The 72089-nt window shown below is 41.1% G+C and overlaps 1 protein-coding gene across 1 annotated transcript; it reads right to left on the bottom strand.

Moving 5' to 3' along the window:
- Positions 1 to 50957: 50957 nt before the first annotated feature.
- Positions 50958 to 58897, bottom strand: LOC114323084 (L-ascorbate oxidase homolog). The gene is made up of 3 exons (XM_082906846.1): positions 58888 to 58897; positions 57636 to 57681; positions 50958 to 52581 (listed from the first exon to the last, which is right to left on the bottom strand). The coding sequence occupies exons 1-3, from the start codon at positions 58895 to 58897 to the stop codon at positions 50958 to 50960; spliced, it is 1680 nt and encodes a 559-aa protein (XP_082762972.1).
- Between the last annotated feature and the right edge of the window lie 13192 nt (positions 58898 to 72089).

Below are 72089 nucleotides of genomic sequence, written 5' to 3'. Positions count from 1 at the left end.
ACCTTAGGAAGTTTACAACTCGATAAGCAAAATGCAACAACGTTGACAATGCAAATAAACAAGACTTTAAACAAAGATTGTTTAAACAGAGAACAATGACTCGAAAACACGAAACACGTCCGCTCGACAAACAACTCGATAAGCAAAACAACAAATCGATAATTAAAACAACAACTCGATAAACAAAACAACAATAACAGAGTGTACTTCGGACGATCTGGGCACCGGAACGTATCCGAAACAGAGGGAAATGAAGGCCTTTGACTCTCCCGTTGCATGGAAATGCTTGAAACTTTCCCTCGAAGAGTAAAACAGGGCCAAGGAGATACACTGCAGCATTGCCGGCCACCTTTGGGAGCCGGCCGGCCAATTTTGTGGAGAGAGACAGCTGGCCGGCCATTTTTGAAAAAGAGAATGGCTGGCCAGCCAGAAAAGGTGGCCGGCCGGCCACTTATTCCTGCAGCCACCTGGTTTTTGACACGTGTCCCCGTGAATAGTGTTTTTCCCTCTATAAAAGCCTCAACTTCGGGAACATTCATTTGATCTTAGTTTTACACAAAGATGGAGGCGTTTCTCGCGGAAAATCTCACATCTTGGATCTCTTCTCTAGATGGCTCGGAAAAGCTGAACTTCCGGGGTTTCGGCTTGAATGCACTATTCACGCTGAGCCGTACTCCGCTACAGCTCCCTTTTCTCCATGCCGCGGCAAGGTTCTGGAACCCAGTGACGCACGTTTTTAGCTTCGGCGGCCAAGAGGTATGTCCTACTTTTGAAGATTTTCAGGTTTTGATGGAGTCTGAATGCTCTGAAGTGATCTTGCCCCAGCTCCGTTTTGGCCACGCCCAGGCTTTAGGGCGGATGTGTGGGCTCACGGCGCATGATGCTCGATCTCTGATCTGCAGTGGGGAACTGGACATCCTCGGCTTGATCCATCGTTTTTCCGACGCCGGTGACCGCAGCAACCATTATTGGCAGGGTTTCCGGCAACACGCCCTCTGCTTATGTTTGTTGTCTCACTTTCTGCTTTCCTCGGGCTTCGGCGGGGCTAGCATTCGCCTGATTGAAGTCGCCCAAGGCTTGAGAGAAGGAAAGAGCTGTATTGCCATGACCTTGGCCGAGACACTGATGGGCTTAGATTCTGTCTATCGCCGGGAGGCGACTAGGTTTGCTGGGAGTCCACTGCTGCTGCAGGTAATGTTTCCCACCCAACCTTACATATATATTTGCTCACATCACTCGACCCTCAGGCTCGTTTTTTTTTCACAAAACCCTTGTCTTACTTTTCTCTCATCGTACATCTCGCTGTTCTTTATTCTCTCATTTTCCATCCCTCCCCCAGGTATGGTTAATGGACAAGTTGCAGGTTGTGGACTCTTGCTCGGCCTATTCAGCTCGAGGCTACTTCTTTCGGCAGCGCCTAGTCAATGCTCTTGACGAAAGGTGGTGGTTTGATTGGATGTGTAATTTGTCCGCAGACCACATCGCTTGGCGTTGTCCTTGGCTCAACCTCCTGGCAATGAGCTATAGTATGTCTCGGCTGATTGGGATCCAATTGATTGGTCTAACCCACTGCGTATTTTATTTTCCGTTCCGGTTCCTGCGTCAGTTTGGTCATGATCAGACCTGCCCACCTGAGGGGATTGAGTACCCAGCTGCTTTCCCGGTCCGGGGTGCACAGCTTGCCCGATATGCCACAGCATGGAGGACTAGAGAGCTCCTGGCCCCTGCTTCTACTTTCAGTTGCACTTTGTCCGATGAGTGCTTGGATTGGCTCAATGAGGAGGCACAGGTTGGGCCTAGCTTGGCATTAGATGCTTTGTCCAGCTCTGGGAGGGGACGCATAGATACTTGATTCAACTATGCCCCAAATTTATTGCTTATTTAGCATTTTCAAGTTTTCTTTATGAATGTACTAAAAAAAAAGCAACCTCGATTGTAATGCAAGAGCAGGAGAACTCAGTTTTGAAATCAATGAAATTGAAGGTTAGGGTACTGAAAATTTTCCGCTTAGGGTCCAAAAATGGTCTTAGTCGTAAAAAGATTAATTTGAACAAAGTCGACTTTTATCAAAACTTTTCAAAACTATTTTCGATGTGGATCAGAACTGGACACGCCGAAGATCTGTCACTGAGATGCACAACCCCAGATCCCTGCAACTGGAAAGTTGCCCCTAGTCTGAAGAACAATGCGGCACTGCATAGCAACGGAAAGTTGCCCCTAGTCTGAGTAACTTCGCACCGTCGCGGCAACGGAAAGTTGCCCCTAGTCTGAACAGCACTGTACTGGAGATCGCGATAAATGCTGATGGATAAAGATGACTGAGATGATCAAAATGGACAGAGTTGATCGGGGAAAAGTTTATGACTGAACTTCAAGGTGAAGTTGCCTACGTATCCCAAAGATGGGAATCAAGCCTTACGTAGTTCAGGCCGAGGTTCACTCGAGTATTTTCACTCTCCTTTTGCGCTCTAACTTTTGCCAAGGCCGCCCTTTGCGGGTTTTCAACCTTGCGAGCTCAGTTTTTATATTTTCTAATTTTTTGTGCTCTGACTTTTGCCTAGGTCGCCCTTTCGGGTTTTCGGCCTAGCGAGCCTCTCAAGGATAGTATTTCTTCAACTTGTCCATATTGATCGGTTGTGAGAACTCCAAGCCATCTAGATCCATCAGAACCACAGCTCCACCTGACCAGATAGCTTTGATGATGTAAGGACCAGTCCAATTGGGTTTGAACTTGCCCCTTGGGTCGTGGATGGGAGCTCGATTGTCTTTGAGCACCAAATCTCCTTCTTTCAGATTCCTGGACTTAACCTTCTTGTTGAAAGCCCGGGCAATTCTGCGTTGATAGCCTTGGATGTGGTACAGTGCTTTCAGTCTTCTTTCATCAAAGACCATGAGTTCTTCGAATCTGCTTTGCTGCCAATCTGCTTCGGCTATTTGGCATTCAGCCAATACTCGTAACGACGGAACCTCAATCTCGATGGGTAGAACAGCCTCCATTCCATAGACCAATGAATATGGAGTCGCCCCAGTAGAAGTTCTGATTGAAGTCCTGTAGCCCCACAGAGCAAATGGCAGCTTGTCTGGCCAATCCCGATAGGTTCCCACCATCTTCTGCAGTATATGCTTGATATTCTTGTTGGCGGCCTCAACTGCTCCGTTGGTTTGCGGCCGGTATATAGATGACTTATGAAAAGCCACATTGTATTTCTCCAACAAGTCTATCACTTCTTTCTTGAAGTGGGAACCATTATCTGAAATTATCTCGTTTGGCACCCCGTAGCGACAGATGATGTTGTTTCTGATGAACTTTGCGACGTGCGACGCCTTCAACACCGCGTATGATTGGGCCTCGACCCACTTTGTGAAATAATCTATCGCTACTAGGATAAACTCATGCCCGTTTGACCTCTTCGGGGTAACAGCTCCGATCACATCAATTCCCCAGACTGAAAAAGGCCATGGCGAAGTCATATTGTACAGTTTTGACGGCGGGATGTTCATGCGGTTTGCATGGATTTGACACTTGTGGCATCGCCGAACAAAACTAATACAATCCTCTTCCATGGTTGACCAGTAGTAGCCCTGTCTGAGGATCTTTCTGGCCAGCATTACTCCATTCATGTGTGCACCGCATTCCCCCCCATGGATGGCCTCCATCAGGCGCTTTGACTCTTCAGCTTCTACACAGAGCTTATGCATTCCCAGATGACCCCTTTTGTACAGCTTACCCCCGCAGATAATGAACTGAGCAGCCATTCTTCTGATGGCCCTCTTATCCTTGGCATTTGCCCCTAGTGGATACGTCTCTTTTTCCAAGAAGTTCCAGATGTCGTAATACCAGGGGTTGCTGTCTTGAACCTCATCTATGGCGGAAATCGACTCGTATGCCGGCACGAACTTCTGATCAATAATGACTGGACGCATCCGGACTCCGGACGGGATGTCTATCATAGAAGATAGAGTTGCTAGTGAATCTGCGAACCTGTTGTTCTCTCTTATGAGGTGGGTGAAATTTAGCTTCTCAAACCGAGGAATTAACAAATCCAAGGTTTGGTGGTAGATTATCATCCTTTCCTCCTTGACTTTCCAATCTCCTTTTGCTTGAGACACAACAAGGTTTGAGTCCCCAATGGCGTCCAACCGTCTTGCCCCTAGTTCTAGGGCTGCTTCCAGGCCAGCAATACATGCCTCATACTCTGCTTCATTGTTCGAGACTTTGAACCGGAGCTTGAATGCTAAAGGGATACGGGAATCGTCAGGCGCTATCAGCAACACCCCTATCCCATACCCATACTGGTTTGACGCTCCGTCAAAGTACATCGTCCAAGTTTCATCTTCGACGTGCAGAATGGCTTCATCTGGGAATAGATACTCAACCGTTTCATCCCCCTCAACCGGGTGGTCGGCAAGGAACTCCGCTACCGCTCTCCCTTTTACTGACTTGCGCGTTACATACTTCAAATCAAATTCGGAAAGCAACAGCAGCCAACGAGCTAGCCTACCCGTAAGTGCTGGTTTCTCGAAAAGATATTTGATAGGATCCAAACGCGAAACCAACATTACAGAGTGAGCTAACAGGTACTGCCGCAGCTTCCTGATTGCCCATACCAAGGCCAAACAAGCCTTCTCCAGCGGTGTATAGCGGGTCTCGTAATCCAGCATCTTTTTGCTCAGATAATAGATGGCCCTTTCCACTTTGTCTTCTGACTCCTGCGCGAGCATGCAGCCCATGGTAGTCTCAGTTACCGAAAGGTACAATATCAACGGTCTCCCTGGCTCTGGTGGTGACAACACGGGTGGGTTCTGTAGATACTCTTTGATCTGCTCAAAAGCTGCTTGACATCGGCCGTCCCATTGGAATTTCTTTCCTTTCTTCAGGAGACCAAAAAGTGGTTCACAAGTCAAGGTTAATTTAGAAATAAACCGTCTTATGAATTGCACTTTACCCAGAAAGCCTCGCACCTCCTTTTCAGTCCTTGGTGGTGGCATTTCTAAGATGGCCTTGATTTTGGAAGGGTCGACCTCGATGCCCCTTTGTGTAATCAGAAACCCTAGCATCTTCCCTGCTGTAACACCAAACGTGCATTTCTGGGGATTCAGTCGCAGCCGAAACTCTCTGATCCTTTGAAAGAATTTTTGTAAGGCGGTGTAGTGGCCCTCTCTTTCTTTGGACTTGACAATCATGTCGTCCACATACACCTCGACCTCTTTATGGATCATATCATGCAATATTGTAGTTGTTGCCCGTTGATACTTAGCTCCAGCATTTTTCAACCCGAATGGCATCACTCTATAACAATATGTACCCCACGGGGTAGTGAACGCAGTCTTCTCTCGGTCTTCGGGTGCCATTACTATCTGATTATAGCCTGAGAAACCATCCATAAACGAAAGCAAGGCGTGTCCCGCCGTGAAATCCACCAATTCATCAATGTGTGGCAAGGGAAAGTCGTCCTTCGGACTGGCCCTGTTCAAATCTCTGAAGTCTACACAGACCCGAATTCTGCCATCCTTCTTTGGCACCGGAACAATGTTGGCCAACCAAGTTGGGTATTCAGATACCAGCAGGAACCCTGCGTCAATTTGCTTGGTGACCTCTTCCTTAATCTTGAGGGCCCAGTCCGGGCGAATCCTTCTGAGTTTCTGTTTGACAGGGCGGGCCTCGGGATCAAGAGGGATCCGGTGCTGTACAATCTCAGGATCGATTCCAGGCATGTCTTCGTAGGACCACGCGAAAACATCTTTGAAATCTTTTAATAAAGCGACTAAGCGCTCGTGCTCCTCCGAAGACAACGTGGACCCGATCTGGACCAGCCGCGGGCCCGTCTCAGTACCAACATTCACAGTAGTGATTTCATCCATTAAAGGTTTAACAAATCTTTCCTGCTCTTGATCAATTAATCGTTGCAAAACTGGGGGAATTTCTCCCTCGTTGTTTTCATCAAAATTTTGAAAATCCTGATTTAAGCAATAAATCAAAGGCACAGAAAAATACTCGGAAACCACATCGACATCATTCTCATTAAATATTTCCAAGCCGTCAGATTCCTCTGTTACAACAGACTCAAAAGAAAATGAAAATGACGACCTAGACAGGACTGTGGCATCCGGGTTATCACCCCCAGGAATACTGGACTCAGACTCAGTCGAGCTGGAATCTGATTCCGACGCACAAGATTCGGTAGAATCAGATTCCGGCTCACTACCTGACCCGGAGCTGCTAGATAAAAAGCCTTCTTCATATTGCCAGATGAGAGAAGGTGCGATAGATGCATCCAAGATCGGCGCTGGAAAGCCTGCAGCTATTTCATCTCCAATCATAGAAACCGAAGAGTTATCCCCCAAGCACTCTTGGCCGATCGGAGGATCTGATAGTAGACACGCCAGTGCTACCCCCATTTCAAACTCTGTGCTCTCAGGATCCACTGCTTCACACTGCTCAACCTCAGTTGGTGGGTCTGTCTGCGCTTCGGCAACGTCATCCCCAGATAATTGTATGTCGAAGAAGATTTCAAAACCAGGCACGCGCTTCCCCTCCGCGTTTAGCCATGGCTCCGGGAAGCCGCAGAATGGAAAATCTTCCCCCTCTCGGACGAAGCGTCCGTTTAGGGTACCCCAGATGGGCCTATGCATTAACTCAAATGGCTTCCCAACCTTCTTTGCCCTGGCTCTTCCGGCCATTTCCTTTCCTTTCCTCACCTAGTCCTCTTTGGTGGGAAGATAACCCAGTCTAAAGGCGTGAGGGTTGTGTGGCACTTCGGCCAACACTGAGACGCCTTTCCGGCCGCTTCTCCCTAATCCCATCCCGGGAGTATGTTTTAGCTTGTTCATGAGGTAGATAGATTGAGCACTAACGTACATACCCTCATTCACAGCCATGACATTCTGCACAATTCGGGCCTCCGCCAAAGTGAACCCCGATAAAAACACATCCTCCGTGCCGTGCTCGATCTCCAAGACAGGTGTGGACACTTCCGACGGCGGATGGATTGATGAATTCCCAAAAACGATCGCTACCCCTTTCCCGTGAGGGTACTTTAGCATCTGATGTAGAGTGGAAGAGACTGCTTTGACCTGGTGCAACCACGGTCGCCCCAAAAGTAGGTTAAAGGTTGCGGGAACGTCCAAGATATGAAATTCAATGCTGTGTTGTCCTGGACCAACCTTGGTTTGAATTTTAACAGTTCCCATCACTTCTCTGCTGGTATTGTCGTATGCTCTGATCACTTGGGTAGTTGGGACGAAGTCCACGGGCTTTAACCCGATTGCATATGCCGTTCTGGTCGGGCAGACATTAATCGCAGACCCGGTATCAACAAGTACCACCGGTATCCACTTATCTCTACATTCCACAGAAATATAGAGAGGTTTGCTATGATTTGTCCCCTCAGGCGGTAGCTCCTTGTCCGAAAAGGTTAATGCCGGGGAACCTCCTCCCGGAAAAACCAGCCCAACCAGCTGTTCAGGCGTGGTGTCTATGGAGAGTTTGGACTTGTCCATAGCAGACAGGACAGCTTCCCTATGTACTCGTGATGCCATTAGCAGTCCCCAGATGGAGATGTCTGCTTGTATCTTTTTTAACTGTTTCAACACAGCTTCCTCTTCAATCTGCTTCTCCTTCTGTTTCTCCGCTTCTCTATCCTTCCCGGATGCCTCGGGTTGGTCCAGGTGTGGGGGTTTGAAGTACCGCCCACTTCTCGTCATATGGTCAACCTCGTCGAGGTACCAAGTGTCATCCGGTTGATTATTTCCCCAGTCTTCATCCGTGTGGGCAAGACATAAGTCATCGTCTTCCCACCACATTCCGTCGGCAGCCAACAGACACCTGTCTGGCTCCGGTTTAGTTGCACTCGCAGTACTCCCTGTCCATATGCTCGCAGCATTCTCTATCTTCGTGCACACAGCACTTTCAGTCCCCTCAGGGCCCTTAGCTTTCCTAATTCTCTCAGCCTCCTCAAACTTTTCTCGTTCCAGCTGCATCAGTACAGCTGTTTGTTCAACAATTCCCGTATCCATAATGCCCATGTCTCGAGCGGAATTCTTAGCACCGACGCTCTCTGGCGATACAACTTGACTTTCGGCCATTCCGGCCACAGCTGATACCTCTGCCCCTGCCGGGCTCTGTTCTGGTTGGGCTTCCCCCACTTCATCTGGTTGATCCTCGAGCCATCCAGTGGCCTCTGCCGATTCCTCATGGTCGAACCAGTTGATTGACGCATCCCCCGGTTCCTGGTCATCGAAAAATTACAGGTTGGCAAAGTCCTCTTCTACGGCTGTCAGATCATCTGCCCATAGCCCAGATCCATCCCCTCGGATCATGCATAGCTCTCCTGTCTCTGGCAATTCTATACCTAGCCCAATTCGGCTCGTTGATAGGATATACTCGCTTGGATCATAGGCTCCCCCAGCAAAACTCTGTCCGGTCCCAGATTCAACAATCTCATTCTCTCCCAAAAACTGCCCTGCTCTATCTTCGACGGTCACCACCATCGGTTCTGGTTGGGTTTTGGAGATGTCCACCATGCACAAGAAGTCAGTGCAATCGGGGAGGAGCACCTCTGGCTTGGGTAGGTGGGTGGGCGTAATATAGATGCTAGGATCGTAAGATGCGACCCCAGTTTGGATAAAATTGATTCTATTGGGAGGGGGAGCTTGGTTATATGGTGGGAGAGGGTTGGTTGTGACATTGGGTTTATCAGGAGGCGCGATCACCTGTTTGTCAATAAGATCTTGGATCTCATGACGCAATCTGTAACAACGGTCGGTGTCGTGACCGTGTTGTTGGTGATACGCGTAGTACTTTGACGGGTCATGAGAGGGAGGGAGTGGATTTGGTAGTGGCTTTGGCTCCAAAGGTTTCAAATGCTTCTTTCTGATCAATACCCCTAGAGCCTTGGTCAGGGGCATGTATAGTGGAGTGAAGGATCTTTGGCCTCGCGGTTGGAATCTGTTGGTTTGTGTGTTGCTTCCGGACGCGCCGGAGAAGGGTGTGGCAGCCATGGGCCTTGGAGGGGGAGGGGGAGTGGTGGTGACCATACTGACTTCCGAGGCTCTTGTATTTGCAGCGCCACTCGGGCCCGCATTGTTGTTACGATTGAAAGTCCTCCTCGGTTGCTCCCTATCGTGGTCAAACAGACCTTGTTTCATTGCATCTTCGATTTGCACCCCCATCTCGTGTAAATCTGCGAAAGTAGGAAAGGGGACTATAATCATTCTCTGCATCAACTTTGGGTGGAGATTGCGCACAATCATCCGGATTTGATCTTTGTCAGTGGGCCTTAAAGTCATCATTGACGCCTTTGCCCTCCATCGGATTACAAAGTCCGAGAAAGTTTCCTTGGGCTCTTGCCTTGTCGTTTCGAGATCGCGGGTTGTGATCTCGATTTGAGTGTTGTATGAATATTGCGCGACAAAGGCCTCAGCCATTTCATCCCAATTCCTTTTCACTTCATCTTGTAACTTTGCGTACCAGTGGGCGGCCACACCCGACAGGGTTCGACCGAATAGTGAAAGCTTCTGTGGTCGTGTTAGGCCCATTGGCCGCAAGATGTCTGCAAACAGTCGGAGATGGACCATGGGGTTGCCGGTCCCGTCAAAGCGGTCGATTTGTGGCATTTTGAACCTATCGGGGAGTGTTACGGCCTCCTCGGTATATCCGTCATCGATATCCGGCATAGCCTTGACCCCTTGGGATTTCTTGAAGAGTTTCTCAAGTTTGCTCAATTTCAGAGCTGTATGATCAACCTCGAACTCGAAGGGAGAGTCGGGGCGATTGGGTGCATGGACCTTGGACAGTTGTGGTGGAAGCGGGGGCGGAGCTGGCCCCGTTGGAAGACTCGTGTCCTCTTATAAGTTTTGGATATTTGGCAGGGTATTTCGGGCATTTGGTGGGGCGTTCTGAACAGTAGGTGCCTGCTCAGGTAATGGAGCCCCTGCTGGAGGAGGGATTTGTTGTGAAGCAGACGCTGTATTCTGTTGTTGCAGTCTGGTAATCAGCTCAGCCTGCTGGGTCATAATCTCAGCTTGTTGTTTAGCGAGTTCATCCCGGCGAACAGCATCCTGTTGCATGGCCCGCATGGTTTCTTGCATTTGGCGCACCATCTCCTCAACTCCTGTTGGCGTTGTCATACTGTTTTGATCTATCTGAACTATTGGCAGATCTGTCTCAGTGGGGATCTCAATCCGACTGTCCACTGATGGGGGAAACCACTGTTCTGGTGATCTCTGTTCAGATACACTGCGCTTTTTCTGCTTCCTTCTGGTAACAGGGGGTAGAGAATGGAACACTGGCTGTCCGTCGATTAGATCCTCAGATCGATGGAGTCGACGACCTCGTGTCCAAAGTGCTTGGGGAATGCCTGCTGGGTTGGAAGCAATTGTGCTAAAACTGACCTAGCAAAAGATAAATAAAGCGAAAAGGAAATAAATAAACAGATAAACGGACAGCATAACAGCTTAAAATAAAATGCATGACACACAGCCGGGCATAACAACACACAGTTGATAAGCTGAATACACACTGTCCTCAAACACTGATTATTATCCCTGTATCACTGTTCCCTAAAACAGAATCTGATATCCACAGATAACTAATTCTCAAATACTGGCTGATGCCCGCAGGCCTGATACCCATAATACTGAACTGATGCCCGCAGGCCTGATGCCCAAACTCATGTACTGAACTAATGCCCGCAGGCCTGATATTGACAATACTGAACTGATGCCCACAGGCCTGATACCCAAACTCATATACTGATACATGCATTCCTGTAGAGACGCACTCTAAAGCACATAACAGATAAGTGAGAGCCAAAACACCCCTATGTTGGGGTAGGGTTTCCCTGTCCTATTTTGTCAGGAACTAGGGTTTCACTATGCACGCAGCGGTTTCAAGCAACCTATAAACGGGTAAGCAACCTGTCCTAGTTTGGAATAGTCACTATGGATCCGAATATGCACTAGGTCGAAAGGTCAAAGAGGGTGCCCCGGTAAAACCGGGGTTTGTGTTCCCATACTGGCAGAGCCCACAACCGGTCAGCCTTATGGTCATGCCTTGACAAGACAAGCCTCCGGCAAACCGTTCAGGAATAGCAGATGGCAAACACGGTGTCCTAGGCGCACCAATGCAAATGTAATGCAAAGAATCACACAAGTGTAGTCAAAACCAAATATCATGAGTTCGAGTCAAGTTCTCTAAATCCCCAGTAGAGTCGCCAGAAACTGTAACAAGCCCGCGGGGGGACCTCGCTACAGCTCGGACTCGATTTCGTCGTCACGGTTCTAAATCTGAACCAAAGAGTCCAAATCCGGCAAATCGTTTTGAGAAAAAAAACAGATTTTTTGAAAGAAGTGCCAAACATGGACTGCTTTACCAGATACAGAGTCGCCACCTAAATATTTTATTTTGGGAAATTTAGGAAACCTTGACTCGGTGCCAAAAGGCCACGTGTCCGTCATCACCAAAGTTGCCTCGGCTCGGGAACTTGGGTACGATTAGGGAAGGTCACTTCGTGAGCACCCCCGCTCGCCCGATCAAAGATCGGTCTCTACTAACCATGATATCTATTTTTGAAAACATTGTGTGTTCTTATTCCGGTTATTAGCCTAGGTTACTATGTGATGCGCACAGCATACAAGTATAGACTGGATCGCCTGAATTGGAACAAAAACATTTCATGTTCGCTTTTTGAAAATGGTTTGCTACCCGCAGGTAGGCTTGAAACATTTGATGATTTATTCCGATTCAAGTAACCCGGCCTTCACCCACAGGCATTCAGGCAGTTATGTCACATAAGCAATTAGCCTCATAGTAAGCATGCTATTCATGGCAGTCACTCACACGCATGCAAGGATGCTAAAGCATAAAGCTTACCGGGTACTCCAAGCCAAAACAAAAAATTCATTAGAAATCATGCATGAATCCTAAGTATACAGAAATGCCTAATGCAACACATGCAAAAATGCAAACTATCGCAGGCTCGGCTATTCTAAGCATGGCATATGAGATGCTACAGCTAACATGTATTCAATTTGGAATTGAAATACAAATGCAGTTAGTATGATACGCCGAGCCCGGTGTATGCAAAACAGATGAATGATGCAAACATGCTGTCATACTGTATGCTAATTGAAATATGCCCTAATCTAACCATCATAAGCGGATAAATAAAAGGGAGAAAGACGTGGGGTTGGAAGACATACAACACACACACACACTTATTACAGTTATGCCCTCGCGCAGAGGGTCCAAATAAATATACAGTCCCGAATAAAAGAATATTACAGTCCGAATAATATACAAATTCCTAATTAGTTAATGATTTAACTAACAAAGAAAATAAAACTGGCGTGCAAGCCAGGGACTGCCTTGCTTCTGGTGAATGATGTATGTTTAGGCTGCCTTGCGCGGAAATCCACTGGGATGCCCCGATTAGCCTCTGTTTACACCTGTTCTTGAAATGCGTGCCAAGCCCCGAAAAGTTGCTGATTCCTCATTTTGCTGCAACAGAGAGCAGGAAAGGGGCATAGCAATGTATTTTCACAAATATATGCATGCCTCGATCCTCGTGCCATCAATCACGCATATCGATGCATGATGGCAGAGGAGTCGAAATGTGCAACTCAATATAGAATGAATGCACGTATAAACACAACAAGAACCTAACTCCATCATGGGTAATCTGGAGTGTTGGTGACTGGGGAATTGAGACGCGTTTCGTCACTCGGAGTACGAAACGCACCTCGTTTCCCGTGCCCGGGCTAACTCCTATTCCGAACACAATGCAATATGCATGACATGCATGAAATGCAACTAAGATACAATCCTAACATACACAATGCTACGGAATGACATGCCTCGAAATGCGTGCACACGGGCACGCAAACCGAGGAAATGCATGAATGCGATCTAAGATACAACCTAGTATGCGCAATGCTATGAAAATGAGATGCCTCGAAATGCGTGCATACGGGCACGCAAACTGAGAAAATGACAGAATGTGATCTAAGATACAACCTAGTATGCACAATGCTGTAAAAAAGAGATGCCTCGAAATGCGTGCACACGGGCACGCAAACCAAGAAAATGACAGAATGTGATCTAAGATACAACCTAGTATGCAGAATGCTGTAAAAATGAGATGCCTCGAAGTGCGTGCACACGGGCACGCAAACCGAGGAAATGCATGAATGCGATCTAAGATACAACCTAGTATGCACAATGCTGTGAAAATGAGATGCCTCGAAGTGCGTGCACACGGGCACGCAAACCGAGGAAATGCATGAATGCGATCTAGGATACAACCTAGTATGCACAAAGCTGTGAAAATGAGATTCCTCGAAGTGCGTGCACACGGGCACGCAAACCGAGGAAATGGCATATGCAATGCAATGGCATGGAAAATGGCATATAGAATGCAACATGGACTTATACTAACATGAGAGAGCCTCAGCCACACTCACATAAGAGGCCGGCAGATGAAAATGAAGTGCATCAAAATGCGTGCACACGGGCACGCAAACCGAGGCAATGGTATATGCAATGCAATGGCATGGGAATGGCATATAGAATGCAACATGGACTTATACTAACATGAGAGAGCCTCAGCCACACTCACATAAGAGGCCGGCGGATGAAAATGAAGTGCCTCAAAATGCGTGCACACGGGTACGCAAACCGAGGCAATGGTATATGCAATGCAACGGCATGGGAATGGCATATAGAATGCAACATGGACTTATACTAACATGAGAGAGCCTCAGCCACACTCACATAAGAGGCCGGCGGATGAAAATGAAGTGCCTCGAAATGCGTGCACACGGGCATGCAAACCGAGGCAATGGCATACTCAATGCAAATGACATGAAAAATGTGATATGGGCTTATACCAACATGAGTGAGCCTCAGCCACACTCACACAGGATGCCGGTAGATGAAAATGAAGTGCCTCGAAGTGCGTGCACAAGGGCACGCAAATCGAGGCAATGGTAGAATGCGATGCAATGACATAGAAATGGAAAGCAATCATTCTAATGGAATTTCAGCACTAAAATATGGGGGAAAACAGTCCCGAAATGAGGCGAAATGATACCAAATGCATGGAATAGTTCCGAAATGCGAATTTAGGCACCCGAAATGGCTTATAGCTATGCAATGCGTGCACAATATGGACATGTAATGCAAAGACAGAAGCTAGGCAGTCCCAAAAAAGGCACTTTCACAGTTATAAACATGGCCAAACAGCAAGCATAGGTATGGCAAAAATGGCATGCAAGAATTGGGGCCAAGAGAGGGGTAATGAAGCAAGTGATATAAGAAAAATCCAAACTGAAAAATTTCCTTCTACAACATTGAAGAGGGACCAAAAATATGAATGTTTACAGTATATGGAAAGCCTCAAATCAGTATACAAACATGCTAAAAAAATGGCACAAGATTGAGGCTCAAAAGGTGCTATAACATGAAGTATACAAAATAATCACCAAACAGAAAAAAAATGTTAATGAAACATGAAGTATAGGCCAAAATAAGGCCACTTTCAGTTCTGTGAAAAAGCCAAAAACAGAAGCAAGGGGGGCTGCCAATTTATGCAAAAATGGGGGCCAAATAAGGGATATAACTACAAGTGACACATGGAGGCATCAAATGGTGAGGGGACCTTCAACAATGTTGAAGAAGGGCCAAAAATAAGCACATTCACAGATTACATCATGCTCAAAAACAGATTACTCATGGGCCAAAAAAAGCATGCAAGATTATGACATATAAGAGGATCAATGAAGCAAGTGCATCATGGAGGGCTCAAACAGGGTTGAGTCCTTAATGAAAAGTGAAGATGAGCTCAAAATAAGGCTACTTTCAGTTAGGTCCGGAGCTTGAAGCAATAAGCATATAGGGCTTACAAATGGATCAAGAAAAAGGGTCAAAAGAGGAGAAATGTCACTCACCCTTGAAGACCAAAGCTTTTGTTGCTTCTTGGACCAATTTGCAGCTCCTTTAGCCTTTGGGAAGCCCTCCTTGTTGCTGGAAATGAAGTGGTAATGGTAGAGCTTGGTGGTGATGAAGAAAACAAGGTGTAGGACTTAGGGATTTTTAGGAAAATGAGAGGGATGGAGGAAGATTTGTGTCTTGAGGCTTGAAGAACAAATTTTCTAACCCCTAAATGTGATAAGGCTTGCTGGTTATATGGACCAAAAAGGGGGTGTAAAGGTGGGGGAAAAGGAGGCCAACTTTCCCCCACAAAATATCCCCCGGATATTGATATTTTCTGGGGGATAAAGCCATACAGCTGTAAAGTGAACAGTGTGAGGATCTCGGCCGACCAGTTATTTTGGTTGCAGGTGGCCGGCCGGCCACACCCCCTAGCCGGCCGGCTAGGGGTCAAAAGGGTCAAGCTGATTTAGTGACCGGCCACCACATGATGGTGTCCTCCCATGTGTCCTCAATACAACCCTGTGGTTAAAAGTCCAAGAAAGTGGCTCATGGGTGTTCAACATTAGCTCGGAAAGAGGGGTTCAAAAGGGTCAGGTGGAATTACTAGCCGGCCACCAACTTTTAGGGTCCTCTCATGTGTGTACATCACAAATATGTGGTTCAAAGTTCAAGAATGTGACCCCAAGGTGTTCAACATTAGCCCGGAAGGAGGGGTTCAAAAGGGTCAGGTGGAATTACTGGCCGGCCACCAACTTTTAGGGTCCTCTCATGTGTGTACATCACAAATATGTGGTTCAAAGTTCAAGAATGTGACCCCAAGGTGTTCAACATTAGCCCGGAAGTGTGAAAAACGGGTGTCGGAGGATGTATAACTGGTTGCTGCAACAATTACTGGCCTCCCACCCTTCAGTGACCTCCCCGGTGATAAAACAGAGGTACCTGCCAAAAATGAACGAAAACCGTTGCAAAACGAATGTTCGGGGGCCAAAACACGCAGTTCGGGGCCCCGAAAACTGCCCGTTAAACACCGAAAATAGTATTCGACCTCGAAGTGGGTTTCTCAGACCCCAGTGTCCCTCAAAAGGGAGTATAAAGGAAGTATGCCAAAAATCAGTACAAACGGAGGTGGTTAGGCGGTCCTGAACCGAGGCACACGGCCAACGATCCCGAAAAACCGGAAACCGGACTCCGAAATGGGCAAAATGGCCTACGACCACGAAATGTAGCCTACGGACATTGAGAGATGGTCTACTGGACCTCTCCCTTCCCTCAGGAAAAGAAACCGAGAAAATCGAGCCTGGTTCGCAAACCGAGGCAAGGTACAAAAGAGGGTTCGGAAGTCCGGAGGCAGGGCTCACGGCCGCAACTCTGAAACTTCTGAACGAGCACATTATGCAACATCACCAAGCGCTCAATCAGTGACGTCTGAGTCTTAAGGTCGGTCAAAAATGGGGTGTCTACAGTGCCTCAGCCAGTCCACGAGTTACGCCCATTCGGCTTCCCAGCTCGCACCCTGGCTAAGGCAAGGGCGGATTTACTAATCTGGTCGGCCATGTTTTCTAGCGCAAGCGCCGATCAATGTGTGCCTCAGCCAGCCCACAAGTCACGCCCATTTGGCTTCCCAAGCTCGCGCCCAGGCTAAGGCAAGGGCAGATTTACTTTACTAATCTGGTTGGCCATGTTTTCAAGCGTAAGCGCCGATCAATGTGTGCCTCAGCCAGCCCACGAGTTACGCCCATTCGGCTTCCCAGCTCGCGCCCTGGCTAAGGCAAGGGCAATTTACTAATCTGGTCGGCTATGTTTTGAAGCACAAGCGCCGATCAATGTGTGCCTCAGCTAGCCCACGAGTCACGCCCATTCGGTTTCCCAAGCTCGCGCCCTGACTAAGGCAAGGGCAGATTTACTTTATTAATTCGGCCGACCATGTTTTCAAGCGCAAGTGCCGATCAATCTGTGCCTCAGCCAGCCCACGAGTTAGGCCCATTCGGCTTCCCAAGCTCGTGCCCTGGCTAAGGCAAGGGCAGATTTACTAATCTGGTCGGCCATGTTTTCAAGCGCAAGTGCCAATCAATGTGTGCCTCAGCCAGCCCACGAGTTACGTCTATCCGGCTTCCTAAGCTCGCGCCCTGGCTAAGGCAAGGGCAGATCTGATCGGCTAAATACCTAAGCTAAGCAGCCAATCTAACCACAACCGAAAGCAATAACATTCATCAACAACATTTTCCTTAGCCAGTTGAGCACAACTCATAAAATTTTATATACTCAAGTTACCCAACAAAAAGCTATAAGCCCGCATAAAAATACCTAGCAAAAAACAAACACAATGATTGTAGCAAAAGATGAAAAATACTAAATTAAAAATCATAAAAATATATTCGACATCCTAAAAACTTTCAGTCGGCCGGATCAGCCATCGGAATCAGACTCCAATGGCTCAATATCCACTTCCTCATATGGTATTGGCATAATCAATGAAGCGTTAGCAGCAGCAAGGGCTTTGTGCCAGCCGTGTTTGAATCCCCGATTTTCGAACTTGGGGACTTGGCCCACGTACTCGGCGAGTCCAGCATTTTTCCCAGCCTCGAATACTTTGGAAGACTCTGAGTGAGCTGATTCCTTCACCGCCTTCATTTCAGCCAACTCAGCCTCCAGTTTGGAGATCGCCTTCTGGGCCAACTTGAGCGCATCTTCGCTCACGTCTGCCTTCTTCTCGGTATCCGACCACAATTGATCCGCGCAACGAGCCTTCTCCATCTCGGCGTTGACCCTTGAGGCTTCCTTGTTCGCCCTCAAAGCTTTGACCTCGGCGCTTCTCCTCTGGCCTTCAACTTTCTCACAAAAATGACCAATCTGTTTGACGGCGTCGCGATGGCGACGGCCCATATCGGCTATCCATCCGATGGTCTGTAAAATAAGAATTTAAACCATAACTTCAACAGTATTTGGATTAAGTAAAGCTAAGTTCGAATATGTACCAAAAGTGCCGATTGGGCTGCTAGTGCTGTCGTATTCAGATCCGTTTCCACCCGGAAAGCCTCCTTGTCAGACGGCAATAACACGGACGTAGCCAAGCTGAATGCGACTTCTGGATCTTTAAGCGCCGAAGCATCAGAAGAAACCGACATGTTTTTTATCATCGGCTGAATGACAAAAGGAACGATCACGTTTGATCCCTCTAATCGAGGACGTTTGCTACCATGTTCTTCTACGCCGGCTTCAAACTCGGCAGGTCGTTTCTCTGCCTCAACTTCTTGGCCGGCCTGCACGATCAAAGTAGATTCGGCATCCTGATTTTCCGTCGTCTCCACCTCAATAACGCGCAAGGACTCTGATTCGCTAACAGGCAGGAAGAATTGAGATTCGGTGGCGGGTGGTACTTCAGACGGAAGGCCACCGCTCTTTGCTGCGTGGCCAACCTTTCCGTATTCACCTTCCTGGCAAGTTTTGTCAGGCTTAACCTGGCCATGTTTTCGGGGTTTGCGGCGGAAATATCGTCTAAGCCGTGAAAAACGCCGTCAAGCGAAAGATCCCCTCGGCCCGAAGCGGATGGCGGATCGGCCGAATTCAATACTGTGTCAGACTCGGTTTCGGACTGATCTGATTTAGTAACATTAGCTACACCCTGCTCCGAATCTGACCCTTCAAAACCAACCTGCCTTAAGTTTTTGAAGTCGGACAAAATAAAAGCGATGAGAGAGTCTTCACCCTCCGGAACCGGGATATTTTTCGCCGCCGAGAAGGTTGTACATGTCGGCTCGTAACGAAGCAGAATGTGGGCTGCCCTGCCTTGTTTCTGAAGACTTCGACGGCTAAAATATTTGAGCGCAACTTCGATATCTGAAAGAACGGTGCCGTCAGTTGAAGACAGAACTTTCTTCAAATTTCTCCCTGTACAAACCAAGTCGTAACATTTCAAAGAAGAGGCTTTACAACAAAAACAAAGAAATAATAGAAGCGAGAAAGCAATCAGCCACCTGGCTCGCCCCTCCGTCTAGGAATAGGGTCGACGTGATCCTCCCCTTCGCCAAATTCCTAGTTATCCTGGACAACGATCATAACATCATCAACTCATTTTCCAGAACTAGAAAGCATAGTAATCAGCTGATGGTCGATATCCTTGGCCCTAAGGAAGAAACGCCCGTGCCGACCAGAAGACTTAGCCAAGGCATAACAATGCCGGATGGCTGGAATGCCAAGGTTAATTCTTAGGCGATGGTTGAGCGCTATAACCTCCATTATGATTCTAAAGAAATTCACATTAGGTTGGGAAGGGATTAAACGCCAATGGCGAAGCACAGCCTTAAGAAACGGGTGAAGGGGGAAACGGACTCCACTCTCTGCAATTGACAAAAGAGGAAAGATAATCGTGGTTTCGTCCTCCCTTTCCATATCAAGCGTGCCGTCTGCCACAAGCGATAGACGGACATCATCAGGAATGGAGAAATGGCGTTTAAAGCCAGCAATACGATCTGATGAGAGGAGGTCTTTTAAATGTTTCGCCATACCCTACAGTCTATGAGAATATGCCAAGGAAGGAATAAACCAGAAAGAGTCCTCGAAGCAAGGGAGGAGAGAACTTACAAAGGACGAAGAGGATATCGGAGAAGAGAGTTTCAGAGATGATCCAAAAGGCAATCCAGCGATGAGCATCATAAAATACATACTTGAAAGGACGTCAAAATTTTAAATCGCAATAAATAGACACGTACAAGGGGGGCAGGAAGTCGACACGACAACCGAAAGGGGTGCGCTTAGATATCCGCATGAGGATGAGACCAACCGCCGAATTTTGGCTCTGACTTTTAGGAATTCAAAACCAAGCACTCCAGCCAACTGTCGTCGGTGAAGTGCTTGGGGGGTAATTGTGGGAGCCGAATAAGTAGAAGAGTCGGAAGATGCGTACTCCAGAAATTAGATACTATCCGGCTTCATATTGCGTGACTAGGACGCCAAATATGTTAGGAAAGCCGAATAGACAGAGGTCAGTGGCTCCGAATGAATAAAAGGGGAATGGGATAAAAGTAGGGTCAGGCCCCGAGGCCCAAAAAGCGAGTATAAATACAAGAACCATAGATTTAGAAAGGCATGTAAGAATCATTTCACTAAATTTGGTAAACAAGCTGTTCTGAGTGTCTGAACTAACTTGTTCGTCGGAGTGCTAATTCCGGCACCCCCGACCGGAGTGTTTGTGTCTTTTCAGGTGACTAGCTGAGGATCACTAGCGTCTCCCAAGATCTGAAGAATATTTCCAAAACCACTTCTCCACACTTATTTAATTAGTTTAGATTAATTAATTAAATTAGTTTGTGTTGTAAATATTCAATTAGCTTAGCCTAGTTAAATTATTTAATTGTTGTGCTTAATTAATTAGCTTAGGGTAGTTAATTCTTCATTTGGTTTGTAATAATTAGCTTAGCTTATCTTAGTTAGCTAGTCAGTTCATTCGGACTCTCCTTCGCAAGAGCATAATGTAATAATGTATATGTCTTCCAACCCCACGTCTTTCTCCCTTTTATTTATTCGCTTATAATGGTTAGATTAGGGACATCACGTTACAATTAGCATATCGCATGTTTGCATCCATTCATTCGTATTGCATGCACCGAGGCTCAACGCATCATTCTAACTGTATTGTCATTTCAAATACTTCTTTGAATGCGTGCTTAGACCGCATGTTATCAAATTGATTCATATGCCATGTTGAGTAGCCGAGCCTATTTTAGTTGTATTTCGTATGCGTTGCATTAGCCATCATGCATATTTAGGAATCATGCATATTTTTCTAACTCTTTTGTTTTATCTAAGCTTGGAGTAGTAGGTGAGTTTTTAGTGCTTTAGTATACTTGCATGAGTGTAAAGTGACTGCCATGACTAGCATGCTTATCATGAGGCTAAGTGCTTACTTGTTAAACTGTTTGAGTGCCTGTGGATAAAGGCTTCTTGCTTGAATTAGAATGATTCAATGAATGTATGTTTAAGCCCACTTTGTCAAGTGGCAAGCTCATGAACTTTAACCCCACTTTGTTGAGTAGCAAAATCAAACCCTTTGCAAAACAAACATGAAATTGAATTGTTTCAATTTGGGCAAACTAGTCTATATCTTGTGTGCGCACATCACATAGTAAATGCTAGCCTAATAAACCGGAACAAGAGCATATAATGTTGATAAAAATCATATCATGATTAGTAGAGGCCGATCTTTGATCGGGCGAGCGGGGGTGCTCAATTCATGACCTTTCCCCCTTGTACCTAAGTTCTCAAACCGAGACAATCTTGGTGATGACGGACACGTGGCCTTTGGCACGAGTCATGGGTTTCCTAAATTTTTCCAAAATAAAATATTTAGGTGGCGACTCTATATCTGGCAAAGCAGTCTATTTTTGACATTTTGATTCAAAATCAATTTTCCAAAAGATTTGCCGGATTTGGACTCTTTGGTGTTTATCAATTGCACATTGCACTTGTTAGATTAGATTGAAAACTGCAGGAGTCCGAATTGTAGGACTTCTTTCGAGTTTCCGAAAAGGGACGCGAATAAGCCGAGCTACAATGAGTAGAAGGTGACTCCAGGTAGTATATAAGCCTTTTATAGGCTTGGTTAAGAGAATTAATTAATTAAGCTTACCACTAATCCAATGAGTATTAATTATTCTAATTATTTTGTTCCGAATCGAATTTCAATTAAACCTACCACAACGTTCTAAAAATTCAAACTAACACATATACCAAGTCAATTTCATGATCGAATGCCGATAAGGCCTTAAATTCGCAGAACAAATCAGAAACATAGACAGATATTCCTACTGCAGACAGATATAAACTCAAATAATGCAATGCACATGTAATTAACTCAGGAATTCATCTTAATTACTTATTAGGCATAATTAAGCATGGGTTAATGTTAATCAGGGGTTGGGATTGTTATAATCTTCCCCTCTTAAAGAGTTTGGTCCTCCAAACTCGAATTACCTTTGTTTTGGAAGATTGCTGGATCTAGAGGAAACAAATCTGGGTATCTCTTCATCATATCTTCCTTGGTCTTCCAGGTTGCATAAGTCCTTCCATGGTTTTGCCAATTAACCTTCACCAATGGGATTTCTTTGTTCCTTAGTCTTTTGATTCAGCGATTAACAATCTGTATTGGCCTTTCCTCATAGGTGTAGTCATCTTTCAAGAGCACATATGTTGGTTCAATGACATGGAATAGATCTCTCAAATACTCTTGAAGCATAGATACGTGAAAAGCGTTATGCATATGCTCCATGACTGGCGGTAAGGCTACCCGATACGTCACCAAATTGATTTTCTCAAGGATTTCATATAGCCCAACATATCTCGGTGCTAACTTTCCCTTAACACCAAACTAGGTTTGCCCTTTCATTGGAGTCACTTTTATGAACACATGATCCTTGACTTCGTATTCTCTATATCGCCTTTGGACATCTGCATAACTCTTTTGGCGGCTTTGTGTAGTTTTCAACCTCTATTGAATCAATTTCACATTTTCAGTTGTTTCTTGCACAAGTTTCGGTCCCAACAAAGGTTTGTTACCTACTTCAGGCCAACAGATTGGAGATTGACATTTTCTCCCAACAAAGCTTCATAAGGAGCCATTCCAATACTTGAATGATAGCCGTTGTTGTATACAAACTTGGCCAAAGGAAGGTAAATCTCCCAATTCCCTTGGAAGTCCAACACACACATCTGTAACATGTCCTCCAATGTTTGAATGGTCCGTTCAGATTGGCCATCTGTCTGTGGGTGATAAGCACTGCTTAATCTCAATTCAGTCCCCAAAGCTTGTTGCAAACTCTGCCAAAATCTCGAAGTAAACTTGGGATCTCTGTTAGATACTATGGACATTGAAACTCCATGTAATTTCACAATCTCATTGACATACAAATTAGTCAACTTATCCGCATTATACAAACATTTGACAGGTAAAAAGTGAGCAGATTTAGTTAAATGATTAACAATGACCCAAATAAAATCCATACCTTGAAAAGAGCGAGGCAGTCCAACAATGAAATCCATAGTAATATGCTCCCACTTCCATTCTGGTATTGGAAGCGGCTGAAGTAATCCAGCAGGTCGTTGATGTTCAGCTTTAACTTGCTAGCAGTGTAAGTGTTTAGCCACAAAGTCAGCAATACTTTTCTTCATTTTCGGCCACCAAAAATTCTGTTTTAGGTCATGATACATCTTTGTGTCCCCGGATGCATAGCAAATTTAGAATTATGGGATTTAGTTATAACACGTTTTCTCAAATCACAACAATTTGGTACACAAAGTCTATTTTGAAATTTCAACACATTATTTTCAAGCACAAATCTCGGCCTCAGTTTTGAGTCAAAGTCTCCCACAATCTTTTTCAAGAAGTCATCTTCAAGTTATTTCTCCTTGATTTCTTCAGTGATAGCAGGTTGAACAGAAATAGCGGCCAAGATCCCACCTTGTTCACGTAACACTATTTCAACCACATTCTTTTCCAAGTCACATAACAACTCTCTCCGACTGGTGAGCAAACATGACAAATTCCCTATAGATTTTTGGCTTAATGCATCTGCCCTGGATGATATAAAATTTGCAAGTCATAGTCTTTTATCAATTCCAACCATCTTTTCTGTCTTATGTTTAGTTCCTTCTAAGTAAATAAATATTTTAAACTTTTATGATCGGTATACACTTCACCAGTTGTGTCGTACAGATAGTGTTGCCAAATTTTCAAAGCAAAATAACTGCCAATTCAAGATCATGAGCTGTGTAATTCTTTTCAAGAGGACAGAGTTGCTAAGAGGCATAAGCAATTACTTTCCCATTTTGCATTAGCACCCCAAGCCTTTTTAAGAGGCATCACTGTAAATCTAGAACCAATCAGTTTCGTTAGGTGATGTCAGGATAGGTGCAGTTACCAATCTAGTCTTTAATTCCTGTAAGGCTGACTCCCGCTGATTAGTCCAATCAAATGGCATGTTTTTCTGTGTCAACTGTGTCAACGACATAGCAAGTCTCGAGAAGTCTTTCACAAATCTTCTGTAGTAACTGGCAAGTCCTAGAAAACTTCTCACATTTGACATAGTAGTTGGTCTTAACCAGTCCACAATGGCTTCAATTTTCTAAGGGTCAACAAAGATACCGTCCTTGTTAATTACATGTCCTAAAAATGCCACATGTCAAGCCAAAATTCACATTTGGATAATTTTGCATACAACTTCTTTTCTCTCAAAGTCTGTAAAGTAGTTCGTAAATGGTTCTCATGCTTTTCCCTTCTTTTGGAATAAATTAGTATATCATTAATAAAGATAACAATAAATTCATCCAGAAATTGTTTGAATACCCTATTCATTAAATCCATGAATGCCGTAGGTGCATTAGCTATCCGAAATGGCATTACCAAAAATTCATAGTGTCCATATCTAGTTCTGAATGCAGTTTTCTCTATATCTTCTGCATTAACCTTTAACTGGTGATACCCAGATCTAAGGTCAGTCTTAGAAAACACTTGGGCTCCTTGGAGTTGTCAAATAGGTCATCTATTCGGGGTAATGGGTATTTGTTCTTCACGGTTACTTATTCAATTCACTATAGTCTATACATAATCTCAAAGACCCATCCTTCTTCTTTACAAACAAAACTGGAGCACCCCAAGGTGACGTGCTCGGACGGATGAGTTTCTTATCTAAAAGTTCTTGGAGTTGGACTTTCAATTCTTTCAATTCAGTAGTGGACATTCTGTATGGAGTTTTAGAAATCGGTTGTGTCTCGGGTACAACATCAATAGTAAACTCGATTTCCCTATCAATTAACTTCCCAGGTAAGTCATTAGGAAATACATCAGGAAATTCACAGACCATAGGAATTGTGTCCACATTAGCACTATCTGGAGATACAGTCAACACACAACACAAGTAGCCCCGACACCATTTTCTTAGCAATTTCCTGACTTTCATAAATGAAATTAAATATGGTGGAGGGACTACCCCATTTCCAGCAAATACAAATTCAAGTAACCCTGGAGGTTAGAATACAACAAGTTTATTCACACAATCAATAGTAGCAAAATACTTAGTCAACCAGTCCATGCCCAATATGCAATCAAAATTATCAATTCCCAAAGGCAACAAATCAACATACAACGTCACGTTTCCAATCACAATATCACATGTTGGATAAACATAAGCACATACCGTGGAACCCCCCCATGGTGTAGATACAGATAACAAATAATTCATAGGTTCTACTAGTCTAGTTAATTTTCGAGAAAAGGCATGTAACACAAATGAATGGGTAGAACCAGAATCTATCAGCACATATGCATTTTGGGTACAGATGGGAATTATACCTGACACCACAACTTCAGTGTTCTGCACATCGCTCGGCATTAAGGCAAATACTCGAACTTGTCTCAGAGTTTCTTTCCCAGTATTAGCTCTTGCATTTTTTTTAGCTGTAGAAGCGGATCCAGCTGAACTCGTTGTAGGGCGGTTGGCATTATTACACCCAAGCAGGCAATCTTTCACTACATGACCTGTCTTGCCACATAGGAAACAAGCACCTGATGCTCGATAACATACGCCCCTATGCCTCTTTCCACAATCAGAGCAAACTGGAATAGACCCACTGCTCTAACTTGAGCTACTTGTAGACCCCGTGTTCTGCTTCTTACTGACATAAGAACGTCCTTTTCTAAAACTGTACCCGGACCTTTTTCCTCTCCATTCTGTTGTTGTTGTTGGGGCCTTACTTTGTTTCACAGCGACTAGAGTAGCTTTAGCCATTAAGGATCTATCAAGGACTTCTAAGTATGTTGGCAACTTCAATACGCCTACTTGATCAAATATGTCTAAATCCAATCCTCCTTCAAATTTGCGGGCTTTCTCATAGTTCGTATCCACCATGTGAAGAGCAAATCTAGCTAACTCAGTGAACTTAGCCTCGTACTCAGCTACGGACATTCTGCCTTGCTTAAGTTCTTGGAACTCAAACACTTTTCGGACCCGAAAACACTGAGGGAAGTACTTGTCATAAAAGATTTCATTGAATCGAGCCCATGTCATGTTTCCATTGGTATTCCGAATCAGTAACCACCATCTTCGAGCTTCGTCGTTGAGAGTATAGGTGGCCAATAAAACCTTCCGAGTCTCGGTACAGGAAAAAACTTCAAATAACTTCTCTATCTCAAGTAACCATGTCTCTTCTTTCAACGGTTCAATATCACCCAAGAAAGTTGGCGGTTTCATCTTCATAAATTTCTGAGTTAGGTTGATGACGTCGTTATTATCGGGTTTAAATTGTACTGGCAGAGGCGGAGGGGGCAAAGGTTGTTGTCTCTGCTGTTGTGTCATTGCTTCAGTCAATGCTGTAGGCATCAGTTCCATTTGGCTCATGTGAGCCTCTGAGGATTCACTTGTATCATTACTTCTTGCGTTCTCCATAATGCTATAGGGAACAAGCTAATAATAAATAGAGGAATAATCTTGTTCAGTTCTTTCAATTTCGTATATTCAGGTTCAAATTCAATCTTCACAGTTATAGAAATTTCTTTACGCACGCACACATGTAGGTGATATGTCCCAACGTCTTTCTAGGACATCTTATAGCTCATATGGACTTGTGTGTGTGGTATAACTCGTGCTCTGATACCATTCTGCGATGACCCAAACCCGTCTCTATAGGTTTAGCGTCGTAACCGACCAGTAATCTTTGAATTACCAAAGGCCTCTTAACAGAATAACATATATTTAGGGGCTGCAGAAGCAAATATACAAAATATACATAGTCCATAGAGTTGCGCAGACATACATGGGACAGAACTTTTAATCCTTATAAAATATACACATAAGATGTCATGTTTATACAAGTCTTGCATTACTATGCAAGCGTCATCAAAATGGGCTTAACCCAGTATACAAATATCAAAACAAGACAAACAAAAACGTTCTTAATATAATACATAAGGGTCTACAAAATTTGACTTGTAGACACGAGAACCTCTTCGAGAGGCACGGTGGCTGGTTGACACCAAAACTTCCAAGCAGTAGCTTAGGCCTGGTAACGCGCTTGCTTACCTACATACATACTATAAATAGTGAGTGGGAGCCCAGTGAATAATAACAGAGTAAAGGATTTTAATGAATGATATCCATATCAAATTCAGAAATCAGAATTTAGATTCTTATACATATTCTTGTTCTTGTTCAAGTCATATATAGAAATCAGAGTTCATACTTAATCATACGTGGTACTTCCATTAGCGCTAACAGAACAGATACAGAACAGATGGTGGTTATGAGTAATTAGTTCCATAAAGGAACCTCCGGATTCGGGTAATAGAGAACAAATATACTGAGCTCCATGATGGAGCCTCTAGTACGGACAACAGAGTGTAGACATATCAAGTTCCATATTGGAACCTCCGATACCGAGTAACAGCTAACAGATATCACATGATGCTAAGGATGCCACGAATACATTGTCAGAAATTGGACAAACATTCATTGCATAGAACATAACATTTCATAAAACAGATCTTATTTCATCATAGAGAAAATAAATAAAGTTGAACATAACTTTACTAATTTATTACTCACAGATGGCTCCGAGTGCAAACAGACAGAGCACCAAATGGTTTGCAGCGCGTGACTTACATCAACACATAACAAATACACATTTGAAGTACACGTTCGGAATATACTTAACTCATTAAGTTCTATTTTTAGTGTGTTTCTACGTTTTACCCTCATTATTATGTCTTGATCATGGCCTAGGAATGCTTAAGGTGCAATGAGAATGGGATTAGGGATGACGATTGGGCTACGTTTGTCTTATTAAGAATGGCCTAGGAATGCAATGAGAATGGCCTAGGAATGCTTAAGGTGTAATTCGGCTGAAGGCATACCAGTAACAACTTGCTAGGGCATACAATAAGAGGGTCAATCCTAGGGAGTTTTAGATTGGAGACCTCGTCCTCAAGAAGGTCGGTGGCAACAAGAAGGATCCTAAAGAGGGTAAGCTTGGCCAAACTGGGAAAGACCATATGTAATTTGAATTGATTTTTAGCCGAAGTATTTAATAAAATACTAGTATCGTTTTTTGGTTTTACAAAATGTTATTGAAATTTGTGATTGCGAGATACAACTGAGAAAGTATAAGGCGATGTTCCCATAGTGAACAAGGTGATCAAATTGGACTTGTCGGGATAATAGAAATGAACTAAGTACAAGGTGATGTTTCAATGTGAAACAAGGCGATGTTCTCGTGGTGAACAAGGCGATCAACTTAGACATGCCATGATGGTAGAGTTGAACTAAGTACAAAGCGAAATAAGGCGATTAACTTAGACTTGTCATATTGGTAAAGTTGAACTAAGCATAAGGCGATATTTCAGAGTGAAACAAGGTGAAACTAGCCATGTTTTGGTCGGTTTGTGCAAAAAGTCGAGGTAGCTAGTACTCTTAGTACACTAAGGTCAAGCCTTAACTGTTTAGTTTGGGCAAGCCAAATGCGATGACCTCGGTCATGGATGCCTAAATTATATTTAGGCAAGAACCAGGCGATGCATCCTTAATGTGAACATAAGTTATACTTAGGTTCACATTAGGGGGCAGGAAACATGAGTGAGTAAAACACTTGTGAAAATTTTTAGAAAATTTTACAAGTTGAAGTTATCTGAGATAAATGTTAGAGGTACTATCCGAGATGATAAGTAATTATAACACTTGTGAAAACTTTTAGAAAAATTTTACGAGGTAAATGTTAGAGATACTATCCGAGATGATTGATCAATTCTAATATGAGATAATGCATCCAAGGTATTCTGATATGAGGTAAGGAACTAAGTTATTAGACTTGGAAAGATAAGAAAAAGTTTAAGTATGAAAACATACAAAACAGAGAAGACAACAAGCATATACAACATATGAAGAAATAGAATCAACATTTAGACAAAAAGAGGGCTTGCATTGATAAGAGAAAGCTCATCTAAGTACATGAAAATGGCATATTGGCCCGACAAAAATAGAGATTGTTCAAGAAGATTACAACTGTTTAGAAGAAAAGAAAAAGCACAACCCAAAAGAAAAGGAAAAAAACTCTAAGTGTCAGTATGATTCTCTGGTTGGTCCATCTTGGCGGTTGGCATTGAGTCGGCCTCGGTAACCAGAACGTTTTTCTCAGCTGCTATCTCGACATTGATTTCTAATAAAGTTTGGTTCGAACTCTTTTCTGCAGCAATGACCTCGGCTTTAGAAGCGTCGGCCTTGTTAGGCAAGGTGCTTTTGGACACCTCATCCTTGTCCTCTTCAGTCAAGTCCAGGACTTGATCATTAAGAGTTGGAAGACTTGGTCCCAATAGCGACGTCGGCTTCGGCTTCTTTCTCAATGCCGACCTCTTCTTCTTTGACCTTATCGTCAAATTAGTTAGGCGAGGTGAGAAAAGACACGTTGAGTCGATTGATATCAATGAGTGACGAGTCCTCAGGGACAGACAGCTCTTTCAGCGTTGCCATCTAGCCGAGATAGTAGCCTTTGTTGCAGGCCAGATTAACTTGCATTTTATACGAGTCCCAAACATCGACCTGTCCCTTCGCGTATGCCTTCTCATCGGCAGCCTGGTAGCAACCCTCACCTTACTCTTGTCATACCTGCATACATTCATGCATGATCTCGTCTTGTTATGTTGTTTTGCAAGTTTTGCCTTGCCTTGTTTTGGTTAAGTATTGCTTGCATGATTTTGTTCCTTGCTTGGTGTGTAGCCGAGGTCATCTTGAGCTTAGTTCACCTCTGAACCTTTGTACTTAGAACTATTTTGGAACCACTTGGTCGACCCCCATCTTCGCCCTGGGCATGTTTGCCGAGATGTTTTGCACTTAGTGATCCTTGTCCTTGGGCAGGTTTGGCCTAGACCGAGGTGTGGCACACCCAGGCCAAGGTGTGGCACAGCTTAGTCAAGTGTCGTCCTCCCTAGCCGATGTCATTACTTGCCGATGTGTCTTGCCTTAGCTTGCTGCATACGTTTTGTCATAGACTTGTCTTATCAATCAATCACCTTTTGAGTTGAACCAACCCAGTAGCGCTACGTGTCCGAGATGAAGGTTAAGTCAGCCGGCAGGCCAGTGAACATATCATTCTTTTGTATCATTTTGTTGTAAGCTTTGTTCTTGAAGAGAGAGAAGCTCTAAAAGAGGGAGAAGGAGTTTTAGAGTGAGAGAGTGGATTTTCGAGTTGACCTTTGGAGTTGAGCCGTTAGATTCGAGCTTTGGGGTAAGAATCTTAATCTACTCTGGTTGTTGTTATTGATCATCTAGCTGCATTGCATGATCGAATTTGTTTTGCATGTCATGCATCGATTTGAAGTTGGTTTCGGAAGAGAAAGATAGTATTCATGTGTTCTTGAAGAAAAGTCTCGTTTTGATCCGAAAGTTGGAACAAGAACCATGTTTTGTGTTTGTTCTTGCATGACCTTCTTGTATGGGTACCCAGGTCCATGTTTTGAACTCATGGCATGAAATCTCAAATTCCTTGTAACAAGTTATGATCTTGCATTCATCTTCCTCATGATCATGTTCATCATGTTCTTCATGTTCTTCAAAGGGAACCCAGGTTTTCCCGACTTTGCTTTTGAATGTGGCCATCGGGACCACACCTCGGTAAGGAGGTGTGGGACCTGGGCAAAGACCTGGTTGGTACCCAGTGTGTTTTCATGACATGGAAGCGGTGTTTAAACTCCCAGCACGTTTTGCTTTGTCATTGACTTGGATCTGGTGAGAATGCCGGGATCATTTGCATACATATAAAGCTTGTTTTGAGAATGTGATTGCCATGTGATTGTAGGTCCTTGATCCTTGCTTTGAGCCCACACCCGAGGAGATCTATGTGAGTGGTATTTTTAATAAAGCTATGTTATACTGTTTTGATAAATCTTGCTTTGCTTTGTTTTGACGAAAGTATTTGTTAAGCATGAATGAATAGCTCTGTTTTGATGTATCAAGTATAAGCTTTGTTTTGATGTCATCCTTGAAAAGTCCCTTGTGCTGGAGGACTCTAAACTTTCACAGCACTAAGTATAGAAGGATACGGTCCTTTCTTGGAAAGACTATCGTGTTAAAGCGGGCTACGGGCCTAAGTAACACAAGACTATCGTGTTAAAGCGGGCTACGGGCCTAAGTAACACGAGACCAACGTGTTAAAAAGAGCTACGGGCTTAAGTAACACAAGTCCCTTGTGCTGGAGGACTATAAACTTTCGCAGTACCTTCGACTAATCGATTACGGATCGTGCAGTCTTTGTTTTTCCACTGACGGTTTACCGCGTGGATTTGTTTGTTCGGAAAGCTTGATTTGCATTTTGCCGATGCCAGTAAGCATCCCTTGAGACTTGTAAGACTTGATAGATGAATACGGTTCAGCTCTTGCTTTGATAAAGTTTTGATGTGTTTTGCTCTGAAAGGATCTCGGCTAATATTCGTATGGTCTTGGCATGTTTTGTTTGGAAAAGACTTCGGCTATATTCATGCAAAACCTTTATTACTAGTACCATTCACTGAGTATCCAAGCTCACCCTCTCTATATATATGTAGGTGATGAGCAGGACGGCGGCGACGCCTAGAAGTGTTTTGCAAAGCTTGTTTTGGATTCTTGTCATGTCGGCTTGACTTGTTCTATGTCGGAAATTTGTATTTACATCGGCAAATCTTGAAGATTATGCTTCTTGGGCTTGTAATCATTGTATTTGCACATGTCGGCTCTAGAAGCCTTTTGATCAAGATTCTGATATGTATTTCGTTTATTATCAACCGAATGAGAAACTATGTCATGTATGTCATTACATTTGATCTATGCACAGCTCTTATGGACCACTTGTATTTTGATTTATCGCTTCCGCATCTGTAAGCCCCTTATACTATACTCTGATTGTGTTAAACTTTTGAAAGTTGGCCTTCGGTAATCTCGGATTGTTGGCCATCACGGCACCAAACTATTAGGGGCGGTTTGGGGTCGTGACAAGCCTTGACCTCAACCTTTTTGGTTTCCAATGCCTCTTTAAGCTTGGACTCAGTTTCAACGACCTTCACCTCGATCTCGATGTACTTTACTTCGGCTGCCTCGGTCGCGTCCTCGGCCGCCTTGGCAGCAGCCTTGGCTTTGTTTTGTGCAGACTTGGCGGCATTGGCCTCATCCATCAGATTGTGAATACGAGTCTCGGCCTTGTTCAGTGAAGAGAGGAGACCAACAACTTTTTGTGTCTTTTTGGTCAAGTTCTTCTTCACCAACTTAACTTTGATCGCATGCGAATGGGCGTGCTGGATGGCCTGTAACGAAAAAACAAGTTAGAATTTTAACTAAGTATGAGAGACTAAAATAGAAACAGAAGAGTGAAGAGGCTTACCAAGACTAAATGCCTCATTATCAAGGAAAATTTTCATATTGGTTGAATTGGTTAACTTATACCATATCCTTGGGTAGAAGTAGACCCGTTGTCAGGGTGGCACCGACTTCAACATCTTTGATGACACTATCGTTAACTTTTAGAAGTCGGTCACCCACCTTGATTTCGGGCAGCCAAGTGTCCTCGGGCAGAATGTCCCTCCCACCCTCAAGACCAGAGAACCTTGGCTTCTTTGCTAAAGGGGCATCAGATGACTCAGCCTCAGTGGGCCTCTTCTCGGCGTCAGAAGGCCTCTTCTCAGCCTCAGCCAGCTTTGATATCGACATTGTGTCCTCAGTGTCTTTCTCGGAGTTAGAAGGGATAGTGATAACTTTGGCCTTTGCCTGAGTCTTTTTTATCCTCTTTGGCTTAGGCTGGAGAGAGGGCGTAGATTGGACCATGACGATCTCGGGTATACCGGCAAGGAGGTCCTCGACAACCGCTGGCTTTCGACCCATGTCCTCAGTGTTTGAGGCGACGGTTACTCTAGTACCAAATTTGATTGTTGGCAGAGCGATGGGGGGATTTGGCGGATCATATGTCGATGCCTCAGAACCTCGGTGTTTCCTGTTGCGTGTTCTTTCGGCAGGAGCGCTAGGAGGTCTTTGACAGCGTTGACGTTGTGGTGGAGGAATTTGTTGAAATGGAGCCGATGTGGATAGCTCATTAGTTGGATCAAATGTTGATACCTGATTTGGCCTTAGTGAAGAAGTGGCTCAGGGAGCGGAGAGCGATACATTGGCAAGTAATTCAACAGGATTGGGGCTTTGTGAACCTTGATCGGCAGGCCAAGAAACCGAACAAGATCTTGACTTGGAACGTATGTCTGTTAGAAATTCTTCGAGGGTTGGGAAAGATCTGCAAAATAACAAGAAGGATATATCAGAGTAAATATAAGAGATAAGTGCTTAAGTGTAACAAGAATGGGACTTTGACTAAGTTCTTACCCTCATCCTTTCTAAAAACTCCTCGGCGTAGAGGGTAGAGATGAAGATCATCATCAGGTGCGAATTCTTAATTGCCCGAGATAATTAGGTAGTCATCTCCAACGCCTTTGTTGGAGTCGTTGGCTATAAGTTTGTACTTGGTAGATCTGGATTTGAGGTAGTATGTGTTGCCGTTGGTGGACTTGAGGCCACATATAGTATAACAAAATTGGATGTCAGATAAAGTGATCCTATCTTTTTGCCGACGTGCTAACTCGACAATTCCATTTATGACCCTAAAGGTATTTATTGCTAGTTGCATAGGGTTGAGTTTGTAAAAATGGATCTCCTCTCTGAAGAGGATTTCGAGGGGAAATCTGATCCCACCTTTAATGATGGACACTATAGGGAAGGGCATATAGGTCTCTCCGGGCATTATGGAGTCCTCCTTCCCAGCCAACCTAAGATGAACATCAACTAGAATGTTGAACTCCTGACGGAAATACTCTAGTTTATTGGGTGAGTCTACCCCCTCTTTAAACATCCTCATGACCTCGACTAAGGCGAATTTGTTAAAGTTTACTAGGGGAAAGGTGGACTGTGTAGGCTGAAGAATCTCAGCGAAGCACTGGTACGTGCAAAGTTAGGGGTTTCACAGGTCTAAAGAGTGTTTTGTTTTAGTTTACCTAAAAATGTGATTATTATAAAATCCCAAACCTAAAATCTATGCAAATGGACAAGAATCAGACGCAAGAATCAGGAAACAAGCAAGAAAAACAGAAATAGAGAAAGTGAGCCAGTGGGCAAGAGTGCAAAAGTATGAACAAAGCATGTAAACAATTTTGAAACAAAAATAGTGTGCAAGAAATGTGAACAAAAATAGAGCATGAAAGGACAGGTTCAAGAACATGAAGAAACAAGGATAAATTTAGGCAAAAGCATAGAAGGAAAAAGAGTATGAACATGAATATAATGCAATTGCAGTGTGTGTAGTGTAAAAATTTACTCATACAAAGTAAAGCATTCAAAATGAAATAGGAAGAAATATGGGACTTACAGAGTAAAGTCGAGGAATAAACGCTGGAACCAGGTTCGCTGGAGTCAGACAATGGCGCTGAGCAGAACAGAACGGTGAAAGGGTCGTCGGAGGAGATAAATGGAGTAAGTGCAGAGCTTCAAGAGGTTTGACAATGACGGAATGAGAGAGAATTCATAGAGAGAGAAAGTCTGAGAAACTGTGTGTGTAAAAATGAAGAGACAAAGAGAGAGGGAAAAAGGTTTTGTCAAAAAATGAAAAGGCTGCAAAAGATGATGAAATTGCCTTGGACGATGTGCTTGCGCTGACGCCAGGCGGTGTGGCAGAATTAATGTGACATAATGACGCGTGACCAGTATAGGCCAATAAAGTAGTGACACGTGGAAGAAACGGTTGGGGTAATGAAGCACGATAACTTATGCGCAGTTGAGATTCTTGGAATTCTTGAGTTAGTGGGGTAATGACCTCGGCTAGCGCAGCGATCTCGGTAGAGATGTTGACTCTTGGTTCTTGATTTTTGATGAGTAGACACTTGAGTCTTGGTTTCTTAGCGGTGGCGAGTCTTGATCTCGATTGAAGAAGTACATTTATCTGGCCGACGTGGTTAGAAATCAGACAATATAGGTTTTGTCACCTTAGGTTTTCGAGGTAATAGAACCTAGGGGTAGTTGTGGTGAAGTATTTTGAGAATGACGCCATGTGACCAAGGTGCCTTTGAGATGTCGGTCGAGGTGCCACGTGGACGGGTCATGTTTATTGAGGTGATTGCGGTGTTGTCGAGGTTCGATGAGGTAATGCTGAAATATAAGATATTTGGATAGAGGACAGGAGTCCTAGATAGGAGGGAACTTTTAGTCTGGATAAAGATAAGGCTCTTGAGGAGTTTATCCCTATCTAACTGAGAGTTTGAGATGAGCATTGTGCTTGAGTCCTATGAAATGAGACTTCTAGGGGACTAGGTCATTGCTGGCTATAAAGGTGAGACACCCTCGTGGGTCTAAAGTATGCTTTATTTTGTGAATTTAGTACTTGTGTGATATCTTCGAGAGATTGTTTGACTGACTTGATTGTCGAAGTGCCCCTGGGTGGATGAACCACTATGGTATTCTGTAGACGCGCCCAAACATCCCGGGAAAATCCCGTTTTGTTCATTTGGGCTTACTACAGATCGGACTCAAATGTCACGGTTCTGAATCTAATCTTGCGAAGTGTAATGCAAGACCGATAAATCACCAAAGAGTCCAAATCCGACAAATCGTTTTGGAAAACTGATTTTTATAAAGAAGTGCCAAACATGGACTGCTTTGCCAGATACAGAGTCGCCACCTAAATATTTTGTTTTGGAGGAAATTTAGGAAACCCTGACTCGTGCCTAAGGCCACGTGTCCATCATCACCAAAGTTGTCTCAGCTAAAAAACTTGGGTACGAGAGGGGAAGGTCATGCAATGAGCACCCCCGCTCGCCCGATCAAAGGATCGGCCTGTACTAAGTATGATATCTTGTTTTTGAAAACACATGTGCTCTTCTTCCGGTTATTTAAGCCTAGAATTACTATGTGATGCACACAGCAAACAAGTATAGACTAGATCGCCTAAGTTGGAACAAAACATTGCATATTCATTTGTTTGAACATAATTTGAAGTTTGCTACTCGCAAGTAGGCTAAATCGAGGATTTCGATTAATTGTTCCAATTCAAGAAATCCAACCTTCACCCATAGGCATTCAAGTAGTTAATCAAATAAGCAATTAGCCTCATGACAAGCATGCTTTCATGGCAACGTTAACACACATGCAGTATGCTAAAGCATAAACACTCACAGTGTACTCCGAGCTGAAACAATAACTAGTTAGTAATCAATGCATGATCCTAGTTTATGTTAAGATGGCTAATGCAACGCATGCAAAATGCAACTAGAAATAAGCTCGGCTATTTTAAGATGGCATATGAGATGCAACTTAGTAATCATGTATTCAAGTAGGGATTGAAATATAATGCAGTTAGTATGATGCGCCGAGCCCGGTGCATGCAATACAAATGAATAGATGCAAACATGTGAGCATAAGGATGCTAATTGAAACATGCCCTAAAACTAACCACTGAAAGCAAGTAAGTAAAAGGGAGAAAGAAATGGGGGTTGGAAGATATGCACACACACACGCACCCTTATTACAACAATACGCCCTCTCGACGGAAAGTCCGAATGAATAATACAAATCAACTAATTAACTAACTAACAAGCTAATTAATTATTACACAACTAAATGAATAACTAGCTATTACTAATTATTACAAAACTTAATTAATTAACAAATTAACTAATTAAATTACAAATTAAAGCTAACTAGCAAGTAAAGCATTTAAAATATGTAGGCTAGGCCGCCTCAGCTCTGCCTTGAAGAAGTTGAAGATGCATGCTCGATTCCCATCCCGAAAGCTCTCCAAATGCTCTTTAGAGGCTCTGCTTGCTGGGTGTCCTTGAGAACTTGCTGTTAGATCTTACCAAAAACATGTTGGGGAGTGCACCAGTGGCCTACCGGCCATGAGGAGCTACTGCCGACCCCACTGCTGACCAAGGATGCATTCTGCCAGCCAAGGATGAGGGGGTGCCGGCCAAGGATGAGAGGCTGCTGGCCACTGGTGTGCTGTGACACCAAGATGCAACAGAGCACAAAACAGAGGAAATGGAGGGTCTCCCAAGGATATGTACGCATTATGCAGCCCCATATCACCTCGAAACATCAAGGGAGAGGCCTAATCGGATCTAAGACCATCAATCATGCATCTCGATGCATGATGGCCAAAGATTCAACTTGTGCAAATTCAATGTAAAATGAATGCACAAATAAACATATAAAGCCTAAAACTCTATCATGCGTCATCAAGAGCGTCGACGACCAAGAACTGAGGCACGTTTCATCACTTGAAGTATGAAACGTCCCTCGTTTCTTGTGCTCAGATTAATACTTAATCCAAACAACAATGCAATATAAGCATGGCAAACATGCAATATGACTTAAGCATGCAAACATGCAATGCAACATGAATAACCTAAAAAGGCTAATGGCATGAACAACTAGCATACACAATGCAAATGGTGGCATACTCAATGTAATGTGACCTAAGCATGCAAACAACATGGCATTCACAATGCAATGAATCAACATGCAAACAACATGGCATACTCAATGCTATGAACTACATGGCATGCACAATGTTTAATGGACTTAAACCAAAATGGATGGACCTCAGTCATGTCCAAATTAGTGGCCATTGGTGATAAAATAAAGGCATAAAACATAAAGCATGCATGCACACACAATGCATTGGCCAACCCAGGAGGCGTAAGAGCACAACTCTCAAGAGTGCTCAAAGAGTGACAAACATGTAAGTGTAACAACACCAAGTGCACTGAAATGAGGTAAGGAATGATGCCAAATCATTCAAATAAATCAAGTAAGGCATGCAAGAGTCCTTAAGGCATGAAGCTAGAAAAGAGGACTACAAAAGAGGCATGCAATACATGGCAAATATGCATGAACCAATCATGGACAGAACTCTAGTAGGTCAAAACAAAGACCTAAACATGCTGAGATGAGGGCTTAAACGCCTAGGCAAGATGGCATACATGCTAGGCCACAAACTAGGCAACAATGCACAACACTCAAAGGTATTTAAAACATGAAAAAAGTGGGAATATAGTCATGCTATAAGTTCTGAAATGAAGTATTAAATGATGTCAAATCATCTAAATAGCTTAAAGATTGCATGCATGAGTCAACAAAACACAAAGCTAGCAAGGCCAATTGCACTACAGCTATACAAAGCATGAAGCATATGGCAAAGGCAACCCAAAACAGTCCTAGAACATGTTAAAATGAGTCTAAAACATGCATGAAAGGAAGCCAAAATGTGCTAGCATGAAGGGCATAAGGCATGATGCATACAAGGCAAATAAGGTGGATTACACTACACCTATTAAGACTAAGCATGGAATGACTTAACCAACAAAAATTAGAGTTATATCATGGCAAAATAACCCCAAATAAGCACTGAAATGATGGCTCGCAAGCTAAGGCATGAAGGCATACACAATGGTTCATGTTAAGGCATAAAAGGGCCAACCTTCCAACGCATTGAAAGAGTGGCAAGCACAAGTGTATGACTATGAAATATGCACTGATATAACATTTCAAATGATGCCAAAGCATGCAAACATCACAAGTATAGCATGGTAGGGGCCTCAAGGCTCAAGACTAGTTAAAACATTTGCACTATAGCTATACAAAACATGAGTCATATGACCATGACAGCCCAAAAAAGTCCTAGAACAGCCCAAAATATAAATAAAATCATGCTGGAGCATAGCCAAAATATGCTAGAATGATGAGCCAAAACATCATGCACACAAGGCTAGTAAGCAAGATTTGTTGTACAAGAACATGAGCCACTCAAGAGACAACCAAACCAGCCCAAATCAGAGTTATGACATGTCAAATGATGATAAAAAACCTACTGAAATGGAGCCAATACATGCTAGCAAGACATGCTACTTTAATGAGCCACAAATGGGACTACACTACACATACAAGAAGCATGCATAAAGCGACCAAAACAGCCATGGACAGAGTTAAGGAAGGTCCTAAAAGTCATAAAAAAGTGCCTGAACTAAGCCTCAAAAGTATAGGGATACATGCTCCTTTGATAGGCCAAAAACTCAAGCAAACAAAACAAGAAGAGAGGGGGTCACCCCCTCTGATTTTAGGCCTCAAAATAGGATTTTTACCACGGAAAATCCTCTGGATTTCAGTGGTTAAAAGGGCACAAAAATTTGTTTTGAAAGGCCTTGGAAGATGGCTCAAAAGCTATACAAGCTAAGGAACAAAAGGGAGAGACAACCCCCTAGCCAAACAAGGCTTAAACCATCATTTTTAGGAATGAAAAATAGATATTTTCTCAGTTCAAAATCAAGCCAAAAAACAGCCCCAAAGTAGTGTGAAAAGATGGCCAAGCAAATGTGTAAAACAAGCTTAAAGGGAGAGAGATGTTACCCTTGGTGCACAGCTGCAAAACCAGCCCAAAATTTGAGCCAAAACACCTTTTGGAGCTCTAACAAAGTCCCAAGTAAGCTTCAAGAAACCTCCTCCCAAAGATGGACCACTTTCATCAAGGATGTCTAGGCAAAAGAGAGGTATTTCTCTACTTGCATGCACAAAGGGCAAGAGGGAGAGGCTTTAGAGAGAGAGGCAGAGATCAAACTTTGAAAATTGTAGAGAGAGAGGGAGTTTTAGTGAGAGGAGCTCTCAAAACTTGCTCAAGAAGTTCTCCAAATGTTCTAACCCTCCAAAATAATAGATAAGGCCTTCATATATAGCAAAAAGAGAGGTTTGGGTCGAAAATATCTCAAAAAAGATAGCTGGAGCAAAATATCTGTTAAAATCTGCTTTCTAGCATTAATGGCCGACACCTTATCATTGTTGGCCGGCACCTTACCATTGTTGGCCCGCACCTTACCATTGTTGGCTGGAAAGGGGTCACTTTTGGACGGCATAGGGCCGGCATTGGCCATTGATGGCCGGCACACTCCCATAGGGGCCGACAGCAAAAATCAGTCCTAGTCCTCGTCTTGAAGCAAGCCTAATTCCTTCATCTGGACGCCTTTTTAGGTCATTCTTGTGCGCAAATTGAAGCCCCGGAAGTAAGCTTTCCAATGGTGGCAGTCTTTTATCAAAATTCCAGCTGTGCTAAGAGATATCCCTCTTTTAGTGAAGGCTGCTCAGTTTCGGTCCAACCAAAATGATACCCAACTTCAACCAATCATATCTCCAACTTGGTTTCTTCTCTTCTTTCCTATTTTCTTCAACTCCAAACCCCTAAACAAGGTATTTTGAAAGATTTTTCAGAGATTTCATCTCTCTCCACTTTGTCCTTTGCTCAGTTTACTGAAAAACGCAACATTTAACAAAATGCGAGCGTCGGAACATTGTAGGAACTTCTTTTCAAAAATGTTTTGAAAGAAAGGGTTTTAAGGTCTAAAAACCATTCAAAACAATTTTGGTCCAAAAGGGGTGTGAAGTTTGGATTTGACTCTCTCTTTGCTGAAGAAATCAAACCCTTGCACTGCACAACTTTCATCACCAAGGAAACCATCAGTGGCGCCCAAGTCTTAAGGGCTGTCAAAAATGGGGTGTCTACATATTCTCATATTCTATTTTGCCGCGTGCTCTCCAGCTAAGTTCCCTGTTTGGTTTTGTGGTTAGAAATCAACAACCACGTAATCCATCAAAACTTTCTCAACTTCCCCATTAATCTTTGTTCAAGGTGTACGTAACACTCTTTGATTTTTTAGGGGGTCCAAATATAATTTATCTAAATTATGAGGGCTACGGCTTAATTTTATGATTTGAAAAATTTATTGAAGTGTAGAATTTAATAAATCACCAATGCTTCTCACTAATATATTAACATTTTAAAAATACGAGATTTCACATGTTTAAACTGCCTATTTGGTTTAGTTTTTATTAGTTTCTGTTCTGGTCCTGGTTTTGGTTCTGAAAACGGTGGAACCATTCAAATCAGTCTGGTTCTTGATTCCAAAGCTTTGGTTATGGTTCTAAACTGAACCGGACCGTGACATATATGTTTATTATTTTTATATTTATGTTTGTAAAAATTAAAATATAAAAAGTCACTTATAAGATTTGAACACAAGCCTTCATTGTGAAATTGATAAACTCTAACCAACTTAATCAAATTAATTTATAACACTCGAGCCATGCACTGCATTTTTTTTTTGAGGGGGTCAAAGATAGCGTTAGTATGTTAGTAAGTTAGATTACAATTGAAGGGTCTGTTGCTGTTCCATCAGTTCGAACTCTTGACCATGCATTGCATTCATACACTCATTTATCTAGGAATTTTCTTGTTCTATCTTTCTATCAAAATTGCTTCATTTTACTAACGGTGACGACTCTGATCCGATTGGCGGATCGGCCGGACCTCACGGTGGCATGCTGGATGCGGTGGAGGACCGGTGTGTCACATCCCAAACCCAGGTATGATTGGCTGTGGCCCACAGGGCCTTAGCCCAAGGCACACATAAGCCTAAACATGAATCCATAATCACATTGAACAACTATATAATAGTCCGATAATAAATAACCAAACTCAATCTAGTGACATGCCACAAGTACAAAAGGCAAAACCAACCGTAATCAATACCATCCAAACTTATAGGATATAAACAACCCACATATCAAAATAATCATAAATGAACCTCAATAAAAATAAAAATAAATATGCACAAATTAGACATAACAATCTAAAACAAAATAAATGAATGTCCTAGAGGTCCATGCAATTGAGTCCCTGCTACGTTATGAGTCCACTCTAAGTCCTTATAACACCTGAAAATGATAAACAACAAAGTCAGTTGATTGCTCAGTGAGTAGCAACATGGATAGTAAATACAGTTTTAAAAACAGGGTTCGATTCCAAAATAAGATATATATCACAGAAACTAGATTGGCATACACTTTTGATAAAGATAATCTATTTAAAAAAGAAGGTTCCACAGTTCAACAATTAAAATAATCATGTCTCTTAAGAATATGTGTAGACTGCCCGAACTCACTCCGCGCGCCCCCCCTTTCGGAGAGAGCGCGAATTGGGTTCTAGCTACTACAGTTCGGACTCCTATCACGGTTCTGAATCTAATCTCACAAAGTGCAATGTAAGACTGATAAATCACCAAAGAGTCCAAATCTGGCAAATCATTTTGGAAAATCGATTTTGAATCAAAAAGCGCCAAACATGGACTGCTTTACCAGATTACAGAACCCTGACTCGGGCCAAAGGCCACGTGTCCGTCATCACCAAAGTTGCCTCGGCTTGGGAACTTGGGTACGAGAGGGAAAGGTCCTGAAATGAGCACCCCCACTCGTCCGATCAAAGATCGGCTTCTACTAAACATGATATGTTGTTTTTGAAAACACATGTGTTCTTGTTTGATTATTAGCTAACTTATTATGTGATGCGCACAATATGTAACGCCCTCAAAATATTACTTAGAAACCTACATTAGAGACATGCATAGACATAAGTAAACAAAACTTAATTCAATTCATCAGGGTATTTCTTACAAATGTATTACATGTTGACAACAAAAGTAAATGCCTAACGGCTTACAACTTTCCAAGCCAACACTTGGTTACACAGAAGAGTGTACTAACTCATATCATATTAAGCCCTTGGCTTGAATGTACATGTAATACAACAAAAGATAACAACATAACAAAAAGTCTTCAACTCCTAGAACCTCCCAAGCTATGTCCTTGGAGGTGGCATATCACCTGGACCTGAAAATGATGTCCCATAAAGGGTGAGCCACAGCCCAGTAAAGATATACTAAACCAAATATAAGCAATGACTAAAACAATAGCATTCGATAGATGGTTAACACTTAATAACCAGTTTATATCACTATATAGTCCCATGACAATTATGTCCATGTTGCGTTCCACTTTCCCTTACTTAACCCAATCATTTCATAAACATGGCCCAGAACCTGGCCAATCATTCAATGAGACTATATCTCAGATTATAACATTTCCATACTTTACAATTCAATTGAGATCGCAACTCATATTAAAACACTTCCAATACTTCAAATAATACACATATTCGCTGTATTAGCACTTCCATTCAATATACATATTTGCTGTTTTAACACTTCAATTTGATACACGTATTTGTTGTATCTATGGAGTCCATCCCCTATCTCCTCCCAAACAGGTTTGAGAGTCCATCCCCTATCTTCCCTCAAACCATGGAGTACATCCCCTATCTCCTCCCACATAATACACATATTCCAAGTATATAAACAATTATCATATACAAGGATCGATCAATACACATATTTGATGTTTTATTTCAACCGTCATATTTAATGATATATTCAATATGATTAGTTTCGATTTTCCCTAATCAACATGCAGTGTCTACAACAATCAAGACTATTCTCCACCGATAGCCCAAAACAATTATTTCTAAGCAGATAATAAATGCATCAACATATATAATATCAACAATTTCATTGGTGAGTGATTAAATTATCCAACTCCACTATTCAATTTTATAATTCTCTAATCTCATAATTTCCAACTCAATTTCATATTCCCACAAATTAATTATTCAAATTAATTTGTCACATAACTAGGGCATTTTTCCTAATTTACAATATCAACCCTAAGGTTCATTTTCATCAATAATGCAACAATAATTCCATTCCTAAATGTCTTACACACATATGGGTTTTATCATTTGAAAACCCCTTTTTTATAAATTACACAACAACCCCAACTTTTTCCAAAATTACCCAACATCACCAACTAATCAAAATGACCAAAATTAAAGAGAAAACTCATAAGATGGAGTAGGGTATCCCTACCTCGAAATTAGAAGCCCAAAGGAGTAGATGAGGAAAAACCAAAGTGCTCCAAATCTACTATTGTTCAGATTAAAAGGAAGCCCTCAACACCTTCTACCTTTCTTACAAAGAACTTAGGGTAGCAACACACTAAAAATAAATGAAACCCTAGAGAGAAGTTAAGTGTAGAGAGAGAGGGATCTAAATCTAGGGTTTTGAAATCAAAAGGGATGAAAAAGAGATGTGTAATCCCGCTGCTGTCTACTGATGTAACACAGGCTCGCTCGAGTGAAGGATTGGTCGCTTGAGCGACCAGACACAAAGAACCCACGCTCGAGTGAAGAAAGCCTCGCTTGAGCCAACAATTCGAAGCTTCAGGTCTGCAATCCAGAAGCACACTCGAGTGAAGAAAAGCTTGCTCGAGCAAAGAACTCCAAAACATAGTCCTTGCTCGCTCGAGCGAAGGAAAGCTCGCTCGAGCCAAGGATTGCAACTCTTAGGTCCAAACCCAGACGCAGACGCACACTCGAGCGAAGGACTTCTCGCTCGAGCCACCAGACACATCAACCAACTCTCACTCGAGCGAAGGAAACTTGGCTCGAGCAAAGGATCTAAAACAAGGAGCTCGCTCGAGCGACAAAGTGCTCGCTCGAGCGACAAAGTCCTCGCTTGAGTGAAGACACTAAAACCTGGGCAGCAACCATTTGTTTCAAAACTCACCAAACCTACCCAACACATCCTATAACTCAACTATAAGGAATTAAAGGACAGAAATGAAACAAATGCAACAACACTCAACCACGGAACCTAAGTCCAGAATACTGTACATAAAGGGGAAAACCCGGGATCGCTATACAATATACAAGTATAGACTAAATCGCTCAATTTGGAACAAAACATTTCATGTTTATTTTTCGAAAATGGTTTGAAGATGCTGCTCGCAAATAGGCTAAAACGCGGATTTACCACCCTCAAGTGGGCTTAAAACATGATGATTTTTCCACCCTCAAGTGGGCTTAAAACTCACATTTTGATGAATTGTTCCAATTCAAGTAATGAAGCCTTCATCCACAAGCATTCATGCAGTTAATCATTTAAGCACATAGTCTCATGGTAAGCATGCTAAACATGGAAACATATACATCTCATGCAGTATGCTAAAGCGTAAACACTTATAGTGTACTCCGAGCCAAAACAGAAAACTAGTTAGAAATCATGCATGATCCTAGCTATGTCAAAGATGCCTAATGCAACACATGCAAAATGCAACTAAAGTAAGCTCGACTATCTAAGATGGCATATGAATGCAACACTTGATAACATGCTTTGAAACACGTATTCAAGTAATGTATTGAAATACGATGCAGTTTGTATGATGCACCGAGCCCGGTGCATGCAAGACAAATGAATGATGCAAACATGCAAAGCATAAGGTATGCTAATCGAAATATACCCTAAACTAACCATCAAAAGCTGATAAGTAAAAAGGAGAAAGAAATGGGGATTTGAAGACATGCGCACACACACACCCTTATTACAACATTGTGCTCTCTCGACGGAGGGTCCGAATGAATAAGCTAAGTTAATCTAAGCTAAGCTAAACTAACTAATCTAATTAAACTAATTAGACTAATTATTACAAACCAATAAAGAAATAACAAAGCTAAGCTACTTAATTATTACAACACTTAATTAAGTAACAAATTAACTAATTTACAAATTCAAATAAACATGCATGATATTTAAACTAGGCTGCCTCAGCTCTACCTTGGACAATGAATGATGCATGCTCTCGGTTGCTGCCTCGAAACGCCTTCTGGTTTGCTCTCTTGAGGCTCTGTTTGCAGGGTGGCTTCAAGAACCATCTGTTGAAACTTACCAAATCCATGCTGGGGAGTGCACCAGTGGCCTGCCGGCCATGAGGGGATGCTGTCGGCCACCTGCCGGCCAAGAGTGGGCGCTGCCGGCCAAGGATGAAACAGTGCCGGCCATCTGTGAAGCACTGTCGGCCACTGGTGTGCTGTGACACCATTCTGCAACAGAGCACAAAACAGAGAAAATGAAGGGTCTCCCAAGGGTATGTACGTACTATGCCACTCCATATCACCTCAAAACATCAAGGGAGAGGCATCATTGGATCCAAGACCATCAATCAAGTATCGCAATGCATGATAGCCAAAGATCCAACTTGCACAAATTCGATGAATGCACAACAAACAAAACACTAAGACCACGACCTTATCATGAGTGATCAAAGGCAATGGAGACAAAGGGGATTGACTCACTTTCATCACTTTGAGTATGAAGTGGGCCAATCCACCTTGTGTTCAACATAACGTCTGATTGAACACCATGCAATGTAAACAACATGTGTATCTTTCAATGCTAAAGGGGCATGCACAAGACTCAATCATGTAAGCAATGTATGCAAGACATGTTAAGGGCCCAAAACACTAAGGCTAGTCAAGGCCCTTTACACTACAACCATATTAAGCAATGCTCAAATGACCTTAACTATTCAAAACAGACCTAAGGCAGGTCAAAACAGTAGCAAAAATATGCTAGACTTGCAGCATGGAGGGCAAGAAAAATATGCTCATTTGATGGCTCACAAACAAGGCATAATGGCACAACTCTTAAACACAATGAAAGAGTAATAAACATGAGAGTATGATAGAAGTTTATGCTCTGAAATTACATATCAAATGATGCCCTATCACACAAACATCACAAATATAGCATGCTAAGGGCCTTAAAACTCAAGACTAGTGAAGCCAACTATGCCATAGCTATACAAAGCAAGCCATACATGACCAAGACCACTTGGAACAAAGTTTAATCATGCTAAATCAATGCCAAAAACATGCTGGAGTAGAGCCGAAACATGCTAGAATTATAGGCTAAGACATGAAGCATGTTAGGCTAGCAAGTAGGATTTCACTACAAGTGTATGAAGCATGCAAGCGGTGACCAAACCAGCCCAAAATAGAGCTATAATATGTTAAAATAAGGCCTAAAACATGCTAAGATAGGAGCTAACATAAGCTAAAATGAGACGCATAAAGCATGATGCATGTTAAGCCAATAAGTAGGATTGCACTACAAGTATAAGATGCAAGAAACCAATGACCAAACCAACCAAAAACAGAGTCATGGCAGGTCCAAAAAGTCACAAAAACATGCTTGGACTAAGCTTCAAAAAGGGAGAAATACATGCTCATGTATTAGGCTACCAACACAAGCAAGCAAGGATATAAGGAGAGGGGATCGCCCCCTCCTATTTTGGGCCACAAGAACAACTTTTTACCATTGAAATTCCTCTAAGTTTCAGTGGTTAAAAGGCCAAGCAAGGGGTGATTCAAAAGCTTAGAGAGGTGGCTCAAGAGGCATAACAAGCCAAAGAGCAAAAGAGGGGAATCACCCCCCTAACCACACAAGGCTCAAACAAATATTTTAAAGCATTAAAAATAGAGTTATTAAGAGGCTAAAACCAGCCTTAAAGTAGCATGCAAAGGTGGTCAAGCTCTTGATCAAAACAAAGCTTAAAAGGGACAAGTGTCTTCTCCTTGAAGAACAACAACAAGACAGCAACTTCAGCAACAATTCTGAGCCAAAACCAAGTCTACGACCTTAAAACAAGCTCCAAGGGACCTCAGCTCCAAAGTGAAGGTGTTTGAGTAGGTGTTTGTGTGCACAAGTGTGAAGAAACAACACTTTAAGGCTCAAAATAGCACAATATAGAGAGAGAGTGAGAATTCTAGTGAGAGAGGGAGATTTTTGCTCTGAAAAATTTGACCCTCTCACTAGGGGGAGGGACCTCCCCTTATATAAGCAAAGCAAGGAGAAGCTTGCTTTCCATCCCTCTATACATGTGTATAGAGGATGGCTCAGTGAGCCATAATTGGCTCAAAATATCTGAGAAAATATCTGTTGAAACATGGTGGTCGGCCGGCCATCAGTGGTGGCCGACAGTGCCTCATTGATGGCCGGCAGTGCTAAATTAATGGCCGACAATGCCAAAAAAAAGGCTGGCAGTGTACCACAAGAATCATGCTGAAAGGACCAGCACATGGTCCAAAAATGGAGTAGAAAGGACACAGGGTTTGGAAAGCTCAAACTTGTGACGTTCCACCGCGAAATTCGAGTACTTGACGAGCAATCAAACTTGTCATTGGATGTACCTGCAAGCCTATCCAAGTCTTGAGGACGGTAAAAAATGGGGTGTCTACAATATGATAAATGACATTTTTCACTTAAAACAGATTATAACATGAACACCAATAATTTTTTGGGTACCAAAAATAACAAGTAACATGCCACAAAGTTCTCAAGGTTATAAGCCCATTGGATCTAACATCGAACCAAGACTCATCCTCAGTGTGGCAACTCGGGAATTTTTTCTAAGACGATCTGATTAGGTCTTTTCCTTACAATCGATGAGCACCAGAGTCATCGCTGCCCAACTCGGATCTGTTCCTTAGTGGCCACAGTCATCACACACAGTGGAATAATTTTTCTGGACTAAAATATACAGATGGTCCCGATAATCAATACAATTCAGTTTCGCAAAACATGATAGTTCACTATTATAAACATGAGACCATAACAAATAGTTTACAGCATGTCAAGTTTACACATGTTTTGGAAAAAATTTAATTCCATTGATAATATAATAATTTATCAAAACAGTTTAGTTCTGAAACAATAATTTAATTTTCCAATAGTTTAGGGTAGGGAAACATTTATAAAAATATGTAGCATGCAACTACTCACCTGAAAACGGAATAATGTTATCCTCAAATAGAGTATAAAGTTCAACTAGTGTCGTGAACCAAGTATGAAAATTACACGTCACTACTAATTTAAAAATACTAAAGAATAAGAAACTAAGTAATCCCATACTCAAGCGCACTAACACGGCTCAACCCAACTCACCATTACTCTTAAATATTACCTAAGCTCATGTTCTTCAAGATCTAAAATCACCCAAGACATGGGTTCAAATCGAAACTTAATTAAAAGTAACTTTAAGATAAAATAGAATTTTAAAGAAGTTTTCCCAATCTATTCGCTAACTTTGAAAATTACAAAACCCACTCCACGCTGTTCGAAAAATTCCAAAACCCTACAGATATCAACTAATATATCCTAAGTTTCAAACCCAAATGGTTTCACTTGATTTGCTTATCAAAATAATTATTTACAATTAATTATGCTCAAACAAATTATTTTTTGTAGCATTTTAAAGAAATTAATGGTTCTCTTAATATACACGAGCAATCAACGCAAGGCAAAAAATGTAAGAAACTAGACTCGTAACCAGTTCTAATGACACTAATTTGATAGTTTTTGAATTTATACCCAAAGAGAACGATACTTTCAAAGTTACTGTTTTATACTAGTTTTCTGGACAGATTTGAAAGCACCAGTTAATATAGATTTTAACTCCAAAAAATTATGAGAAAATTTTAATATGTAATTAATCTACTGTAAAAATTTCAGTTCAAAATTCATCCGTTTGATATGATTCCTTGATTTTTAAAGTTTATGGTTCTGTATAAAAAAAAAAAAAAAAAAAATTGAACTAAGAATTACATCCATTATTTCTCATCACCAACCACTGACTTGGCACCCAAACAACACACCCGTTTTTCCCATTCCTTCCCAACAACAAGCAGATTACACACATGAACCATCACAATATATAGATATAATAAAATAAGACAATACCTTAGAGTTGTTGACCACCAATGTTGCTAAAAGTTTCTCTCAAATCTCTCTTCTGTCTCTGTCTCTCTCTCTTTTTCTCCCTCATGGCTACGGCTAACATGTGATGAACAAATAAGAAGATAGGGTTTTGTGTATATTTTATTTAATACTAGTGGTTGGGGACACCCAAAGCATGTGTAGGTCAAATAAATAAATAACATACAAAATGTTTAAATATGTTGTAAGCAACTCAAATGGTAAGACTATTATTTATCAAATTGTGATCTAGAGTTCAAATCACACACTCTTCTCTATTTATTTTTACTTTTTTTAAATAATAAATCTTACCTCAAAATTAAAGACTTCACCATAAATTTATTTTAGGTTTTAAAATTAAAAGACCCTCCAACAATAATATTTAGTTTGCACTTAAAATATTCACAAGCAAAATATTTGAGATTGTAAAATAATTACTACTTAATTATTTATTTGATTTGTATATTCAGATTCTCATACGGAGAGCCGCCGTTGCAACTCCGTCCATGGCAGAAAGCCGGCATCGAAGACTGCTACTCCGCTGCTGCCTCTTCTTTGATCCCTTTCTCTATCTTCACTTTCTGATTGTTCATCAGTGTTTGGGTACAATATCTAGATTTGTAACTACGTATATAAATGGAAAAGGAAGGGCCAATATGCAAAATTTAATTTTTTGAGGGATAAAATTTTGAATACTGAGAGAAGTATTGCGTGAAATGGAATTGCAAGAAGATTCATGGGCAGAATTCTAAATACAAAAAAGAATCTTGAAATCAAATCATAAAAATGGTTGGTTGGCCATAAGAGAAATTGATAAAGATTTAGAAAAATTACAATTAAGTAAATTTTGTAAAAAATAATTACAGATTCATGAAAAAATATATGAGTTTAATTATTAATATTTATAAAGCTTATCATTAATTTTTAAAGCCGACCTACTTGTTCTGTCTTTCTATCAAAATGACTTTTATGCACTGTCTTGAAGTGTAATTCCATTACACATAATCTGGGATATTGAGGCCAGTGGCATGGGAAAATAGACTTAATAAGGAAAACTTCCACCAAATTTAATTGAAGTTTGAGTAAATGGGGTTAGGGATGTGAGTTTTTTGAGGTTAAATGATTTTGCAGACTGCAGTGATGTTGTTCAGATAACAATTTAATGATAAATTAAACTTAGTTTTGACCCTCATGCCTTAAACTTGGACCTTTTGGTTATGAATCCAAGTTAAAAAAATCCAAGATATGACGAAAAAAGATAGATAAATAGATACAGACATGGAAGTCATGCAAAAATTAATAACATGTGTTTTTTAAGAGTTGATAAATTTATTATCAGCCAGCAAAGCCAAGCCTTAAAGTAAACACATTCCACAGTAGACACTGACAGTGACCACCAACTCCTCTCTGTTACATTACATCGTTATATACTATGTAATAATAATATAATGCAAATCCATTATATTCTTAGGTACCATGAATGCTGTAAGGAGGGGGTTTGGGCAAGTCCTTGACAATGCCACACAGTGGGGTGTCGTCTGGGAGGTTGTATTCGTCCCTAAGGGAGCGTGCAGGGGAGAGGACGCTAATGTAGAGCTGTTGTCCCAAGTAAAACCTCTCCCACATCTCTGACCTCATGTTCCACATTCCAGCGTTGTCCAGTGTGGTCATGATGGCTGCCCACGATCCTGGGTACACCTGGATGTTGTGCCTGCTCACCGCATCCACAAGATTGTAGTTCTTCCTCTTCTCTGGGCTCCACCTCCCGGGCTCAATTGCCACGGCAAAGAAGGAATACCCATCCAGGTGCCATGTCTGAATGGTCTTCTCATGGTTCTCTAGGATTATCTCCACGAAGTTACGGAATGTGGCATTAACGACGTTCGGGCTCAAAGCCACTTTCTTCTCAGCCTCAGCCTCAGGCTCATCTTTGATGATGTCATACTTGAACACCTTATCATGGATTCCATAGTACTCAGCGAGCTTAAGAGGGGTTGACTCATCTTTGTGAGAGACACCGTTGATGGCGTAACGAAGATTTCCGTTCACATAGCTCCTTGAGTTGACAAGCCTGATGGTACGGGTGATGTTGATCTTACCATAGTGGTAGGAGCCCTGAGGGTTTGGGCGGGCAGCACTGGCTGTCAAGTTCCAGCGGAATGAGCGAAACTGGTTAATGGACCAAGCAATGCCATTGGCAGTCTCCGGTGGGGGTGGTGGGAGCTCAGCAGAGGCTGGGCCCTTGCCATTGGCATAGCGGACGATGCCAACGGCAGTTAGTGGGTGTTTGGTGAACCTACTGGAAACAACCATGTAATAGTCCTTGGGCTCTTGGTTGGCGGTGACAAGCACTGAGAAGCACTGCCCAACATGAATGTCAAGGGAGTCGTACACATTTTGGACGGTGTGGGAACCGTCCATCTCCACCAACTTCAAGGTGTGCCCTTGGATCCTCAAGTTGAGGGAGGTTTTAAGTCCGACATTGCAAACCCTGTACCTATAGGTTTTTCCAGCCTCCATGGTGAAAAGGACGGGTTGTTGTTCGCCAACCTTGCCAGACTTGCCGTTGATCTGGATGCCATCAGGCCTGGCTAGGGTGCGACCGGAGTCTAAGAGCTTCTTAAGAGCTTTGTGACCCTTAGTATACCAATCCCCTATGATTACGCTGTAATCATCGGCGGGTGCATCAAAGGGGACGGGGATAAGATTACGACTGTGGATTTGGAGGCCACCAATGCCGCCAGATGCCCTGTGCAAGCCTGTGGTGGGGAAGTAATAGAAGCTTCCGATCTGGTCCTTGACTTGAAAGTGATAGGTATAGTTGGTACCGGGCATGATTGGGCACATGGTTCCGGGGGTACCGTCTTGCCAAGAGTTCTTCCTGTGCTGGATACCATACCAAGTTAGGAGGAAAGGCTCGTCGAGGTTGTTGAAGACGTTGACAACGATGTTATTGTTGGAGGTGCAGTTGATCTTAGGCCCCGGGAATTGACCATTGATGAGGATGCCTTCCTGAGGGACACCCAAGGGGGAGATTGTCCCATAGCTGACGTTCCACTCGAAGAACAGGTAAGGGTCCTCCGCCTGTACCCCAACCCAAAGGCACATCAACAAAGCGGTGGTTGCCACCGCCACTGTGAACGTGGACACTCTACCCATGATATATAATAAATTTATCAGACTCTGTTTTTATTTATATTTATTTATATATTCTTTCTTCCTTTCTTCTTCTTGTTATTTGTTTTGAAGAAGAAGGAAGAAGATACAAAGAAAGAAGGAAGCTAATGCTTGAGTTGTTCCGCTTACCAGGTATTCCCTTTTATAGCTGGGACTGTTACAATTATGACCTCTCAAAACTCCCGTAAACTACTCTGTGGCTCACCTTTCTTTTATGCCCCTTCCGTTGCGGCTTTCCTTTCATTTTTTCTCTCTCCTATTTTTGGTACATTCTGTTTCATTCCCCCCTAAACTTCCTCATCTCTCTACGTGGTTTGAAATTTTCTTTTCTTTCTATATTGTGGAGTTTTACTCTTTGCGTAACACAACTTTACATAAAAATTTATAATAAGAAGACAATCATATAAGGTGTCATTTAGTATTGTTTATAATTTATCTGGTTCTTATAAAATATTAAATATGTTTATGTTTATTTTTAGTTTTAAAAAAATATTTCATACATACTTCTTTTTATGACATGTTTTGAAAATAGGGGTTAAGTTCCCTCTAGTCGGTGATAAGCGAAAGATATGGTTTACGAGTGGTGATTGCTAATGGTTGGAGATAGTGACCAGAAGTGATTGTTGGTTCAGAAGTGGTGGCCAAAAGTGGTTGACTAAAGATGGTGGCTTAAAGTGATTGTTGACTTTTGAATATATTGGTTGATAAACTGCTTGAAATTGTAGTTGTAAATCAAAGGTAAAACGCAGCGGATGAAAAATTATGGTCATACCTTTTTTTACAGAGTCTGAATTGAAAGGATCTCGTGGGTAAATCACGTGTTTCCTGAATCTGATCAATCAACCCAGCAGTGGAGTGATATTACAGAATGAATATCACCCACACAAGTCACAGTGCAAAATGGCTCTTGATCGTTGTATTTTGGAAGAGAGTCAGTATATGGGTAAAACATACGACATACGTTGTTTTTCTCTTAATCACCCATATCCTATATCATATTAGATATATATGATAATATCTCATCTATCCATATCAGTTGATATGATAGATATGGATATCTTGAGTGGTTATCCAAGTAAGTTTTGAATTTAAATTCAAACTTACATGGATAAGGTTCAAAAGGTTCAAAGAAGGGTCAAACCACATGGGCGCCCAATTTCTAACATCTCCCACTCGCACATGAGTTGGCATGACACTGCCACATCTCTATCTCAATCTTCCCAAAAAATGAACAATCTCATACTAGCCAATGCACCGTGCGACTGCTGAGAACACTTGCATGTGGGAGCTCTATACTAGAAACTCAAAATGAGCCAGCATAGAGACATCAACCTAAAAAGAACAGAAATAGTGTCTCATATACCCCAGACCTATCTAATTACACCGGTTCAAAAAACATCTCTAATCCCTCAAAAAGAGCATATTTGACCCTCTCAATTCTTGCAATATATTCATACTCAATCCGCTTCTCATACAGCGCAATGTGAGTTGCCGGCAATGAATATACAACAGTGGTGTAATACTGGATGATCTTCCCTTTGCCCTCATGCCATTTAATTTAGGATTGACCGCTTTCCCAGTGATGTCCCTTAAGGCCGAATCATACATGACCTCAGGTAACATACCAAAGTAGCAGAACATCAACCCCTTACCTTATGACATAATCAAAAGTCACAAAAGGGTACATAAATGAAAGTTATATCAATAATGACACGTAAGACTCACACGGTGAGAAAACAGGGATCCATTCTCTCACCTCATTACTCAGTCGCCAAGCACATATAGTATGAATACATGTTACGGTGGAGTAACTCTTCCAAAAGAGTGACGTCATCCTCGATACACCGTACAGATATTAGTTTAGTCGCTTTCTAGCGCCTAACCCGAATTCTCTATTTGTTCACCTTCTAGGCGCCAAATGAGATCTCGCATCTGGCTAATCATAACAGGCACAACATGGAAAGTGGGTACTAACATCCATGTTTGGTCCTTAACATGACCTCATCTTGGTTGTAACAAAGGCGACATGCATAGTGGATTATTTAAGCCTCTCTTGGCTCCAAAGAAAAATAAACCACTAGTCTCATCCTTGCTCGCTCCCAAGCGCCAAGGGCGATTGCTCGTGTGAGTGAGCCAATCTTGCCTGCTGACATCATCATCTGCTAATCATTATGACATAAACCATAATAGTGTCAACATCCCATTATCTCCAAATAAGTAATCGATTTTAAAAAAATTTGATCACAGCTTGTGCAATTCTAGATTCCAAACATAAGCCTTATCAGCACCTCTTGCGATAAGTATATACAACGGAATCCACCATGTGCGCCTCACATGAAGTGATTTAAGATCACTACCTCTTGCGCAATTACCTCTCTAAAGATATTTTGGTGACCAATTTACGTTCATTCTTAATGCGCCCAACTAGCGCATTGAATCTTACAATGAGCAAATTAATATACTACTAGTAAAACATTTTATCCACAGTCTAATGAGCAAGGTCAATGTCTAAACAACTTAGTTGACCATTTACCAAAAATAACACTTATCATGTCGAATACGCCCACATAGCGTACTTTAGGCTCCCACAACAAAGAAAAGATCAAGGAATATAGGTCATCTGTTTCTCCCAAAGACAATATGAGGATACACTCAATAGCTAAGGCTCTGGCTTTTACCGAAAGGTAAGTCAATGGGTTTGCAATTTTGCGTCTAGAATCATTCTAGGACATTCCTTATGTAAGTCATCGAAGACAAACCAAGAATTTTCTCAAACACAATCCCTAAGGATCGTACATCCGAGCATATAAATTACATCACCTATGTCCATCATATCTAAAATAGAGGACTGCCCACCTTAGGTGGTGACAACCTTATAAATTCCTGGCTCATAATGACTAAGTAAGGAAAAACTTCTTTTGGACCATTGATCATGCCTCAGTGGTCTTCATCGATCATCGTTGGCCTATCATGGCTTGACGAAATCTAAGAACCACTATTTGGACAACTATTTTAGGCTATAAAAGATTTATTGAAACTAGCAACCTTTTTGCACTCCTAACTTTTCACCATAAAAGCAGAAGGTAAATCCCTACGGATCTACTTATCCTATTCTCTAACAAGAAAGTTGGGTCACAATGTCCACAAATCAATGTTCCGAACTTATGTCAATCATAGCCTAAGTAAAAAATAACCTTACTCCCCAGGAGGAAGTCTTCTCATGGTCTACACCTTCCTCAATGGTGCGACTTTTCGGTATCTAGCGAGCCTTAAATGTTTCCCAATTGGGAATTGCACTAGTTTGTTACCTATATCCCTAACTAAGTGCCCGCCGTATCAGATTTTACACTCCATTTTGAGTAATGGGTTAGCAGAGAGCCATCTATGGGCGATCTGTAACCGTTAAGCAGCTTATCTTTATTTTATTTCTCATAAGATTGCGAAGTTAAGACTTAGGGTTCTGTAGCGCATTATTGTATGCTGTCTTGTAAACACAAAGGGTCGTGTGGCGCATTATTGCATGCGGTCATGCAAATCCTCCAGGTTATGTGCATATAGGTAAGCAGCTTTGTGGTAGTGTAACTAAGTCACATAAAGTTTTCTTAGTAAATGTGACGTGAATAGAGTTTTGGAACTCTATAAGATAGAGAATTTTAAGCATAGCGCTTTATGTAGCCTAGTTAAGAATGGAAAGAAATTTCCAATATCCTAGGGACAGTGGGAGCGATGTGCCTACTAATGGATTACTCCATTAGAGAAGAATACTTTACATTCTTAGTTGCGTGGTAGCGAATGTGAAAATTTTTCACGTCATCACTGGGTGATTAAGAGGGAAACATTCATGATTGCTCCGCAAGATGATAAAGAGCCGAGGATAATGCCAAAGGCTCTAGTCCCCTGTTTTTAGAAAGTAGATTAATGTTGCGTGGTTTAAGACAAAGTCTTTGAGGATTAACCATTTCTATAATTTGGTTGACTTTCCATTATGACGCGAAACTGTTCTAAAGTTATGCGTAATTTGGATAGTCATTGTTGAGGCATAAGGCTCGCTAGATACCGAAAAGTCGCACCATTGAGGAAAGTGTAGACTATGAGAAGACTTCCTCCTGGGGAGTGAGGTTATTTTTGTTATGGCATAATTTGAATATTAAATACAGCATATTTTTTTGGGTTTGTAATATGTTGCAATTAAAGAAGCATGATTATTTATTTATTTATTTACTTGAATTCCATTATTAAATGAATATAGCATGAGTTATTTGTAAATTTACATTAAGATATTATTGTATGGAATTTATCATGCTTTTGACATGCCATAGTTAGTGGGAGGTTGTTCGGTTGAAAGAAATCTTTGTAGATTTACTCCCAAAAATCAATATTTTGCGCATAAATTAAATTAAATTTTGGATAATTGTCACCTGTTACGCAAGAGATGATTACAAGCATAGCGGATTTTCGATCTTGCGACTTGTGTAATATTGTCACGATTTAACTTAGATTTTTGCGGAAAAATTATATTATGCTAATCAAAATTAATCCCAATACGAATTTCTCTCTAAATTGACTTAGCTTATGGAAGTTATTTGGTTGACCTAGACTTAGTAGAGATGTTCAAATGTGAATAATGTAATCCCATTATTTAGATGAGCAAAAGTCTTGGAAATTTTAGGTCAGACCTTAATTGAGCCAAAATAAGGAAACATGACTCAAAGTCGTCGTGGTTTTGTTGCCTTGTTTGGCATAATAAAAACTAATGTGTGCGCTATGGTTAGCGGCACGCTACGTAGTTTTGGTTGGCGAGTTTTGGAGTTATGAAATTAGTAAGCCCTCAATAGATCTGTATATGATCTTGACTATTGAGCTGCGCGGATTGACTTTGTAATTTGACTTGTAAATAATGTTACATCATTGGATGAATTAACATTCAAGAGTCACGTCATCCAAGAAATGCGAGCTTAAATAAATTAGTCATTAAGTGTAAGACGAGTAGCCAGTATGAGCAGTGTTTTGCTCTCTACCCAATTATTGGGAGTGGATAGAGCAAAATTTCATGCACTATAATAGTGTGCGTTGAAATATCACGTGAAGCTAAAAGATTAGCGCTTAGAAGCTGCAAAATCTATTAACATTGCCAACTTGTCTAAGTCTAGACACTTACTGTTTCCACACTTGAGTGTGAGACATGAGGAGGAGCTTCTTTGTATGATTCCTTAGCTAGGCTAATGTTTTTGAATAACGTTTACCACTAAGCGCAAACGTTGCAGCATAATAATGAAAAGGTCAAGGCCGACAAGGTTATTATGACTCTAAGAATTTGACGTATGGCTCGTGAGAGCATTGTGTTGAATTAGACTCTTTAGCCTAATTCGCACTTAAGTTACTTCAGGAGCTGTCATAGTTGATAGCTTATTCTCTCCTTCTTGTGGATAGTAGAATTAATTGCAAGTAACTATGAAGCGAGAAATAGATATGGCAAGAGGAGTATCGTCATCTTTCAACTAGATGCAGTAAAGTGTATGGAGAATAAAATTGACTTGAAGGTGCAGGAGATTAGCACTTACTAGTTAAATTTGCGACTTAGGCGCACTTGGTATCTTCATGACATCCTTTTATGATCTAGTGAATATGAATTAGTCGTGAGTCATTACCTAGTTGGGCCTAAACCTTTAAAACTTGTCTTCGAGAACTCACACATTAAGATGATTAGAATTAGTTTATGACATTGGTCATGAACCAGTGGCTTATTATACTTAATCACATTAATGAGATGATGGCACGATGGTTTGAGTAGGCCTTCTCGGGCTCACTCGCTTATGACATCCTGCTCTCATGTGAATGTGTAACTTTGTTCGCAATGGGTACACACAAGTAAGTAGGAAAGCCGTAGAAGGTCATTTGTTTTTGCGCCATTATCCACCTAACATTAACAATACTTAATTCCTTATCTCTACTACACCATTGTGTTTTGAGTATTACGAATAATCAATTTTCTAAGCATCCATTTCTCTTCACAGAGTTCTTTCTAAAATAACTCAAATAGATACTCGCCACCTTGGTCAAAACTAAAAGCACGAAAGCTGTTATCTAATTGATCTCAACCTCATATGTGCAATGTCAAAAATCATCTCAAAACTTTTGACTTATGGGAGATCAAATAGTCATGACTCAGATGCGTATCGTAATCTATAAATGTGTCGAGACTAAGGCTTAGCTATCATACCGTTACACATATTTAGTCACAAAAAAACATAGTGGACTAGTTTGTTGCCTATATCCCTAACTAAGTGCCCTCTATATCAGATTTTGCACTCCATTTTGAGTAATGGGTTAGCAGAGAGCCATCTATAGGCGATCTGTAACCGTTAAGCAGCTTATCTTTATTTTAATAAAATTTTGAAAAATTTCCAGAAGATAGAAAATTTAATTCTGAGTCTAACGGTACTAACCACGCTTAAAACAACGCTATAATGAATTACTTATGACCATTTAACGCGATTTAGAATTTAAAACAGAACAAACAGAGCCTTATCCATCAGCAACCAAGTCAGCCAAGCCGGAGGAGGAAAAACGGCGCAGCTCAGCAAGCGGCTCAACGAGCGGCTTAGAAACGGCTCAGCGAGTGGCTCACAAGCAGCTCACACGCGGCTCAGCGCACGACGCGCGTGCGTGGCGCGGATGGCGTTGTTGACGCGCGGGTGACGACGCGTAGAAGCGCGTCTAAATCGCGTCTGGCGCGTGGAGGCGCGTGCAAGGGCGTGGCAGTGCGTGGAGGCACGTGGAAGCCTCCCACAGCGCTTGGTGGCGTGTGAGGCCCACACTCCGCCTTCCAAGGTGTTTTCTGGTTTGATTTTTGTACTGCCAGACTCCATTTTTCAAAATAAAACCATTTATGGTATTAAAAAAGACATTAATGAACATAAAAAATAGGTATTTATGCTCTTAATCTAATGAGAGTAGATATTTTCCTCATTTATAAATATTCATATATATATCATGTATATATATTTATATAAAAATATACACATATTTTAATGCATAAAAATAAGCACGAAAATACCCGTATTTGCTCTGATACCAATGTAAATCAAAGGTAAAACGTAGCGGATGAAAAATTATGGTTATACCGTTTTCTGCAGAGTCTGAATTGAAAGGATCTCGTGGGTAAATCACGTGCTTCCTGAATCTGATCAATCAACCCAGTAGTGGAGTGATATTACAGAATGAATATCACCCACACAAGTCACAGTGCAAAATGGCTCTTGATCGTTGTATTTTGAGAGAGAGTCAGTATATGGGTAAAATATACGACATACGTTGTTTTTCTCTTAATCACCCATATCCCATATCATATTAGATATATAGGATAATATATCATCTATCCATATCAGTTGATATGATAGATATGGATATCTTGAGTGGTTATCCAAATAAGTTTTGAATTCAAATTCAAACTTACATGAATAAGGTTCAAAGAAGGGTCAAGTCACATGGGCGTCCAATTCTAACAGTAGTCAAAAGTGATTTTCGATAAGAGATGACTAAAGGTGATTATTCCCTAGGGAGGTGGTGGTGGGAGGTGGTGGTGGGAGGTAGTTTTCAAAGGAGTTCATTGGATGGGGTCGTGGTGATAAGTAATTAGTGGTGATTGGAGGGGGTTGGATATAGATGAAGAAATAAAGAAAAAAGTTAAATAAGTAAAACTAAATTTTTTGTAGTCACAAAATTTTATTAAATTTAGTAAACTTTGTACAATTTGTGTGTGTGTGTGTGTGTGTGTGTGTGTGTGTGTGTTTAAAATGAAAACAAATACTAAATGAATTTTGTTTATAATTTTTAAAATTTTTATAAATATGAACAAAAAATTGTATACATAATGTTATCAAACATGCTTTCATGTTTCAGGAAAAAAAAAAGGAATTTAAGATTAATTAATTTGTGATTTAATTGATTTTTTTTTTCTTTTATGAAAATTAATGTTGTTTAAGTTAAAAATTATGTGGGTGAGAGAAATAAAATGGTTCACGGAGTTGGGATTGTCATTTTCTTTACAATCACAGCAGTTTTTTTTTAGTCTCTATTTAAATTACAAAGGGATAAAGTGATTCAAGCATAATGTTATATTATTTTAATAAAATATTACTTTCTTTTTGAAGATTAAAAAGAAAGTTTAATATGAGCATAAATGATAAGGAGAAAGTGAATTTTGGCCAATAAGATATCTCTAATTCCCACATGTGTAGGCTGAAGCCAATTTTCTAAAAAATACGTCCACAAGTCTTTTGATGGGAATAGTATAATGGTAGGGATTATAAAAAAAAATATTATAAAATATTTTATGAATTTTTTTTATCTTTTAATTAATGTGTGGTATTTTATTATATACATAATTCAAAAGTGAAAAAATTTCATAAAGCATTTCATGATTTTTTTTCAATGATCTATAACATTACTCATGGGAATAACGGAAAAATCATTCTAAACCATGAAATTAGTGATTCGGTCACGAAAGTTTAATTAAGTAAATAGGCATTTAGACAGGAAAGTTTAATTAAGTAAATAGGCATTAAAAGGGTCTACAATAATAGAAATCAACAAACAGAATAGAAGAATGGCAAATGGCAACAGGTGGGGCACTCTTTTTTTTTGGGGGGGGGGGGGGGGTTAAGATTGTAGGATGTTAGTTTTTTTAGTAAAATTAGAACACAACTGAAAGAGTCAAGAATGCTCCATCAACTAGAACACATAACTTTCTCCTCACCATATTGGGACAAACCCAAGGTTTAAGGGTACTTATTAAAGAACAATAAATAATGGTTAAGATATAATAAATGATAATAAACCTTAATGTGATTGTTTAATGAACCCACAAACAAGATTTTTGAATTAATATTTAAAATAACAAAATATGTCATTTAAAATAAATCAACAATATTACAAATGGAAAAAATAACCTTACTTGACTTTTCATTTAGGATTTTTTAAGAATACATTAAATACGGTTAATTGCTTCCATTATTATAGAAAGTAAATAGGGAATTATTTTTAAGGTCCCTGGTATTAAGATTTTATAGCATAAAGGACACCCAATATTTTCATAATGTCTAAGGTCCCTCAACATCGATTCAGAGAAAATTCGACCCAAAGAATTTCTTTAGACTTTCTAGAGATTTTCTCTCCAGTGCACGTCCCAGAGAATTTCTCTAGATCTCCAAGAGATTTTCTCTACATTTTTCAGAGAATTTTTCTGGACCTTCTAGAGATTTTCTCTCCAATTTCTCTGGACTTCCCAAAGAATTTATCTGTGTTTTTGACCAATTTTCTCTGGTATGCTCATAATTTTCTCTGTATTCTTTTATCAAACCAGACTGTAAGCCATTTAGACAACAACAAACCAGAAAAAATTGAACAACCACCATTTTGACCAATTTTCTCTGGACTGTAAGACATTTGAATAACAGGGGCATCAATGTCGATCGAAGCGATCTTGCTTCTAATGTGCGCATCAAATTTTACACATATAAATAGAGCAAATGAGAGTTACCTTGTCAAATAAGAGAAATGCAGAGAAAATTGAATATCATAGAGAAAATTAAACAAGGCAGAGAAATTTAAACATGCCAAGAAATTACACATGGCAAAGAAAATTAAGTATGTCAGAGAAAATTACACACACGTGAGTGTTAAGTGACAGTTCTCTCTTCTTGTCCAACTTCATTCCTCATCTTCCTAAATTCTCTGGTTTGCTTATAATTTTTTTTGTGTTTTGATCAAATTAGAGAAAATTGATAAAAAAGGAACCTCAAGATCAATATATACTTAATCATTATCAAACCAGAGAAAATCCAATCAAAATCATATTTTTCATTTTTTTCCCCCTTTCAATATCTGAGCAAGTAAACAAATTAATAGAGAAACTGAAGCAACCAAATATCAAAAAGAAACCAACACATCTCTGAGTTTTCCAGAAAAAATTCACAGTGAACAACCAGAGAAAATTCACATGTTATAGCGATCTCGATTTTCCCATTCTCTTTTTATTGTATTCCGGACTTGGTTCCGTGGTTGTGTTGTTGTCTTATTCTCACTTCCATCCTTCACCCATTGTCTTTGAGTTTTAGGTTGTGTTGGGCAAGTTTCGAATAGGTTGGTTGAGATTTGGTCCCCACTCTTGTTGCCTAGGTTTTTGGTGATCCACTCGAGCGGGTCTTCTTGCGCTCGAGCGAAGTTTGCACACTTTCAGCATTTTGTGTGTCTGCAAAAGTACTGCAAGAGTGTTTTTCGCGCTCAAGCGGTGTTCTTTATGCTCGAGCGGGTATCCTTGCGCTCGAGCGGGTGTTCGAAGTCTATGAAAGTACTGGAGGAGTGTAATCTACGCTCGAGCGAGTGAAGTTTTGCAGTTGTGTCTTGGTGCTCGAGCGGGTATCTTTACACTCGAGCGAGGCCAGTTTTTTATGTTTGATGCTCGAGCGTCCTATTCTCGGCTCGAGCGGGTCATACATATATCAGTTAGCAGCTAGGTCATTTTAGATCACTTTTTCAACCCTCACTCTCTCTCTCTTACTTTTCAAAACACAAACTTGAGAGCCTCTCACTCTAAAATACAACTTTTCTCTAAGGTTTGATCCAGTTCTAGAGTGTTTCTACCTTGGTCTCTTTGTATAAAAGGTGGAGCTTGACTTGGGCTATCTTTGGATCCGAAAATCATTAAGTTTGGAGTACATTTGAGTTTCTACATCATCTCTACTTGGATCTCTTCTTTGAGGTAGGGATGATCTACTCATTCTTATGAGTTTTGACATAAATATTAGTCATTTTGAATAGTTAGTAATGTTGGGTAATTTTGGGAAAGTTAGGGTTTGTTTGGTGGTTATAAAAAGGGGGTTTTCAAATGTTAAACTCTATGTGTATGAGAGACCTTGGGAAATGGAATTATTGTTGTCAAGTTGATGAAATTGAACCTTAGGGTTGATATTGAGAAAAGGGAGAAAATGCCCTATTTATGTTGAATAATTAATTTGAATAATTAATTTAGAAAAATGTGAAATTGAGTTGAGAATAATGAAATTGGAGAATTGTAGGAGTAAATGGTGTAGTTGAATAATTTAATCACTCACCTATGAGATTGTCGATATTTTATCTGTTGATGAATTTATTATCTGTTTAGAGATAACTGCTTTGGGCTATCGGTGGAGGATAGTCTTGATTGTTGTAGATACTGTATGTTGATTAGGGAAAACTGAAACTAATCGAACGTGTTATGTCATTGAATGTGATGGTTGGAATAACATAGCAAATATGTGTATTGATTGATCATGGTATGTGATGAAGTACTTAAAAACATTATATATGTAGCTTTATTTGGGAGGAGATAGGGGATGTACTCCAGTGTGTGAGAGGAGATAGGGGATGTACTCCACACACATATGTGTTCATATACTTTAACACATTATGTATGTAACTTGTTTGGGAGGAGATGGGGGATGTACTCCATATGTGTTCATATAGTTTAACACATTATGTATGTAACTTGTTTGGGAGGAGATGAGGGATGTGCTCCATATGTATTCATATACTTTAATACATTATTTATGTATTCCATACATGTGTTCATATACTTTAACACATTGTTTGTGCATCTATGTTTGGGAGAAGATAGGGGATGTACTCCATATGTGGTTATATGTTTAAATACATTATATATGTATCATTATTTGGGAGAGGTTGGGAAATGTACTCCATAGATAATTAAGTTGGCCGAGGCGTTCGGGGTGAAAGTCCCGAGACCTTATAAAGTGAAGTATTAGTATGTGGGATGTAGTCTCATTTTGAATCATGGGTAACGGAAGAGTTAACAAGTCGAGTGGTAGTCTTACTTAAATCGTTTGGTTAGACATTGAACCATAATTAGGAACTGATCTGGACCAATAAGGGAAGTGGATGGTAGCATGGATGTAATTGCTGCCGGACTATGAGAAGGGTGTGATTTGGTGTATACGTGTCAATCATTTGATGTTATAATGTTTATACGTGTCGATCATTTGTTGTGTGATAATGTTTTAGTTATTTCTCATATTGGGTTTAGTATATTTCTACTGGGCTTTGGCTCACCCTACTTGGGACACCATTTTCAGGTACAGGAGACATGCCAAGTTCAAGATCTTTGTTTGGGAGGTCTTCGGAGTTGAAGACTCTGCTTTGTTATTTATTTTGTTGATTATGCGTAAATGCAAGCCGAGGGGCTTTACCTGTAAAAAAAGTTAGAACTCTTCTTTTGATTGACCAAGTAACAACTTGGAAGGATGTAAGCCTGCGGAGCATTCTATTATTTTTGTAAACATTTGTAATTAATATGAAATACACTTTTGTAATATTAACTATGATATTTGTATGGAAAGGTAAACTATCTATCATGTTTATGGAAAGACTGGATGTGGGAATTATGTATTATTTTTAGGACGTTACACACATAGTGACCAAAATCCAAAGAAAATTTACACAGTGGCTAAATCCAAAGAAAATTCACATAGTGACCAAAATCCAAAGAAAATTCACACAATAACTAAATCTAGAGAAAATTCACATATAATCTGCATAAACCCCAAAGTCTTTAAGTGAACAATCACCACTCTTATCATCTCCAAACTCTCTCTCTTTTCTAGAAAAAATTCACAATGAACAACCAGAGAAAATTCACGCAGTGGCCAAAATCCAAAGAAAATTCATACATTGGCTAAATTCAGAGAAAATTCACACAGTGGCCAAAATCTAGAGAAAATTCACACAATAGCCAAATCCAGAGAAAATTCACACAGTGACTAAATCCAAAGAAAATTCACATATAATCTACATAAACCCCAGAGTCTTTGAGTGAACAATCACTACTCTCATCATCTTCAAACTCTTTCCCTCTGTCTTTCTATTATTTTTAGTGTTTTCACTCTCCTTCTCTTTCATTTTCTTTTGCTTTATTTTCCTAGGAAAATGTGCTTCTTTCTTCTTCTACTTATAAGTAAGTAATCTCTTTGTGTTTTCTCACTTTATACATAAAGCATATATTCGATCATTGCAAGTCTTAATCATCTTTCGTGAAAACCTAAAGGTATGACATGATCTTCTCTCTCTTGATTCATTGATACAAAACGTATTTGGATTTTTTGATTTGATTTGACAATTCAATTAATCTGTTGGAATTGCTTATAATTGTTTATGGGTTGTTGAGTGATTTTGATTTTATAGTTTTTTTTTAGTTAATTTTTTTTTTTTGATGATTGATTGTGGGTATGATAGTGTGTTTTGACCGTTCGACTTTTAGTTCTAGCTATGTGCGTTAGTTTCTAATCTCTCTCTCTCTCTGTAACAACCCACATTCATGCCCTAGTCATGTTTGCATGCATTTATATGTTTTGTCATGTTAAGTTTGCATTCATGAATCTTGTCTTGTTTTGCTTAAGTGTTGCTTGCATGCTTTGTCCCTCTCTTCTATGTTAAGCCTAGGTCATGCCAAGCCTAGGTCATGTTACGCCTAGATCATTCCAAGCCGAGGTCATCTTCAGCCTAGAAATTATTTTGGAACCACTTTGTTTGACCTCCACCTTCGCCCTGACATATTGGCCGAGATGTCATTATCTAGGCCGAGGTGTTCATCACCAAGGCCGACATGTGTATTATCTAGGCCGAGATGTTACCTTTGCACCTAAGTGATCTTGTCCTGGAGTGGTATGACCTAGACCGAGGTGTGGCACATCTAGGCCAAGGTGTGGCACAGCTTAGTCAAGTGTTGTCCTTTCTAGCCGAGGTCATTGTCACCTTAGTTGTCGAAACTTTGTCCTTAGCCGATGTCATCACTTGCCGAAGTGCCTTGTCGGGTAGCTTGTTAGATACACTTTGTCATAGTCTTGTCTTGTCAATCTATTACCTTTTTGAGGAGAGCCAACCAGCCGCTGCCACGTGTCCGAGCTGAGTGTTAAGTCAGCCGGCAGAGGGAGAAACCTATCATTTCTATACTTGTTTTTGAAGAGGAGAGAGAAGCTCTAGAAGAGGGAGAGAAGTTCTTGAGGGAGAGTAGATTTCCAAGCTTGATCCCTAGAGATCGAACCGTTAGATCCGTGTTCTAAGGTTAGATTCTTGATCTGCTCATGTTGTTCTTTATGTTCATGTTATTGCATTGCATGATTGAATATGATTTGTAAGCCATGCATTGCTTTGAAGTTCGGTTTTAGAAAGAGAAAATAGGATTCATGTGTTCTTCAAGAAAAGTCATGTTTTGATCTGAAACCTCATGCCAAGATCCATGTTTTTGTGTTTGTTTTCACATGATCTTCAAGTATGGGTACCCAGATCTATGATTTCGAACTCATAGCATGAAATTCTAGATTTTTGTAGTAAAGAAGTTATGATTTTAGTATTCATGTTCTTCATGATCTTCATGTTCATGTTCTTCCTGTTCTTCATGGGTGGAAACCCCGATCTCCAAACCTCACTTCCCTAAGTGTAGTCGCCGAGATCACTCTTACCTAGACCTCACACTTAGGCCAAGCATCGTATCTCACCTTGGCCTACCTTGCATGATCACTTACACCTTTAGTTTGTCATGTGTGCACCTCGGTATGTAGCCGCACGCCGAAGCCTAGGTAACCACACCTCGGCTAGGAGGTGTGGGACCTCGGCAAAGACCTGGTTAGTACCCAGCATGTCTTCCTGACATGTAAAATAGTTTTTGACTTCCAGCATGTTTTCCCGAGATCATTTGCATGTATGTAAGACTTGTTTTAAGAAGTGCATTCAGTAGACTTTGCCATGTGTTTGTAGGACTTGGACCTTTGCCTTGATCCCGACATCCCAGGAACTATGTGAGTGGTATTTTTAATAAAGCTATGTTATAAAGTTTTGATAAAGCTTTGCCTTGTTTTGATAAAAGTATTTGTTAAGCATGAATGATATCCCTATTTTATGTATCAAGTATAAGTTTTGTTTTGGATGACATTCTTGGAACCGTCCTTTCGTGTTAGGGGACGTTAAGCCTAAGTAACACCGTCCTTTCGTGTTAGGGGACGTTAAGCCTAGGTAACATAGTCCGTACGTGCCAGGGGACTTTAAGCATTTGTGGCACTAGTCCGTACGTGCCAGGGGACTCTAAGCATTTATGGCACAAGTCCTTCCGTGCTAGGGGGCTTTATGCCTAGGTAGCACTGTCCTTTCGTGCTAGGGGACGTTAAGCCTAAGTAGCACCCTTGTTAAGATATCGGCCACCGACGGACTATGAACGGGTGTGCTCGATGCCGAGGTTATGCTTTTGTTTTGCCCGGAATGTCATCACCCATGCTTTAAGTTGACGTATGTTAAGTAAGTAAGTAAGTTTTGAAAGACCTAGGTTCGATTGATGTTTTATTTCAAGCCAAGCTAAGCTATGTTATGTATGGTTTTGATAAAGATATACTATGAATTGTTTGAAAAGATCTCGGGTATCATTCATTTAATCCCTTTATTACTTGTACCATTCATTGAGTATCCAAGCTCACCCTCCCTATGTATATGTGTAGGTAACAAGCAAGAAGTCGGCTACGCCAAGATGTGTGTTTTGTATGTATGTTATGTCGGCAGTGAGGATGTCGGCAACCTGGAAGATTGTGTTTCTTGACTTGTATTTCATGTATTTTGAACATGTCGGCTTGAGAAGCCTTTTAGTCAAGATGTAATATGTATTTTGTATTTTATTTTGCTTATGTTATATTCAAGATGTAAGACCATGTTAAAGATGTATGTCATTTCATTTGACTTATGCACTGCTCTTATGGACCACTTGTATTGTAAATTATTGCTTCCGCACATGTTAGCCCCCCCATGTAATACTCTGATTGTGTGTGAATTTTGAAAGTTGGCCTTCGGTAATCTCGGATTACTGGCCATCACGGCACCAAACTACTAGGAGCGGTTTGGGGTCGTGACACACACTCTCTCTCTCTCTCTCTCTCTCTCTCTCTCTCTCTCTCTCTTGTGTTTGTGGTTTTTTCTCTGTGATATATGAGTGTGAAATTGAGGGACCTTAGGCATCATAAAATAATATTGTGGATCTTTTCCATTACTAAAAATGGGAGAGAGACCTTAGACTAATTTTCCCAAGTAAATAAAGACATTAAATATATTATATTAAATAATATATATTTTTTCTAATGTGATTACCATACCCTTTTATGCATTTCTCTTTATTTTATCATTTTATTATTTTTTTTTATCCATTCACCTCCCATCCATGTATTTCCAAATTATTTAATCAAATAAATATCTAATTATCATTTATAATTTTTAAATATTTTATTTACATTTCTCTTCAAAATGATTCATTCCTAAATCTATGGTTGTGGTGAAATTTAAAAAAAATTTGTGTATGATTTTCGCTATTAAAGTGAAAGTTACAAACCATAATAGTTATGTTATGAAAAAGTCAGCAAAAATATAACAAATCATTTGTAATGAAAAATATTACGACTCATTTTAATGAAAAATGAAAATAAAATTTGGGTAAATTACAAATAAACCCCTGATGTAGTTTCCCGAGTCTCGGACCTGACTTGATCTTGTGTGTTCGGAACTATTGTTGTATTCTAAAAACCTTCAGTGGCGTGTGTAACGTTTGTGTTGAGAATTGAACTTGGTTTAACCTTCATGGCTATTGAGCAAGTTGAAATTTTCGAGTTTCAAGCATAAGGACAAAAAACAGAGGCATGGAATCACCTTGAGGTGGATTGGACTGAATCAGGTAGAGCCGCATCTGCCGGGGATGAGGCCACACATATGGGTTAGGGGCCACACGTGTAGGGAGGAGGTTGGATAAGAGTTGGCTTTTGCTTAAAACTGCACGTGCGGTGGAGATTTCCCGCACATGCAGGAGGGGGTTCCGTACGTGCGGCTAGAGGGCTCACACGTGTGGCCAAACGCATTTTCTACCCTTCATTTTCACTCATAACTTTCTCTTTCTCTCTTTCTCTCTCTCTCTCTCTCTCTCTCCCTCTCTCCACTTTTCTCCTCCTCTCTAAAACTAAACCCATCTTATACAAATTTCTCCATCTTTCAAGATCAATAAAGATTTTGATACCAATTCCTTATATCAAAATCATGAGCATTTCGAGAGTTACATTTTGACTGGTGGAGATCAAATTCTAACAAAGTTGATTTTTGGAGGTTTTCTCCTCTTCTCTCCTTGAAGTATAGATTTTTCTAAGTTTTCTTAATGTAGTTGTGGTGCATGGATGTGGTATTTTATATTGCATAAAAATAAGAATTTGATGAGAAGTTTCGAAATCATATAGATGAGGTTTAGGGTTTTGGGTTGATGCTTTGAATATTGTGATTTCTTACCTATTATGTCAAATTGATGTTGTTGGAACATGTTTATGATGATTAAAAGAAAAAGCCCTAATTGTTTTTGGAAAAACAACCCTAATCTTGGAGAGTTTTGTGGAATTGGGAAATGAAATGTGCATGTGTGAAATTAATGATGGGAGTTACTATTTGAAACCATTGAAATTGTTGGACATTAATTTTAAATTTATGAAATATAAGAGTTGGTACTAGGGGTGCTTAGTGGATATACCAATCCACTCAAATCGATCGAACTGAACCAATCCACTACATTTTGGAAGGATGCGTGATGACAAGCGGATGGATACAAATTGATTTTCTCCAATCTGCCTAGTTTTGGACAGATGGCGGATTGGAGGTTCTCAAGTCACAATCGAACCACGAGCACCCTTAGTTTGTAGTCATTGTTAACATAGAGGTATGTTGGATTATTATCCATGTTTATAGTAATTATTAATAAGAAAGATTAGATTGTTATCCAAAAAAAAAAAAAACACAAAAATTTAAGTCGACAGGTTTTATTATATTGAAAATTTGTAAAATGTATACTGCCAAACTGATTTGCATCTATATGCTAATCTGCTCAATCCACATCCGCCAATCCAGCAGACGGTTGCAGATTAATTTTCTCCAATCCGCCTAGTTTTGGATGGATGACGGATTGGAGGTTCTTACATTGCAACCAAACTGCGAGCACAACTAGTTGGTACGTTTTGGAGAAATTGGAATTGAATTGATAATAACTCAGGAATTACTCACTTAATCCTTTACAAAATTCATTGGGAATATAATACTTAGATTATAATTAGCTATTTGCTATGTTGTCTAATTGGATCATTGAAATAAACAAAATTGTGATTGGTATGATGGAATTAAAACTAGGGTTGCTATGATTAATGATATGGTTGAATTGTGAAATTGAAGCGTGTTGCAAGTAATGAAGATAATAGATGATTTAGAGGATTTGCGAACTAAGGGTTGTTAATTTAATTATGTGTTATGCATTGTTAGTATGGGAGTAGATATTGTTTAGTGAGAGGGTAATTTACGTGTAAATTGGGCCGAGCTAAGTCCGTCTGTTGAAATTATATCGAGTTAGGTAGAGTCTCCTTTAGTCATTGGGCCGCGTTGTGGGCCGAGATAAGAACTTAAGTTCGGTCTTAAGCCGAGAGCAAATTGGGCCAAAGCCTGGACCTGGTTAATTGGATGTGATACGAGATCAGGCCGTGGTATCACCAATACAGAGGGCCGAACTGAATTCAGCTTGGTAGAGCATCATCTTGGTTCTATCTAGCTCAGGACAGGGCCATGTTAGCTCGGTTGACCGTACTATTAGCCAAGGTAAGGGATTTGAGCCATCTCACTTGGCTTGTAATGATGAGGGTATTCTAAGGATAAGCATTATCCTTAGGAGTGTGATTCCAAGGAGGACTCTTATAAGGAGAGATGGAATCCTACTAGGATTGTGCCAGTCGAAATCTATAAAAGCTCATAACAGGACCTATGTACAGGTATCAAAATTTTTATTCTTAAATATACAGAGTTTTTGTTTCTATTGTCTATTTGCTGACTTAGGCATCGGAGAGGTTTCCGGCACACACCCGCTGGCCAGCTTACGTTTGTGTTTTTAGGTAGCAAAGCAACAATGTTTGGAGGAGTACAAACTTGATCAACAGGATTATACGAAAAGATTATTTCGTGCTTGTACAATTGGCATCGTCAGTGGGAAGTGCAACAGAAAACGAACCTTTTGATCAGATTTTCCTTCAACTAATGGCACACAATGACGAATTGCCACACTCTGCTATTGATGGACAAACCCTAAAGGGGAGCATGAGGCGTGAAGGTTTACCCTTTGTCCTTCTTATGGCAGAGTTAGACCCCCAATGACAGAACTCACGAAAGGACACGTGAGAGAGGCGAGGCATTAGTCATCGTCGCTCTCAGAGCCCTAATAGGCAAAGGCAGAGGATTGATCCTCAGGTTCTGGAAGATCGCGTAAGGGAGAAAGACGAACTGATAAAGAGAATGGCGGCTGACATGAGACTATGAAACGCTAGATAA

This window comes from Camellia sinensis, chromosome 14, assembly GCF_055761805.1.
Source record: "Camellia sinensis isolate YWXY chromosome 14, ASM5576180v1, whole genome shotgun sequence".
Lineage (NCBI taxonomy): Eukaryota > Viridiplantae > Streptophyta > Magnoliopsida > Ericales > Theaceae > Camellia > Camellia sinensis.
This window is presented reverse-complemented; position numbering and strand designations above follow the sequence as displayed.

Coding starts and splice junctions, on each gene's coding strand:
- LOC114323084 (XM_082906846.1), bottom strand. Junction 52,582..57,635: donor ACTCGTCTTACACTTAATGA/CTAATTTATTTA, acceptor CCTTTGGGTTGG/GGTACAGGCGGAGGACCCTT.